At 42.2% G+C, this 72,089-nt stretch overlaps 1 protein-coding gene across 1 annotated transcript; it reads right to left on the reverse strand.

Annotated features, from left to right (window-relative positions):
- Positions 1-9,859: 9,859 nt before the first annotated feature.
- Positions 9,860-28,554, reverse strand: MYLIP (myosin regulatory light chain interacting protein). The gene is made up of 7 exons (XM_049716375.1): positions 28,240-28,554; positions 26,944-27,134; positions 15,433-15,618; positions 13,941-14,138; positions 13,243-13,407; positions 11,785-12,205; positions 9,860-10,231 (listed from the first exon to the last, which is right to left on the reverse strand). The coding sequence occupies exons 1-7, from the start codon at positions 28,324-28,326 to the stop codon at positions 10,142-10,144; spliced, it is 1,338 nt and encodes a 445-aa protein (XP_049572332.1). The 5' UTR covers positions 28,327-28,554; the 3' UTR covers positions 9,860-10,141.
- Positions 28,555-72,089: the final 43,535 nt, after the last annotated feature.

Here is a 72,089-nt window from a genome sequence, read left to right on the forward strand (position 1 = left end):
TAGCAAGCTAGACATTTACATTCAAATATGATCTTTCCTTCATTTCTAAGCCACTGATATTCAAGTTCAAGGGCAGTAAACTGAGGCCCTGACATTCACTTTCTTCCTCTTACAGTATAGTTGAGCAACTTGTGAGCTGAAAAGCTGAGATCTACTGATAACCCAATTTCTTGCACCAAGCCTCAGTGAAGGCTTCCATTAACAGATGTGGCCTGCATCGTCTCTTGACAAACTGCATATACAGTCAGCTCTCTGTATCTGTGGGTTCCATATTCTAATATTCAACCATGAATCAAAAACATTTGAAAAAACAAAATTCCAAACAGCTCCAAAAAGCAAAACTGAAATTTGTTGCATGGTGACAACTATTTACATGGCAGCTACATTGTATTAGGTACTACAAGTAATCTAGAGGTGATTTAAAGTATACGGGAGGACACGCCTAGGTTATATGCAAATACCACATCATTTTATACAAGGAACGTGAGCATCTGCAGATTCTGGAATCTGTGAAGGGTCCTGGAGCCAAATCCTATGGCTACTGAGGGATGACTGTTGATGGTCAGAGACATACAGTAAGGAATGGATTCTACCATCTTCACTCTCCTGACATTGCACTTTACCCTCATGGTTCATAAGTAATAAACAGCCCTAAAGAGAAGAGAAGGAACAAATACTGTCATGAGTTTATTTCACTATCACCCCCCAGCTGACTCTCCTTTGCTAACTCAGCCAACAAAGATATTTGGTTCACCTGAGTTTAAAGAAAAATATTTTCCATTCCTTTGTTCTTTCTTCCTCCGTATTTTCCTTCCTTATATTTATTAGGCTCATTTTCTTGTTTCCTCTCTTTGTTGCTGCTTACGGTGTCTGGCAAGGAAGAACAGAGATGCTTGCATGGGGGGTTTTAGACATTTTTGCCACACTGTGTATATATAATGTGAGTCCTTTCCTATCTTTCCTCAATGTCTTGAGCGAAGTACCTATTTCTCAAGAACGCTTTGTGGAGTTGGCTCTAGTATGCTGGCCTTTTTCCTGGTGGGTGTGGGCCTGGAACGGGGGCTGCCCTCCGAGCGTCCACCGTGCTGGTTACAGAAAGAGGATGCAGTGCACACACATTCTCCCCTCCAACTCAAAGGCCTAACCAGCCCAGGCTCTTGCTCTCTCCTCAGGGATTACTGGTGGTAACATGAAGCCAGCTGAGTTGGGCTGGAGAAGAAATGGGTATTAACAATGATACTTTGAAAATGCACAAGCTAGCCAAGATGTAAGCCCTTCAGTTGTTTTCAACAATCCTTTCAGTCGGTCAAAAACACAGCGCTGGACATCCCAGACTCCTAATCCCATCCCCTAATCTACCTGTATACCTTGTTTGTTTAAGGTTTTCTTTTTCCCCCCTAGTAAACACATGATGATTTAAAAAACTGCTGCATGCGGTGGAGCTGGGCTGTTTCAAAGCAGAAGTATAAGAACCATGAATAGCGAGGATTCTTGCAATCAACAGCTGGACCCTCAGACTCAAGGGGGTGGAGAACATTTGGGCTACCATGCTCATTAAAACAAACAAACAAAGAAGCAAAACCATTTCTTTGCCATTAAGTCCCTTCAGACGTTCTGGGTGAGACCATCTGAGGCCCTGTGTGACTCTGCCGCCATGTTGGATGGGGCTTCAGAACCCCACTGGCCTGCATCTGTGAATTAATCCCAGTGTGGGTGTCAGGGATGGGGGCTTCCTACACCCCACCAAGCAATTCTCAGATATCAGCAGGGTGTCGCGAATTCAACTCAGTTCTAACACCATCTACACGGAGACAGCATCAGATTCCATGGGGTAAGGGTTCAGTCCCGCGAGACTGCTCTCCCCCAACTTCTGAGGTAAATCGAAAGCCCAGGTCGTTACCTGCGCTTCTGACTGGCTATAAACCAGAGGCTCCCACAGCCCCCTCCTCAGGTTTGATTAATTTGCTAGAGCGGCTCATAGAACTCTGAGAGACATTTCACTTACTAGATCACCAGTTCATTATAAAAAACAAAAAACCCAGGAGCAACCAGAGGGAAGAGATGCTTAGGGCAAGGTGTGTGGGAAAGGGTGCCGAGCTTCCATGCCCTCTCTAGGCGCCCCAAGTCTCCACATGTTCACCAACGAGCAGCTCTCTGAACCCTCTCCTTTTGGGTTTTATGGAGGCTTCATTACATAAGCATGATTGATTAATTCACTGGCTATTGGTGACTGATTCAAGCTCCAGGCTCTCTCCCCTTCCCAGAGGCTGGGGGATGGGACTGAGAGATCTGACCCTCTAATCTCATGGATGGGGACCCTGGCAAGGTGAGGTCCAAAAGTTACCTCATTAACATAACCGAAGACATATTTATTGCTCTCATCACTAAGGAAATGCCAAGGGTTTTAGGAGCTCTGTGCCAGAAATGGCGACAAAGACCGAATATGTATTTTTATTATGAATCACATCACAATTGACTGCTGGCTCTCCGTCTTTCTAGCTCCGTGACCTTTAGAAGTCACTTCATCTTTCTGTGCCTCAAGTTTTCATCTATAAATGAGGCCAAAAAGAGTACCTACTTCACAGACACATTGTGAGGATGAAACGAGTTGATTCCCGTAAAGCCGTTAGAATGGTCTAGCCTCTGGTGCTGGACCTCTGCTGACATCCGTGCTAAGGGACCCTGCCGAAGAGTATTAAGTAGTACTGTGCATAAGTTTAGGTTAAATACCAGAGGGGAGAGGGGAAGCTTGGTGGCTTCGCCAAAGGAAAAAGAACTTTCAAACATCAGGATGATAGGAAGAAGGAAAAGCTTTCCAGAATCAATTACTGAAAAATGAGGGCGGGGTTCATGGCTCCCACAGACTAGAGTGTAGGGCACCCCTTACACTTTCCCCTGCAAAGAGTCAGAAAGCAGAAGAGGGGGCGCTGAGAAAGATTTGTAATTCTGCTTTAAGGTTCCTTTTCCAGTATAATGGGTTATTTGTATACACTTGCTCTTGGTAGAACTTACATAATACCTAAAACCCAGTAAGGTGGTGGTTATGCACATGAAGAGACTTGGGCTTGAACAGATAACCTGAGTGCCATTAACAAGGCACTGCCTGACCCCAGGAGTGTCATGCACGCCCCCCAGTGATAAGCATCATGTGGCATGGGCAGGAGTGGCCTTTGAAGAAGCTTAGAAATGGTAGCTCCCCTACCTAGGAGTACTAGGTAGTACCCCCTAACTCTCTCCACATCCACTCTCCTGGCCCATATCAGCGGCAGCCTCCAGTTTTGAACACAAAGGACATTTCTTCCATGAAATCATTGTATAAAGCTGGCCTCTTTCTGTTATGAATAATCATGAAATTGGGGGTGAAGGAGAAAGGCAACTCCACATTTGAAGCTACAAAAAGCCTGTGATTCATTTTTAGTCTCTTTATTAAGCAGCCTAGTCTCAGTTAGATAATTTGCAGCAAAGTTCTACCCTGGAGCAAGTTTCCTCAGTCATGTTAAATTCATGGGGAAAATCCTCCCAGGATTTAGAACTGAAAAATAGACAGCTTTAATAACAGAAACGGTGATGTAAAGAGCGGAGAAAGGCAGTATGTTCTAACCATTTAGGGAAAAAATGGGTAAGATGTTACTAATAAGCCCTGCTATATTTTTATCCTACCGTTCTTTTCATCTGAAGGAATATTGACATGAGCTTTTAAACTCTGAAAGATTATCTGACAGCTTCTATCTTTAGGACAAATTATCAGCAAGAGTTTTATTTCGCTATTACCTTTACTCAAAACTCAGAGGACACATGCTTACCGGAGCCCAGATGAGGAAATGAGATCTACAGCCAAGAGTGCCATAAACAGAACAGCAGAACCCAGCTACTTCGAGGTTGCCTTGGTGGACATTGTCCTTCTCGAGTGTGGCTGGGATAGAGATGAATAGGGCCCACAGCACGCTCCTGGATGTACTCCCAACCTAACTTCCCAGCCGCATCTCGCACCATCCCCTCCAACCACAGAGCCTATATTCCAGTTACGCCAAACTACCCACTGGTCCCAAATACGCTGCATGTTTGAACACGCTCCTTCCGCCCACACCTCCTACCTGGGCAAGTTTCAATTCATCTTTTAAGAGTCATCTGCAATGTGACTTTCTTCCAGAAATCTTTTCAACCCTAATCAAAGTGAGTGGCATCTTATTCTGCTCTTCCATAGTTCCCGGTACCTGCTTCATTATGGAGCGTAGTGCACCGGAATTCTTAGCTTACAGTGTCAGCTCCCCCTGTGATCCTGAAAGGGCAGGAACTTCACCTAGGATATCCGAACCCTCCAGTCCAGTGTTTCTCAACAGCAGCAATATTGACATTTGGGGCCAGAAAATTTCTTGGTGTGAGGGCTGTCCTGTGTATGGCAGGACGTTTAGCATCATCCCTGGTCTCTACCCACTAAATGCCAGTGGCACACCATCCTCGGTGTGATGAGAAAGAACCATCTTCAGACATGGCCCAGTGCCTCCTGGGGAGAAAATCAGCCCGGATGAGAACTACAGCTCTAGCCCTAACAGGGAGCCTGATGTATACCAGGTGCTTAATATATATTTGCTGAGTTAATAAATCAATGTCCAAGTTAATGAATAAAAACCGAATGAACCAGGCTTCCCTGGTGGCGCAGTGGTTGAGAGTCCGCCTGCCAATGCAGGGGACACGGGTTCGTGCCCCGATCCGGGAAGATCCCACATGCCGCGGAGCGGCTGGGCCCGTGAGCCATGGCCGCTGAGCCTGCGCATCTGGAGGCTGTGCTCCTCAACGGGAGAGGCCACAGCAGTGAGAGGCCCGCGTACCGCAAAAGAACAAAACAAAACCGAATGAACCCCAGATAAAGAAAGATCTTACTGTATCTTTCACACACTCACCAAACTTAGGATCTTTGTTCCAGAAGTCTCTTTATGACTTGGTTCTACTTTCTTCCTATTTTATCACCCTTTGTCCCTCACCTGCAGGCTCTTCCACATCCTCTGCTTTGTCTTCCTTCCCGCCAATCCAAATTCTGTACTGAATGCAAGGCAAAGAACTTATCTACTTCAAAAAGCCTTCCCCAAATGCACCCAATCCACAGTGACTTCTTCACATTCTTTAAACATTTATGAAAAGTTTTAAGCATATATACATATATACATATATACATACATGTATGTGCAATACTATTGGTCTTAGAACTATCATCTTTTTGTTTCACACGTGTATAGGAGTTTTCTTCTCAACCAGAGGAATTGCTCCTTGATAGAAGCCTTGCTTATGCTTTTGAGATTTTGCTTCCCCTTAGCATTAGCACAAGTTTATGAACAACAGATGTTTAGCTTTTGCTTGAAGTGTATTTTCTTCCATAAGCATCTGGCAGGTGTGTTAAATCTGTGTAATTGGTGTGGTCTTGACATAGTTTGGTTTTTAAAAGGCATAGGGCTAACTCTTTAACATCTTGCAGTTTTTAAACAAACTCATTTCAAGGAGATTCTGCAAATATGAATAAAAGTAATTTGCAATGTTATAGGATTTCTGTGAGAAGGCAGTAAATATGATAAGCAATGAGAAAGGCAAAAATAGCTGCATCTGGTCTTAAATTCTGACTGTGCTCAAACTCCACGTAGGCTTCGTTTTCCACTGCTTGGTAAAACTATCTTAAAAACATTGGCTTCCTGGTTTATTCTGAGCTCTCTCAGCGCCAAAGCATCCGTTGCACCATCCTGCTTCAGGCTTACTTGCGGTGACTCATACATGCACTCTCCCAAGGCCTGTGTTTGGAAATTTGCTCAAACTTCTGGGCTATAGGGCATTTCTTTCTCACATTTTTCTTGGAAGAGTTCATGCTTTGCCCAAGAGTAGTCACCCGTGGGGATTCTGATCCTCCATGTTCAATGGCAGGGTTAAGGGGACAACCCCAGAATGTACCCACATTGCATCTGAGCTCGACATCTGCAACAGGATCAGTGTAGACATATAGGGTGGGGGAAATGTCTCTAGCTTCACCACTCATTTTTGTAACCCTTAATAAAAGGATGAAAGAATGCTTTTGTTCACGTCTCATGGATCGTGACTTTTGGCAGAACAGCCTCTTGAGGCTTCTGTTTCTCCAGAGTTCCAACGCTGATTCCTCTCTGCTGTACCTTTTGACTCACCCTCTCCACGGCCCCCGAGTCCTCCCATTTAAAATGCAAAACGCAAACGCTTCTCTTGAGCCCGCCGCCTCCTACGGTACCATCTTGACTTACTCCACCTTGTCACCAATGCATGTCGGCCCCCCTTTATCACGTTCATGTCCCTGCCTCACTTTCATACATAGCTCTCTACAATCTGGCAACCTTGGAGTATGCCCGCAATCTCAAAATACACCCACTCTTTCTTGGAACCTGGGACCACCTGATATTGCCACATTTGTACGGCCTTTTCTGGCCCTCCAGCTCCTTGATTCTGCTGGCCTGCCTGTTTGGACGGAGCGGGCGCGCCCGTTTGAAGTTGTCTCCGGGCTTGGCTTTCAGTCCCTTGATTTTTCCTCGTCCCTTTGTCTTTCTCAGACTCCTTCCTATTCTCACCGTCCACCTTAGGTCTAGGTCATTTCAGGGTTCCATCTTCAGCTTTATTCATTTCCCCCCTTAATGCTCTCCCTATGATGACTTCTTACATTGTCACGTCTTCAAATATCAATTAAATGTAATGGCCACTAAATGCTTCTCTTTACCTTTTCCATCCTCTGTAAGTTCCAGCCCAAGTTTTCAACAGACCCTAGGTTTGCCAGTCATCAAGCATCTCAAATGCATCATGTTCAAAACCAGATTCGATTCCCTTCCTACCCCCATGGCTTGCTCCCCTGTTTGTCCCTCTGTTAACGACTATGTGTTCCAAGATATAAGCAGAATTGGTGTATGACTCCTCTGTCTCACTAAATACTGCTCATACTTCCGAAGGCTCTTGATCTGTTTCATTTTCATGTCGAAAGATGATCAAAACTGAGTTCTTGCCTCTGTTCTCTTCCTGCTCTTGTGTATGCTTTCCTCTGTGGCTCTCTGTGTTCCCTGTGCAAGAAACCAGATCTGATTGCCACTCTCCCATCCCCAAAGTCCCTGGTTCTGAAGGCAGTGGAGAACCAAGTCCAAGTGAAGCCTGGAATTCAAGGTCGCTCACCACGGTAACTCTAACCACGTTCCCTTCAGAACTTCATTTCTTACCACTTCATTGACCACAGGGGGAGGGGCCAGCCTCCCAAACTGCGTTCTAACCCTGTATGCACCATATACTTTCTTTTCCACCTGGTAAAATTCAACTAGAATGTTCAGGCTCAGCTCAAAGGGTCTTTGTGAAGCACCCTTACCCTTGGCTCTTAAGGAGAATTAACCATCACCTTCTGTGCCTACACAGCACTTTTCTTTTAGCTCTCCTAAGTCACCTTGTAATACAGTAGTTTTCATGTTAGTCACTGAGCTTGAGGAGTCCATGGTGTAGCGGGGTGAACAATATCTTATCCATTTGTTGGCCTGTCACCCATCCATCCATTACTCTGGCCAGCATTTTGAGACTACCACATTTAAGATCCCCTCCAGTGTTAATATTCTATCATTTTGAATATTATTTAATTTCTATATATAGAGAAAATAGTGTAAATTACAGGTTTAAGTACATGACATGGGCATCCTGTATCATTCGTGTCTTGATCATTATTAAATTTCCAGTGCTCAATAATAACTTAGCAGGTGCTCAATAAATGTGATTGAATAAATAAGTTAGTTCCTAGAAATTGATGGGAGGTTGACTTAGGAATAGGAATAGTGGAAAACAAATCTTGTTTTTCTCGATTTTTAAAAAGTTGTTTGCTTGAAATCATTGCACTTGTACCGAACTGAACCTCTGTAGCAGCTGAAATTACTTGACTGTGACAGTTCTGAGTTACATATATTATGTGCACTGTTCTCTACTCCACAAAGTATTTCCTGAGCAACACAAGTGAGCACACTCAGGGCAGCGAGGTCCCAGCAGCAGCAGGCTAGCAGCCCTATAGAATGCAGCCCTAGAGTCTGTGGGCTGAGGCCATCTCTGCTGGGACCCAGCCCGGCACTCACCTGTCCTGACCACGCAACGCACTAGCGGCATCATCTGGGTTTAGAGTTTTAACTTCCAACTTCGTCATTCCCTTCCTTCTCCAATACTTTACAGTCCTTTTCCCAATTGTTACTTTTCGTCTGCTTGTGTATATTACCCTATTTTCACCTACATTCCAATCCTATAAACCAGAAAACATAGCTGAATGAGTAACTGGGTAAAGAGTCTCCTTGATTAGAGCCAATACCTTAAACATTTTCAAACTTTCCACAAAGGACCACATTAGATACCAACCATGACGTTATCCATGCTCTATTAAATGAATAAAATCTGGCTTAAATGACAATAACTGTGAAGATACAAACACCCGTGTTTGCTTTAACATCTTTATTATCCTGAATATAAAAGACAGAAATCCTTTAAGATATAACAGAGTTCTTTATATGTGAAACATTATTTTTTTACAAGTGAAAAAATAAATACCTCTTGGAATAAAGGCTTATATGCTAATATGTGCCATAAAAAAGTAGAGTTTTAATATCTGACAAAATGTCTGTGCAAAGAAACAAATGCATAAACACATTACTGCTACATTAAGGCAATATGAAAAGTATACTCAGAAATCTCAGTAAAGTGACAGTGTAGGTTTCTAGCTTTAACTTAGCTAGTATTGCACCCAATAAGGTCATCCAGGTTCCAGACATCCTAGAAAACCAACAAGCTGACCAGGTTCCAAAATGCCCAAGTGGGAGTGGAAAACATGATTAAGAATATAGAAACAAAAAAACCCCGAAACCCCTCTAAAACATATAGAGGGACAACAAAAAGTTAATACTTAAGCATTTACTACCAAAAAAAAGCTTACGATATCTAGGATACCTACTATAAGGCTGTAAAAGGCTTGATGGCTCAAGCAAAAGCAACCCCACTGGCTGAAGCTGGAGCAGGGTGCGTCGGAGAACTCACGAACGACCCCTGCTTTGTACATGGCGAAGCTTCATCTCAGCGAGCAATGCTCTTCCTTCCAAGGAACATGCGCTCCCTTTTCAATCTTAAAATATTCCACCAACTCAAGAGGCCCAAAGGAGTGCTGACTACTCCACAGAAATCGTCTAACCAGACTGGTAGCATTTTATAATTGAAAGGCTTGGGGACAGGGTAAGGAGAGGGGGAAAGAATAGGACACCATCCACGTGGAGGGATCTATTTTCCACTGGTTAGACTGGTTTAAATCTGACAACTTTGTGTCCAATTTAAAAAAGTCCCCGAATCGGGCTTCCCTGGTGGTGCAGTGGTTGAGGGTCTGCCTGCTGATGCAGGGGATGCGGGTTTGTGCCCCGATCCGGGAGGATCCCGCATGCTGCGGGGCTGCTGGGCCCGTGGGCCGTGGCCGCTGGGTCTGCGCGTCCAGAGCCTGTGCTTTGCAACGGGAGGGGCCGCAGCAGTGAGAGGCCCGTGTACGGCAAAAAAAAAAAAAAAAAAAGTCCCCGAATCGATTTTTAAATATGTTTGCTTCCCAATCTTTCTTGAACAAGTTAGAAAAACAGAAATGACATTAAAATGACAACTATCTCTTTAAGAAAAATTTTCCTATTAAAAATGTCCAGAGCTCTGTGACCCGTACAAAAAGAACCAAGTAAATCCTTAAAATGAATCCTTACAAAATTGGCTGCAAGTAGGAAACTTACCTTGGGATACGTTAAGGAGACTTAAACATCATTTTCTAAAAGGTACTCACTTTTGGGCTATGCTGCCACTTAACTGACGTCAAAGATCTTCCTGATTTCTTTACTTGATCATAAAAAGAAGAAAAGTCCAAGGAACGTGTCTGGGTCCCAGAGCTCTTCCTGGTCACCAACCCGGAGGTGCTGATTCTACGCATGGTACATTTTGGCGGTAAGGAGTAGTCATACTGTTTCTAGTCTTCCTTTTTTTTTTTTTTCCCCCTAAACGTTGCATGGCAGATGGGCGTTGGAGTATTTATTCTCTCCACAATCTATCATGTTTATAGTTTATACCAGTGCAGTTCATGGAGACATGGCATGTCCGGTAAGTGCACAGCAGATCAGATCACAGTCAGGTTGAGAAGACTGGTGTGGGTCGGCAGGTAGACATGCTGGACGTGGTCCACCCGTGACCTGCAGACAGGACAGGACTGGAAAAGAGAAGCCGACAGTATGGGTTAGGACACTTCCAAGGGTCTGTGTCTTCAGTGTTCACCCATGGTACCTATTACAGTGCTTTTTCTAAATACGTTGTGGTCACAATTATTTCTAGCTTTCCACTGGGAGGGCTCTTTGCTTTCTAACAAGTCTGACATTTTATACCTGACAAAGGATTAAAAATAAATACTAGGAAAAAGTATAAATGAATGAAATTAATCAGGTTTTCAGTCAAACTCTTAAACAAGGCACCGTGAGTAAAGTGATTACTGAAGACTTCTTGCTGTGCAATGAGGCTGTGGTCCCTACATGGGCTGATGATGAAGTCTCAGGCAGGGATGCAGGAGACCCTCCCGGAGACTGTGTCCTTGGCTCAGCTGGCTCAGGGTGCATCACGGGGGGATGCCACGTGGCCGGTGAGCATGGCCGCTCCTAGTCACAGGTCACAGCTCCACACCCCTGGCTGGCCTCTCAGCAAGCATGTCCCTTCCTCAGCCACACGGGGCGCCGTAGGCATGAGAATCAGACTATGTGGATGAAAAAGGCAAACCCACGACCACTCCTGGGGAAATCACTCGTCTTGGGAGCGTGATCTACTCTAAGGAAGACATGGGCATCCTCTTGGCTCATATATAGCCCTAAAAATAGTTCTGAAATTAGCAGCTTCCGAGGGACTAGACGTTATTTAGGGCTAATTTTACGTAAAATCACAGTGGCAGTTAGCCAACCGTTCTGGGAAATGAAAACAAATTGAGAATATTGTAAAAGGAAATGCAAGGTGCAAGAAAGAAAACGATACTATGTAAGAGGTGCTTGTATTTTTTCTACTAGTATTAAAATTAGTTTGACTTGCTAAGTGAGAGCTAATCCAAGGGGACCTTGGAGGCATAGGCAGTACCAAAAGGAAATTAATCACAAAAAATGAGGCGACAACCCACCCATGGATAAGTGAGAGTTAACTATCATTCAAAACTCTCAGAATTCTTTCCCAAATAATACAAGTAAGCAAAAAAGACCATCCTCCGACGTGTCAAGCAGCAGAGACAACATGAAAAGGGAAGAGAAGGAGGTGACCAGCCCCCAGGAGGCCTGGGTTCCACTGCCCGGCTCAGCCACTAACTAGATGTGGTACCTTGTGAATCTGAACCTCATATCCAGGACTTGAAAGAAGCCTGTGATTCAGTAATTACATTGTTGAAAAGAGTGTGCTAATCCAAACTGTTTCCAAAGGGCAATGCCTTCCAAGTCACAGATACAAAGACCCTCTGGATGGAGATGGACATTCTCCATCTGTGCCTCCACAAGTCAGCACCTGGCCCATGCCAGCCGGCTGACCCCTCACCTGGAGCCGGGAGAACCCTCACCTGGAACTGAAAACGCCCCTTCACCTGGAGCTGGAAAACACCCCCTCACCTGGAGCCAGGAGGACCCCCACCTGGAGCCGGGGGACCCTCATCTGGAGCCGGGAGGACCCTCACCTGGAGCCAGGAGGAACCTCACCTGGAGCTGGAAACGCCCCCTCACCTGGAGCTGGGAAGATCCTCACCTGGAGCTGGGCAGCGCAGCCCTCGCAGCACACAGTGTGGCCGCAGGGGCAGAAGGCTGAGTTGATCTCACCCTCGCAGCACAGCACGCACAGCATGGCCTCCTTGAGCTTGCGCAGCTTCTCCTGGAGGGCCCGGGTCTGCTGGCAGCCAAGGCCCTCGCAGCTGCCGCAGCTCATGCTGCTCTCCGAGGACTTCAGGGGAGAGTTTGGAGGGCTGGGGTCGCTTCTCGGCACGAGATCCAGCACACCCGCGTTGTACAGAGCCCTCCTGGCGTGGTCATACGCCTCCTTGGAGGTTCTTTTAATATCGAAGACATACTTCTTGCCCAGGTTGATGTTTTCGTTCAGAAACAGAGAAGCCAAATGGCCCTTCAGGTCTCGGCTGTACTGCATCATGACGGCACTGGTCACCGTGTCACACCTACGGACAGAGATGTAACACCCACCTCAGTACTGACAGGCCTGGGCGTCCCCACGAGCCAGACCTTAAACACTGCTGTGAATAATGATGCTCATGGGAGCAGACATTAAATATTCTTGTTTGTGTGCTTGAAAATGAATTCTTCCAGTTTCATAGGTGTTAGGTATTTCAATGATTCTACCTCTGTGCTTCTCAAGTGTCTGCAAAGGAAGGCGCCCTGATCAGGCAGCTGTAAACCAGAGGGCACCTCTGCCTCCCGGGACAGAACTACAGTCCAAAGCAGCTTATGGCAAGAAAAAGGAAATTCTTCTTTGTAGTCTTGGCTTTATGTTAAAAATTGCTACAAATTTTCCATTCTGCTCCACAATGTGTGTGTCTACTTTAACATAAAAAAAGGGTTGGTTGCCTGCCAATTAAACTTCTTAGCTTTTAAAAAACTTTCCAAATATTTGAGTCAAATCACAAGTCTACTTTAAAGCACCCTTGGAAATAAGGCTATCAATACAGTTATCGAGACATCCTCACTACACACTGAGGATTCAGGGTAGCAGCTCTCCCAGGAAGGAAAGACGACTTGGGTCATCCTGCGGGAAAAGGGCAAAAGCAGCGGCTGAACAGGCCCCACCGCTCAGTCACCTCGGGGAAGGGGAGCTCTGAGGAAAGGGCTAAGAGATAAGCAGTAGAGCGAATCCATGCATCTCCCTCTCTCTCTGACACACACACACACACACACACACACACACACACACACACACCCACACCCACACACACCCACCCACCCACCCACACCCACACCCACACCCACACCCACACCCACACACACACACACACACACACCCTGAGGGAAAAGCAGGATGATGTTGAGAAGGACCCCACTGCTATGGTAGAAATGAAGGGTTTGAAAACAACCGATTTCTTAAGCTCTATACAAGGTTCACTGACTCGGTGATACCAGGAACCATAGGAGCCTTGCTGTCACCTGGAAATCTCAGCATTGTGGCAGACGCTGGGGTTACGGGGTGCACAGGGGTACGTGCCTGTAAAAAGCATGCGTCTCGGTGATGGCTCGGTAGAGCCCGCTGGCTGCCCGGGTGCTGATCATCTTGAACAAGAGCACGATGCTGTTCCCAGACTCCTTGGTGATGGTGAGGTACACGTTCTTCCCTGACTGGGTAGCCATCTGCACGACAGGGTAAGCGATCCTGAAACGTGGGAAGAGAAAAGTGAGCAAGCCCAGGGGAGATGGGTCACCGTGTGTGTGCTTCTGCAGGGTTCCCATGTGCTCAGGGCCCAGACATAAAGCCAGACACTCTGCCTGGGACCATCAGATAAGCACTCTGCTCCCTAGGTATGAAGGCTCTTTGCAGAGAGTTGGAGAGGAGCACTGGCGCAAGTTTTGGAGTGAGTGTGAGTGTGTGTGTGAGTGTGAGTGTGTGTGTGTGTATGTGTGAGTGTGGTGTGTGTGTGTGTGTGTGAAATGAGATTTTTATAGCCGTGGATGACATGTGAAAAATATTAACTCTGTCACATCAGTACACTTGAGCCTATATTTAAAAAAAAATATTGGAATGGTTATCAAGATCTGAATAAAATGAATGTACCTACCCAAAATGAAATACATTATGCCTAAAGGATGACTGTCTAGTAAATCCCTCTCCATTTCCTATTTTCACCATCAGAGCTACAAAAGTACGTACACACGTAGGTCTAAACAAAAATTTAAGACTTGGGTTACCTATTAATTGGGCTGAAGTCATCTTTACAAATTGAGATTCCTTCAGGTCCAACCCCAATGAGGAGTTTCTGCCCTTCGCTGTCCCTCACAGAATGCCATTCTGTGCCGTAGTTTTCCATTGCGGACACAATCTGCAAAACCTGGTATTCAGCCGAAGCCTGGCTGGTCCCCTCCAACTCCTTATGCTTTGCCACAATGCTGCAAGACCCCAAAAGGGCAGAGAGGCATACAGAGAGATTAACTGATGTAGTCTTCAGAGATAAATCGGTATCCTTTTTACTAGTGAATTATACTGACACTGTCATTTACGAATCACAAAAACTCAAAGCTATATACTATTGATATTTCATTTATTTAGCAAACTTATTGTAAAATACTTTAAAGACACTGTTCAAGATCTCAACTATTGAATCATTAGGAGAAAAAACTATGGGGGATGCCAGATGGGGATGAATTAAAAGAACTATGGAAAATCTCTAAAAATATACATAAGAAATTTATACGTAGCAATGTCTCATGCCATTTGTCTAGATTTGCTTTCTAAGTTTCATTATAATATAGCATTATATGGGATTGATTAGGTCATTTGCAACTGAAAAATGCAGGATCTATTTTATCTATTGGGGCGGACAGCCTCTGATACCATCCTTAAAGGTCCCCACCTCCTGGTATCCATGCCCTCATGTAACTTCCTTCACTTGAGTGTACGCTGGAGTAATGACTTGCTTCTAATGTACAGAATACGGCCAAAGTGATGTGCTGTCACTCACTTCTGAGATTAAGTTATAAAGAGACTTTGAATCCGTCTTGGGTGTTTGCTCTTGCTCTGACTCAACTGCTCGTCCTTGGGGAAGCCAGTCCCCACGTTATCAAACAGCCCCCCCGAAGAGGCCGCCGTGGTGAAGGCACAGGCCAGCCAACAAGTCACCTGAGCCAAACTGGAAGCAGATCCCTCCCTCGTGTGAGCCTTCAGATGAGACTGAACCCCCCCAGCAGCATGACTGCAGCCTCCTCAAAGATCTGGAGCCAGAGAACCCAACCGGGCCACGGCCAGATCCCTGACCCAGAGAACTGTGAGATGATTTTGTTGTTTTAAGCCACTAAGTTTAGGGGGGCAACCCTGTTACCCAGGAATAGATAATTAAGACATCTTTGTTAGGTCTCTTGGTTTAATCCTTGCTGGGATGAAGAAAATGCCGATAAACATGACAGACTTTAAGAGATATGCATTCTTAAAAGGTCAGAGATGTTACAATTCCTGTTATATAGTATTTTGTATAAGGGCATTTATTTGTGTGGATTATGTTTTGTGTTTGTAAGTTTCTCAAAGAAAAGGCTAAGAATCTGTTGAAAATAGTTGGTTATATTGGGCAATGGTCTAGTCTCAACCTCACAAATTACCTGTATCTATCATAGTTTGATTTTCTTCTGGAAATTCTTATAAATTTGCTAGATCTATGACAATAAACATGAGCGTGAACTGCAGCCTCACCTGTTCAAGGTGGCACTGGAGAGCTCCTTGGCACACAGCTCTTCATAGCTGTACTTGGCTGTGTTCTGGTTATAGTCACCAAACTTGGTCTGGGCCAGGAGGGCACTGAGTTCCACTGCTTGCTCTGGTGAACACTGGAGGTGGCCTGCCAGGAGGGCCTCCTTGATATGCAAGAAAAAGATATGCCTGCAAAGCAATGTGAGAGTGAGGTTATGCTGAGGGACTAACTTGGTATCGGACCCAACCGCTTAGCAACTTCATAATCCCATTTAAGTAAGGAAAAGAGAGCAAGGAAGAAAGCTACCTTAAAAATGCTTACAGTTACAGACCCTTTTTTATCATGAGTAGTAAGGCAAAATAAGTCTAAGGATTAAGTTTCTCTGAAACAAAAAGTCTTAACCCAAACAAAACAAGTCTAACTATGACAAGTTCAGTAACATTCAAGTTACAAAATGTAAAATAATTATATACATGTTTCTGCATTACACTATTTAAAACAAATGATCTTAATCAGAAAAACTTTATCTTGACGTGTAATTATTATGTTACAAGCCTCACCTTTATTCAAATGACCCTCAAATCTCTAGTTTTTTTTGATGCGCAGGCTCAGCGGCCATGGCTCACGGGCCCAGCCGCTCCGCGGCATGTGGGATCTTCCCGGACCGGGGCACAAACCTGCGTCCCCTGCATCAGCAGGCGGACTCTCAACCACTGCGCCACCAGGGAAGCCCCAAATCTCTAGTTTTAACCCCAACTTCTCTCCTAAGGATCATATTCAAATATCCAAGTGCTAACAGTCTTCTCCACTGGATAGTCTTCAGTATCCCAATTTCACCTTCTTCAAAGCCAAACTTTCTCCCCAAACCCACTTTTTCTCCCAGTGGAAACCAGAGATTGATTTGTTATTTTTACCACAGACTCACTTTTGACTCTTCATCTTCCTTCTGTCTCTGAAAACTCTTTAAATCCAGTTCCGTTTTTCCCATTTTTACCTCCTCTATCCTACTTGTAGCTCTCAACTGTCAGAGAATTTACAATATCTTCTAAGCTGATCTCTCTTCTAGACTCTGTGAATCCATCTTCCAAGTTGCTTGCTTCTGATATAAACTTGCCATTTCTCCACTCAGAATCCTTCAAGGGATTCCCATTGTTTGCCGAGGAAGCACACTGTCAGCATGAACCCAGGGTTCTCCACATCTGGCCCCAGATTTCCAGCCACATCTCCTGTCATTCCCTCCAGCCACTATGTCCCAGGAAAGGGACAATTCCTCCTTCTGGAAAAACCAAGTACATTCACACCCCCATGTCTCTGGTCTTGCTGTTCCCTCTGTCCTGAAGGCCACTCCTCCTGTCCCCTCATTTGGATACCCTTTTGTCTATATCACATGCAAACTATCTATTCCTCTATTATATTTGACATGTTCTAACTTCTAGTATTTAGCTGCACCTGAGCTGACTTCATAAGTGCCTCTAACATCAGAGAGTTCTATAAATGTACGTAAAACTACACGTGGTCTGCAACTAGTTTATATTCCCATCCTGGTTTCATTCCATCTGAGCCTGTCCTAGTTGTATACAACACTGTATTCTACATTTACCGAAAGGTATGTGAGAATTAGAAATCCTGGAAAACTTCAGATATTGTTGCCTGCCAATCCGTGTTGCCTAAGATTCTGAACAGAGTATCTAAACTGTCATAGGCACACTGGCCTGGATTATGAAATCTGTCTCTGGCAAATGTATAACCTTCCTTGGATGACTCAATACAGTCTCTCAAACATGCTGCAATGCCATACTATTCCTTCTGTTAACAAATGAAGTATGATCATCATTGTAAAGCTCTGAACAGGGTTCCTAAATTCCCCCCCTTCAGCTGGATACCCTTATTCCAGTCCTCGAGATGCTTTTATTTATATGCTAGCCTTGTGTCGGACATCCAGGTAGAAGGGATAATGTGAACAATGCAAAAAAAGGAGGCAAGGGAACCTGAGGCTAGAAATACAAGGAGGGGCTCTGTTGAGAGTCTCAAAACTTCAGGCTGACAAGAGCCATTTAATCCTCCTTTAAGAAATGTTTAAATTCAACATTTTGTGCCTTCTATAATGATAAAGAAATGTTTAAAATTATCAGACTCTGCCAAACACTGCAGTTTTTTCTTTATTCAAAGCCCCCTATGAAGAAATCACAGTGAAGAATGCATAATAGCACTGGAAGAAGATAAGCATGGTTTTTATTAACCCAAACATCTGCTTGTCTTTAAAGTATTTCTGACATACTGCTAAACTGAGAAGGGGGTCCTTACTGGGGCAAAGAAATAACCACAAAAATAACTTGTTTTAAAATAGCTATCTGAGGACGGAGGTCTAGCCGTCCCTTAAAATCTTGGTGTTACAACACTGCTTCAGCCCTCAGAAAGCTTTTTAGAGGACTGTTGGGTAAACATCATCTTGATTAAGGTACCTCTGTCTCTGCATTCATCAGTGGACATGTCAGTAGGGAACAAAAACTTAAATATATACTTCCATTAAAGAAGAAAGTATGTGCTGAAAGATTTTAAGGGTATCACCCAAAAACCTAAATATGTACTTCCATTAAAGAAGTATGTGCTGAAAGATTTTAAGGGTATCACCCCAACTAAGTCTTCTCAATTTAATTACTGCTTATGTGAAAATGTCTTTTAACTTATTTCCTAAGTATTAAGTTAGAGACTAGTTTAGCCTGCAAAAGAAGAGTTTCAAAATTGATCCAATTTCCTTTTCCAAACTATCCAGGACCGACTTCTGGACAGACAGCTGTCAAAATCAAAGGCAAAGAAGCAGCAGGAACAAAATGTTAACAGGTGGTCAGCAGCCCGAGAGTAATGTGATCCTTCCTCGGTCTGGGAGTCAGAATTTTTCAAAAGGAGGTGGGGGACAAGAGCCTTTCCAACATACTCCACATTCTCGGCTGCACTGCGGTCGATACCCTGTGAGTACAAAAATCCTCCTCCTTATCATTTACAGAAACTTTCTGGTAAGGCCCTTCCTGCATTTTGCCATTTCATGGCTATCAAGCAACCTTTTCATTTCAAGTCAACAAATCTGCCACGCATCGCCACTGTGCCAAGCCCTATGCCGAGGTCCCAGGGTGAATATATCTGATCGCTCCTGTTTCGAAGGAAGGTACAGCCTTTTGGTGTCAAGGAATGTATCCTATCAAAATAACTCTGGCTACAAACTGGCTCTTGGGTGATAAGTTTATGCTCTCCAGGAGAAAAGCACGTGCAGCAGTGACAGCAAAGGTCACGCGGTGGCAGGCCATCTGCAGACTCTATTTAATGTGCTCTTTCGAAGAGGGAGAATGGCAGGGCATACAGAAACATTTCCACACGGAATCCAGTGATGGCTCAATAATTAGGGGTGGTTTTCAGTCAAGTATTTTCTCCTATTATTTTCTCTCCAACCATCTGGCCTGTAACTGTCTGGCTCGTGGATTCCCGCCCCCCCCCACCGCACCTCCCATTTCGTAAAGTGGTTAAAAGTTACCAATAATATCAAAATGAGCAGATGTGGTCAAAGAAGTCAGGCCTGCAGTGAATTTTTTTTTTTTTAACTAAAGATCAAAAGTGGTTGGCCTATCTAATTCAATTTAGGCTACATGCTAGAATCATAAACAGAAAGAAAGCCTTTGGAAAAAATGATTTCTTTGTCTTAAGCAAATGTCTATGAATATGTCCTAACAGACATAAGCTCATTTTCTAAACATTGTTCTGGTTGCACCTTGAAATTCATGGCTCTTCAAGCTTTACCCAGTTACTAAGAAAACGGATACACTTTCAATATATGGATGGGGTTTGGAGCCCCAAAGTGAAACATTCTAGCTGACTCATGTCTTTGCATTTAATGAATTCACACTTGCTGCAGCATTAGGGAAGACTTAAAAAAAAGGGGGGGGGGATAAATATAAGGATATGTCATATTTTAATTTAAAAAAGAGTCACATATCCTTAATATATTTTTGTTTCAGAGTACATACTTCAGATTTCCTCTATGTTTAAAATGAACTCCTTTCCATAGCTTTACGGAATAAAGTTAGGTCATTTATCTTTTGAGAACTGTAATCAGAGCACTCTCCTCTACACTCTGGCTTGTCTCATAAAGAAATCATCTAATAATCAAAGCAGAACTCTCTGCAAACCAATCGGGAGTTGTCGATCCGCTCATCACAGTTACTCTCAATTACTGCCCTCCAGTTATCTTCCCAGTTACATAATTTTGAAGAGCTTTTCATGACACAAATATAAAACAACTATCTCCACATTTACTATTAAACTCAAAATTAAGTAACTAACCTAAGACATCGCGAAAATGGCTAAGTAGCTATTTTTAAAAAGTCTCCAGTCCTAATAACTGAAGTGAATTTCTCCCCAAGAGACTGACTGAACTTGGCCCTCCGTTGTAATGGCTGGTTTGTCCCTCACAGAGCGAGACACCCACTGAGATCACCCATATGCCCGCCTCAGTCCAATGAGTCATTAAACCACAAGCTCGAACTGCCAAGTTATATTTAAAAATTATCAAGTCACAAAAGAATTGCTATAGGTTTGTTTTGTATCTTAAATTCCAGTGAAACAAAAATCAGTTCAAGATAGATCACAGGCCTAAATGTAAAAGCTACAACTGTAACCCTTTTAGAACAAAACATAGGAGAGTATCTTCACGACTTGGAGGTAGGTTCCCCTCAGGATGCAGTCAGCAAAAACCGTAAAAGAAAAAAGTGGATAAATGAGACTTCACCAAGGTTAAAAACTTCTACTCATCAAAAGGCATCAAAAACACAGGCAAACCACAGGAAAAAAAAAATACACTTATAAAACATATATCTGACAAAGGACTAGTATATATAAAGGATTTGTGCAGCTCAAAAATAAAGACAACAACTCAATAAAAAAGGGCCAGTGACTTGAATAGATACTTTGCAAAAGATGTACAAAAGGCCAATAAGCACATGAAAGTGTTATTAATCAACAGAGATGTAGAAATTAAAACCACAATGTGCTACCACTATAAACCCACCTGAAACCTGGCAGGGATGCAGATGCACTGGTCCCCTGTACATTGTTGACAGGAGTACAGAATGGTACAATCGCTTCGGGAAAAGATGTGGCAGTTACTTATAAGCTAAACAATTACCTCCTCTAGGACCCAGCTCTTCCATTCTCATTTACTCAAGAGAAATGAAAACACATGTCTACAAAAGACTTGTGCTTGAACGCTCAGAGCAGCTTTATTCACGATAGCTGGAAAACAGGTATTCATCACAGGAGTATGCATAAACAAACAGCAGCACGTTCCTACAGTGGAATACTATCCAGCAATAAACAGGAACGAGCCGCTGATGTATACAATAAGATGATGGGTCTCGAAAAATTTATGATGAACAAAAGGAACCAGACACAAAAGAGTACATACTGTGCGATTCCACTGACATGAAGTAGAACAGGCATCACTAAACTATGCTGGAAAAACATACAACCTGGTTGTGGGGTGGCAGTAGGGAAGGGGGGGTGGGAACAACTGCAGAGAGGCATGAGAGAACTTTCTGGAGTGATGGTTCATACTTGATAAGGGTTTTGTTTCAACAGGTACATCCATTTGCCAAAACTCATTAAGTGGTGTATTAGGATTTAGGCATTTCATCATATATAAATTTTGTATCAATCAAAAGAAAAAAAAGAACTGTAGGCAAATACTGAGTTCTAGCTAGTGATACGCATACTGAGGTATTTAGGGAGATGTGTACTCACACACAACTTATTTTGAAAAGCATGAAAAAATAGACTGATGGATGGATAGAGGGATCAATAAATGGATAAATATGTGATAAAGCAAGTATATTAAACTGTTAATAGTAGAATCTAGGTATTGGGTGTTCACTGTAAAAATTTTCAACTTATCCGTACATTTGAAATTTTTCATAGTAAGAGGTTGAGAAAATAACACCAGTAAAAATCCCTAGGGTCAAGGTTCAGAATTCAAATGAAGAGCCACACCTAAAATGAACCATCACATCTACCACACTTCATGGAAGGCTTACAATTGACAAACCTGTCACAGCCAATAATTACCAAGTCAGGTTTCTATTCAGGTTTAAGGAAATCCTTCTCAAAGCCCAAAATACAAAATGGGAATCACCGATGAATTTGCTTTCTCCTCAGGCTCCAAGGCAGTTAAAAGATAAGGAGGGCACAGGTGAGGGAAATTCCTAAGTTCAAAAGTAGTTGCAACTCACAGCAGAAAAACACTTGGAAGCATAAAATCTGGACTTCTAAAAAATATGATTACTCACAGTAGATAGCTGTCCCTAGGCAAACAACAGTCCGGGCAATCTTGTAGCTTAAGAGCATTAACTACAATCTCTTTCTCAACAATTTAGATTAGTGTGGAGGGCTATCAGGTCCAGAAGAGGTCTGGGATCGGGCTGTAGTGGTACACCACTCAGAGAATAAATAAACCTGGAACCTGACCCCACTGGTCACCCTGAATCTGCCCTTTGTGCCATTTAAATATTCAAATTTTATTTATAATGACATTCAAAATGAACAGTTCATTTTGGTTACATAAAAATCAATTTCTCAATGTTCTTTGATATTTCATACACATATATAAGTATCAGAAATTCAAAAAGAGACTGAAGGGGCCCAGGCGGGCAGTCTGTGGCTAAAATAACCATATACCACCACAAACATCCCGTACTCTGAACAGAAAGAAAAACTTAAAAGATAAATAAGAATTCAGAAATGTAATTAATACTATCTTTGGAAATAATATACACGTCTGTCTTTACCATTTTTTACTTTCCTGGAGCCTGTGTTGTATTTGGGCATACCAAAAAAAAAAAAAAAAAAAAAAAAAACAATGTGTCACTCCACTCTTAGGCAAGTAGTTGATATGAAGAGCATAATACTCCTGCAATGCATCCTATGGAATTTACCCATCCTGAATCACACAAAGGTAAATTCTGTAATCAACCTTTACCATCGTGACAATGTGTTTTGTTTTAAATTTATTTATTTTATTTATTTTACTTTTGGCTGCGTTGGGTCTTCGTTGCTGCGTGCCGGCTTTTCTCTAGTTGCGGTGAGCGAGTGCTACTCTTCGCTGCCATGCGTGGGCTTCTCATTGCGTGATGATGTTTTATAAGACTTTGAATGTGATTACAGGCACTGGCTAGGGTCAATGTGATTCAGCTGTGTACTGATTTGAGATTATCACCCCCACCTGCCTATAGTTTGCATGTGGCATTTGCTTTGTGGGTTTCAGTGATGCCATCTTCCTTCAATTTTCACTTGTCTAAGTAATATTTGTTGAGAGACAGGGAAAAATTGAGTTTAATAAGTAGTCAGGACCTACAAATTGGGTGAAATTAGATAAAGTGAGCCTGCGGCTTGAAAACTATCTGAACTTCATAAAAGGTCCAGGAGCGTGGTAGTTCATTCTAGATAAGAACAACCACAATGAACAAACGCCTTGGAATGAGGTAGAGGGGGCGAAGGAAGGAAGCAAGCAAACAAAAGAATGCCAAGCACTGAGCAAATTCTTAACTGAGAAAAATCACTACAAAACATTTTTTAGTGGTGAGAATTCTTTTAGACATTCTCAAACTTTTCAAGTTATAGAAGCAAACTGGCAAACATTTCAATACCTATAAGAAAATTTATATTATCACAGTATCAGTTAACCCTATTTTTTTTTATTTCCAAGTTCTTAATTCATTGATTCAACAAATATTTACACACCAAGCACTGGCTAGATTCTGGGTATACAAGGTTGATCAGCTACTTGCTTAATGGAATTTTAGATTATTAGAGCAGCTGACAATAAGCAAATTGTCACATAAGTAAATGGAGTGTTACACACTCATTAAATGCTATAAAGGAAAGCTACACGATGTCTTGGGAGAGTTTAGTCTCCTGAGCACGCCTGGAGAAGGCTTCCCCGGGGAGTGATGAGTGAGCTGGGGTCTGAAGCCAAACGCATCACTGCTCGCGACTTTTAAGATCCTAATGAGATGCAACGTTCAGGATTACAGCATTTCCATGAACATGCAGTTCAGCACTCACGGAGCCCCTGTATTGGGATTGGTTTCTGGGAGAGAGGATTCAGGTGTTGGTAAGTCTTAACCAAGCAGGGTGCCTCTAGCAAAGAACACAGAGCTCTGCTAAAATGTGGCAGTCAAGGAGAAACAGAAAGATTTTACTGGGAATGGATGGTATAATTACCATCCCTGAAGATGAAGCATATAATTCTCTAATCTCTGGTTTTGAAAATGTTGACAAAATCTGGTCTGAATTGCTGTGAATAACCGAAAGCCTTTGAAAGGTAATAATTTCAAAGATGATTATGATTTCAGATTTACTTCTGGAATATATTAATTTCACTTTTCGTTTTAATCCATAGCATGGCAAACATCTGCTGAAAACACCTGCTGTCGCCAATCTCTGAAAGGTGCCAGCTGAGTCTAAACAAAACTCTCTGGTTACTTTCCAGAATCCCCCATTCCAGAGCAAACATAATTATCCAGGTAAAGAATCAAATCTAAAATCAGGCCACATCAGAGGCCAGACTAACTCTATCTACCAATCTAAGCAGACATTGGATATATTTTTTCTCTCTTCAGAGAAATGTATTTAGAAAAAGCATTAGGAAAATAATATGGAGAGGAAGCAGAAGCCAAGAAAAAAAAAGTCTACTGCTAGAAGGGATTTAAAGAATCTCTTTCAGCGTTTTCAGTTGGGCTCAAGTCTTGGAAGGCTGTACATGCTGGAGGCAGACTGCTGAGCTGGACCCAGAACGCAGGGGCTTCTGCCTTGCCACTAGAGCTCTGCTCTTACAGACGGGCCTTCCTGCCTGTCATTCTCACAGCAGCTTCCCTAATCTAATGCAAACTAATATATTAACTGGCCCCCAGTCAGGCCAGCTACTGTGAGCAGGCTGCTTTAATTGTCCACAGAGGCAACTTGGCTAGGATATTTCAGCACCATTTAATAAACTGGCCAGACACTTTCTGAGTATTAAATGGAAATGACTGATGACTTGACCTCATGACTTGATGAAGAGCTGGGAAAATATCACCTCTCATAACTGGACTGGCAAAGCTGAGCTTACTCACCATGTAAACAGATCGATTTTATTTTCATGGCATTTTATATGAATATTTTACAACAAATGATTAAATATCAAAAAAGTTCATCAACCAGCTTTATCTTGATAACATAATATTAGGGAAAATAAGTATTTCTGTTCCGTAGTATCATGCACATAAACACAATGCTAATTGTAACTACATTCGACGCAGCACGACTACTGATCCTAATGAAAAGGTACAATGCTAATTACAACGCACTTTATCTAGTTATTAAAGCAGAATGCTATATAAACTTTAGGTGGCATTTTCTTAAAATTCTGTATTTATTTCAGACAACCCCACAAAAACAAGTAAAATACACCAATATTTTAAAAGTCAAAATCACATGAATTTTTCAGTATAATTTCAAAAGGAATGAAAATCAATTAAAATTACCTAGTCTAACTAGGTATGTGCAATGTTTGAGTGCTATTAGACATGAATCTCGAGTCAAAGTCAATTGAGTCAATAAAGTAGGAAATTTGATTCCAATTCTAATTCATAAAATATCTCTATTTCTTGCATGAATAGAATGGAGCTGATAATAGTTATTAACTCTATTACAAGAAAGCACAGGTAAAGACTAGTAGCAAATTGTAAAATCTGTAAGCATTTATAATACAGATGTACGTATTATATTATGACTGCAGCCACTGGGTTTGTTTTAAGATTATTTGATCTGGACCATTTTTTAAAAGTCTTTATTGAAGTTTTTACAATATTGCTTCTGTTTTATGTTTTGGTTTTTTGGCCACGAGGCATGTGGGATCTCAGCTCCCCAACCAGGGATCAAACCCGCACCCCCTGCATTGGAAGGCGAAGTCTTAACCACTGGACCGCCAGGGAAGTCCCTCAGTCATTGTTTAAATGATGTATTTGGTCCTCCAAGCTTCTGCAGATTTAAAAACTAAATCTGTGTCATCAAAATAGATTTGAATCTGGAGGCCCTGTAATAATTGCAAAATAATGATAAAGCTACACAATGAAAATTCCAAGGTGTTTTATATATATATGTATTATTTTCTCTTACTCAACTGCAAGTTATCACACTGAAGTGCAAAGTGGAAGCATTCACAAATCCGCTTTAATTTAAAAAAAAATAAAAAAATAAAAAACCCAACCTATCCTGATTCATATAGACAGCTAAAACATCCTTAAATATGAAATCACCTGAATATTTTGCAACATATTTTCAGGAGCACTAAGAATTCAATATACTAGCTTCCCTCAGATACAAAATTGAACACTTCTCTCACCATTTAAAGCTCCATAAAAAGGCAAAGGAGAGATTTCAAATTCAAATAAATAATCTTTCAAAATATGTGTCTATACGTCCTTTGGTAAACAACCAAAAAAATGACATGTTAAAAACTCTTAAAGGATATGGCTCACTCATTACTCATAATTCTCACACTCACATTTTTTATGTGCATGGCAAATTTCCAATCCAAAGGATTATGAAAAACATTAGAACTAAGATCCAAAGTTTACCGTGTTTAAAAGTAGTCATTTTCCTTTTCCTTTTTCTTTTTTTTTTTACATGCCACTATAAGATTTAGGTCTCCTGCATTTCAGCAGTAAATATTAAACACCAGTTTCCTAGCTTGGCTCATCCTTGAGAAAAGTATTACAGCCAGTCCAGGGGAGAATCCATTTTCTGTTTGAAAAAGGAAACCACATGCTCCAATTGTCTACCACTAGTGGTGGCTTTCTAGAAGAGATAAATTTAACAATCTGAACTCAACAATCATGTATAAACTATCTGTGGGGTAGTGTTAGATTACTACTGGCCTTAAAAGAGTTTTCTGACTAAGTTTTCAAGAAACTGAAAAACTTTTAAAATTCGGACAGAGCTCTTTGCTACACACTGTAACTTGACACTAGGCTGAAGAAGTTGACCAAGTTTAAGTAACCCAAGAGGAACTGTTTCCTGCTTTCTGTTAGAGCAGTCTGCAATGACCTGTAGTAACACTGCTGAGACAGAGGTTACTATCGGGCAGTAGATGCCACTATCAGGAAGTCAGTTAGGTCTTTTTTCTTTCTTTCTTTAATTTTTTTGCGTTGTGGCACTGATCTCAAGTGTTTGTAAGAATTCAACCTTACTCTCCCATTGTCTATAAAAATAAGAAAAACACCAGAAGAGGTGGAAAATGTACCCCAGGCCAACTATGCAGCTCTCTTTTCACCTCAACAAAAGAACTGTGCTATGGAAAACTTCTAAGTTATAACCAACTCACTCTGTATCAAAACAAATTTGCCTGTGAACATCTCTGGGAAGGTGCAGTGGCCCTTCCTAAATGGAATCAAAGGTCTATTTGACATTGGTTTATTTTAGCGTCACTTTACCTAGTCTGCTCCTGTAAGATGAGATGAGGCTCCACGAAGAACTTGACTCTCAGTTTAAGCCGGTAAGGGGCTAGCCCATCCATCTGCTGGGAGATCCGATTTCTCAGATTTAGCCATAAACTTTCACCTTTGCTACCCGTAAACTGCAGTCCAAAATAATCAACTTCTATAATTCCCAATCGTCTGCACACCTAAAACAAAAATGAATGCAGTGTGGATGAGCAAGTGGTCCATGTGGTCAAAGCAAACCCAAAGGCTCCATCTGAGTCTAAGATTCCTGCCTACTCTTTTTTTTTAAAAAAAATAACAAAGTTCAACAACGGTGTTACAATTCCTGTTGTCAGCTAAAACAACAGAGTTCTAAGGCTCCAGCGACGCGAAACCACTAGATGTAGTATAGAGGCACAAAAGGAGTTCTCAAAATGTAGCCTTCCAGAAAGGCTGAGGACGGGAATCCACGGGGTATTTTCCTTTTTATTCCAATCACTGGAATTCCCTCCACTAGCACAATCTGCACAGCTGATCTGGCAGCTTATTATCTGGACAATTTTAACCATCTGGACTCCAAAAAAGCAAACACATTGAGGAAACACGCCACAAGTGTCAGCTAAGCTTTGCAGGAGGTTTTCCAAACATCTCAGGTCGAGGGGGTTGGAGGGCACAGCGGTTCACTTGAGATCAAATTTTCTGCCACACCACTATGCACTGTTTGGAACCGTTCCTCCTCACTCCTAAGGAAACGCGTGCTTAAAGACAACCGAGGAGTCCACGACCCAAACCTACCGTCCTCTCGTCCCCCGCGAATCGGGAGATGCAAGGAGGTGCATAAGAAATGCTTCTCCATTTGAGAAGCATCAAGAGACAAGGGCACTGCTTGTCTGCCGAGCAACCCGAGGGACCTGCGACCGCCTCCAGCCACCTCATCCCGGGACGCAGGTGGCGCTGCCAGGCCCCGCGGGGATCCGACTGGAGGCATCATTCACACACCTGAGGCAGGTGTGCTGGGCCTCCTTCTTCCGGGAAAGTCCCGGGCTGGGGGGCAGGGGGGCAGGCCCGCCGCGCGTCCCCCGCGCCCTCCACCCCCACCCCACCACGCGCCCCCGGCACGCCACGAAGGGGCCGTGCGCCCCACGGCCTCGTGGAGGAGGGGGCGCAGGCCGGGCGCCTGGGGCGCACTAACCCCGCCGCCGCCGCTGCGCCGCCGGACCCCGGCAAGCGGCGCGTCCCGGCGCCACAGCGAGGCCCCTCGGCCTCGGGGAACCGGCCTGGACCCCGCGCCTGGCCCCTGGTCCTCACCTGGTTGAGGCAGTCCTCGCCGTTGGCTTTCGCCTCCACCTCCACCTCCATCAGCACCGCGTCCGGCCTCGTCACATAGCACAGCATGGCTGGGGCCGCCGCTGCCGCCACAGCCGCCTCGTCTTTGCTGTGCGCGGGTTCAGACCCAGTTCCGGGCTCGGCGAGGCTGGCCCTCGGGAGGCTGAAGCCCTGCAGACCACTGCCCTGCAACCCGCAGCCGCCGCGCCCTCCCCGCCACCCCCTCTCCAGCCCGCCCGCCAGCTGGCTCTCCGAGTCCCGCGGCGTCGCCGCACTCCAGCAGCCCGACTGCCTGCGCCGCAGCGGGGACTTCTCTGATATAGCGGCCCCGCCCCCTTCGGCTGAGGCCCCCGCCAATCACGGAGGCCCCGCCCCTCCGCCGCCGCCCGACCAGCCAATAGCAGCGGCCGTTCGGCCGCCGCCCGACCTCCCAGAGCCGGCTGAGTTCCCCCGGCCGCCGGGGAGGTGGTAGCTCGCGGGGGCTGAGCGCTGCGCAAGGAGGGAGGCCCCGGAACGCGCTTGCTACCTCTGCTCGCTGGGAGACGCTGCTCCGAGCCAGCGACCGCCCGGGGCTCCCACGTGGGATCGCCTTTCTGTCGGGCTTGAATATACAGTGATTAAACGCCTCCAAGCTACCGCCTTCAGAAAGAAGCCTTGGGTCGCTCCAGTAGCGCGTTTGGGGGGCGGGGTGGTGGTCGTCGTGGTGAAAGCAGATAGCAAAGAGTGCAACCCCAAAGCCTGAAAAGAAAATGATGATTTCCCTGGGGTTTGCCTCAGTGGGCTGTAGGAAGGCGGAATTTTTGTTCTTTAGTTTAGACCTCGTCATTGAGAAAACAAAATATGAGTATAAAAGTTTTTGCTGTCGTTCAATAAGCCAGGGAGCTTGACCTAGTGCTTTCTCTATGAAACCTCTCCAAAGGCTTCTATTTACCCGTTGTGCAGAATCAAAACCCCGTACGGGCACTAAGGCCCTCTCAGGTTGTCCGGCCTATCTCACGTCTTAGCTCATTTTTCATTAAACATTAATGGAGCACCTGCTCCAATGCCCGTCCCTTCTCTCAGGCGACCAGGTGTTACCCCACCTTCAGAGTAACGGACTTATCTCTGAATCTCAATAGAAAGTATTAATAATTGAAGGTCTACAAGTCTTCCCTCATTTACCACTTGTTTCTCTTAGTCAACGCGTTACTCAGCCTACCTCTGGTCTCTTTATAGGAGAAGCCAGAGATGTGGGTTTCAGCTTTGGACCGATGAAAACTGACTTCATCTCTCTGCAGCTCAGTATTTCAGGAGTCAGATGGAGACCACAATCTCTGCCCCGCCTTTCCCCAGCACTGCTGTGAAGAGCAGCAGAGATAATGTTCATAAAAGCACTTGAGGGCTTCCCTGGTGGCGCAGTGGTTGAGAGTCCTCCTGCTCGATGCAGGGGACACGGGTTCGTGCCCCGGTCTGGGAAGATCCCACATGCCGCGGAGAGGCTGGGCCCGTGAGCCATGGCGGCTGAGCCTGCGCGTCCGGAGCCTGTGCTCCGCAACGGGAGAGGCCACAACAGTGAGAGGCCCGCGTACCGCAAACAAAACAAAACAAACAAACAAAAAGCACTTGAATGACCTGGTACATGATACATATAAGGAAACCTGTAACGTCAGCTCTGTCACTGCCTGCCTATGACTTCTGTCCTTATCCCTTTCCCGAAGTTCCAATTATCTCTGTCCTGGTTGTCTTCATTTCTGAAGAAGTAAGAAGGATATCAGAGCAGAAGACTACTGGTTAGGCTCCTCCAATAGTCTTTCACTAAAGCCGACTCTGGCTAAAACGAAACCAAGTCCTGACCACCAGTGTTGCAGACGGGCATGCGCACTCACATCTTTCTTTGTGTCTTTTAAGAATACACCTCATGATATTGCGCTGCTGAAATAGTCCCGTCTTGTATCAGCTCTTGTTCCTCATTCACTTAATTTCAGTTTACTGATCTGGTAAATTTATCTGGGAGATAACATTTGGATAATTGTTATCTAATCTATGCTTAATCTCTAGAAATTTTAGATCCGGGAGAAGAGGTGAGGGGCAAGATGGAGGCCAAGTGTATTGGTTAACATTTTTGTTTATTGAGCGACTAAGCTGGCTAATCCAACGACGACTAACCAAAAGTTGGCTAATTTAAGCAAAAGGGAATTTGGTACACAAATTTGGGGAGCTCACAGAATCAGCAGGGACTAGGCATGAATGAATGGAAAGGGAGACATATTGATTGGCCAAGAACAAAAATCAAAAAACAAAACAACCAAACACCAGATATTTGGGATTTTACCGGGGATATTTCTTAATACAAACCCAGATTATGCTTTGGCTATGGGATGGTTGGTAAAGATCCCAGTTGGTTTTGAAATTGAATCACCAGATAAGACTTTAGAGGAGAAGGATTTCTTAAAACAAAACAATGCTAAAAATAGGAAAAAACGGCACTTGGGGAGGGGACAGAAATCATGATGACCAAGAAGAAAAGGAATACTGGCTTCTCTTAGCATATACAGGAAATGGGAGACCCTAATCTACCTCTCTCTTCCTTGTCTTTCTCTTTCTTTCCTAATTTTTTTCCTTGAGTAGAGAGATGGAGAGACAGGTTAGTCAGGAATGAGAAGGCTGAATTTGCTGGTTACTGGGTGAGAAAGCAGAATTATGTTCAAAGACCTGGTTCGGGAATAGAAAGCCCACAGTAGAATTGCTTCCTAGAGGATCCCACCGTCTGGTAATGCTAGGAAACGCCTGGAGCCAGTTTCAAGCCTCAGCTGGGTCTAACTCCAAAATAAGCCTGCACACCCAGGCCTGGGGGTGGTAACTATATTGGATGGAGCTGCGACTCGCAGTTCCAGATTAGCCAGAGAGGTGCTACATGTTACTTGTGTCTGCTATCTTACACTCTCGATTAGCTATCATCTTTTAAAGATAGCATTAAAATTAACCAGCAAAGTAAAAGGATCAGTTGCGTGAAGGTAGATTTTAAAAATAGAAACCATAGTTTAAGTGGCTGTTCAAATACACCCAGACTCCACACTTTTACCCTCTCATATATGAGGGCTCAAGACTGAGCACCAGATAATATTTGTAGGATAAGATGTGGTGGTCATCTGGCTGCAAACGAAGTCTGATCTGGCTGGCTGGATACCTCTCCACGTGCATTCCTCTCTAAACGCTGCACACACCACTGCAGAAATCCTGTGCTGGGTCAAAGGAAAGGCCCTTCTCCCTCTTCACCTCTTGAACGTTCATTTGTAAGAGCATAGAGGGAACAGTTAGTGACTGCCTAAAAAACTGTCCCTTGGCTTTCACACATTGTTCAAGCTAATTATTCTATCAGCAATGCTTCATCGGGCACAAGTGTGCTACACTGTGCGGACTGAGCTGAAATCTCATTTGAAATGTTAGACTTGTGAAATTCAGGAGTAGTTTAATTTGCTGTTGGCCTACCATCAAAGCAGAGCATCTCATTTCCAAAACTGACTGTCTGAAGAGTCAAAGAAGGAATGGAGAGAGAATAGGCAATGCCCGTGTTACAAACTCTGGAACATATTAAATAGCATTGTCTTAATTAGCAGGCAGTTTAAATGGTTTTTTTCCTAGTTGTGAGAGTTATGGTAATCTACTTAGAAAAGATTGAAAAGTACAAGGGAAAAAACGAAGTAGGTGTATTTTATCAGGCATTTCCAGTTAGTACTGATGTTTTACTTTTGTACTTTGCATGCAATGTGCTCTAAATTTTGATTGTGATATAATCAAATACTGCACATGAACTTCTGGAGAAATATCAAGAGAGCAAGAGACACTTGCTGTGGGAGTTCCGAATCTAAACCTAGTGTTACGAATATTAGGAAAATTATAAACAGAAGGAACAACCTCCATGAAAAAATTCCAACTATTACTGTTTCTCAGCTTTCTTCTTTTTTTTTTAAATTTTCTGAAATATTACTGTTTTCTCTGTTTTCCTTCTTACTCCTAGTATGCCCTGATATGTCACACTTTATGACATGTTTACTTCTTTGGCATGTATCATTTAGTTGAGAGATGCTCAGATCTGGGAAATAATTTCCAATTTGGCAGGTTTTGTGTAACAACAAAACTATTTTGTGTAATACTTTAATACCTGTCTTCTATTTATGGAGATGATCAATGATCAGGCAGTTGCTTCTCAGGTCTGGTGATATGCAAGTGTTATTCCACCCACAACAAGGTGTACAATCATTCTGATCTTGAATGAGGTTGGGTAGATAGATGCTAGGGATGCAGCTGGGAGCCATGGAACAGAGGACAGACCCAGTGTGCCCGAGGCTCAAACTCACAAACCTGTCCTAATTGGTAGGTGTTCTAACCAGTTGCTCTGTAATGACACCCCCTTCCCTGCCCCTCACACCATGTCTGAGCATACCTTGCTGTAAAAGAGGGGTTAGCATGATCTATTGTGTGTGTGCGGGGGTGACACAGAACTTAGTGGGGGTGGCCACTCTCAAAATCAGTGGCTCATGAGGTAGTACCAACTTTCCAGGGATAAAACGACAACTGTTAGAAATGCTATAGAAATGGCAAAAGGACATGAAATCAGTTACATACTTTGGAAGAACCACAAGCTCTTATTAAACAAGATAATGAAAACTGAGTGATTTGGGGTGAAGCAACTTCTCACTAAGCTTCAATCACACCACCTCTCCCCAGCTCACTTACTGTGCCTGACATTTGCATACATTATAACACTTGATATGCAAATCTTACCCTTGCCTCAGTTATTCAATATTTTGTCCTTGCTGTGATTTTAGAGATCGTGATGATTTGAAAATGACTTGAAAACAAAGGTTTGCTTTCTCCCTGGCAATCTCTCAGTAGCTATAAGTACCCAGCATCCTCTGTCCATTGCTTTTTCCTCCCCCTTCTCTCCCCTGGTTCAGAATTCTTGGGAGAGGTTGGACAAGAAGCCATCTGCATCCATGGATGAGGGAAAGCAACCTTGTCTCTCCCTATGTGGTTTGATGGATCTGAACCTCAGACCCTAGCCCTCCATCAGAGCCGTTTCAGCTACCAGAGCCCAGGGACACAGCAGTCATTAGGTGGGGGTTGTGGGAATTTCTCAGGTTGGCTCAAGCAAAAGATGCTTCCCTTCCTAAGGTCCAGACTTCCAGAAGAAGAGTCTGAGCACGTGCGCCCCAGTGGTTGGTGTGAATCTGGTGCCCACCAAGAGTTAGGCCTAGATGGGCACTGTGAAGCCCAGAGAGCAAACCAGGTCTTGTGCTGACCTTAGTTTTTATGTAATTACCCTTGGTTATCCCTTAATCACATGTAAAACTTGTCCAAACAGCCCAGTCCTGTCTTAGCTTTGTACAGAATATAGTGGGAATGACCTCAGGATCTCACTTGCATCTGAGTTTTAAATTATATAGAACCGGGCTGGTGGCGCAGTGGTTGAGAGTCCACCTGCCGATGCAGGGGACACGGGTTTGTGTCCCAGTCCGGGAAGATTCCACATGCTGCGGAGCGGCTAGGCCCGTGAGCCATGGCCGCTGAGCCTGTGTGTCCGGAGCCTGTGCTCCACAATGGGAGAGGCCACAGCAGTGAGAGGCCCGCGTACCGCAAACAAACAAACAAAAACAAATTATATAGAACCACTCTTGGGACAGTATGGAGGCAATAATAGTAATTATAAGGAGTAATTCTAGAGAAAGGTGAGAAGTCCACCTGCCTACATATATGGAATGTTTACTTCTTATTTTCCACCTTGGAGGATCTGGTTTTTAATTTTGTTCAGTGTTTTAGTTAGCTCAGGCTGCTGTAACAAAATACCATAAATTGGGTGGCTTAAGCAATAGAAATGTCTTCTTTTGCAGTTCTGGAGGCTGGAAAGCCCAAGATCAAGGTGCCAGCATAGTGAGTTTCTGGTGAGGGCTCTCTTCCTGGCTTTTAGACAGCTGCCTGCTCCCCGTATCCTTACATGGTGGAAAGACAGAGTGAAGAAGCAAGCTCTCTGGTGTCTCTTTTCATAAGGGCACTAATTCCATCAGGAGGGCCCCACCCTCATGACCTCATTTAATCCTAATTGCCTCCAAAGGTCCCACCTCTAAATACCATCATATTGAGGGTTAGGGCTTCAATGTACGAATTGGGGGTGGGGAGGGACACAATTTAGTCCATAACATTTAGGAATGCACCAATTCCATGTACTCCCACACACATTTCCCATCTTAATACATTTTCTATATAATGAATAAGTTCAAATATATATCTATTCGTATTGACCTGAGGAAGGAATTATTAGTAGCTCATCAATTGAGGTTTGGTTCACATTTTCACTGAGCAACATAGTAACTTGTTACCCAGAGTAAAACTCTTTCTAGCACATGCTTACAGGAGACACTAGTGTTTACTGAGCTGAGGGTCTGCTGTGGAATTTGCTTACTACTGTGAAATTTGAACATATTCTTTTATTTATCCACACTAAAAGTAATTTAAAAATTAAAAAAAAGTAAGGACACAAACCAACAAACAAAATGCTTATAACTGATAGTTTTGACAGTACACAGTTCATAAATTTGCTCACTGCTATTATTATTATTGTTGTTGCTGTTATTATTCATTGATAAGCTATTATTGCTATTATTTATTTGGTCTTTAGCATTCACTCATTCATTTATTTAACAGATGAAAGATATGCTAAGAAAGTGTTAGACACTAGGGATGGAATAAATAACAAAACTTCCCGCATGAAACTTACATTCCAGGAAGGTAAATAGACCATAAACAAGATAAGCAAGTAAACTGTAAATGCTAAGCAAAAAATGACTGAGGGCAGGGGGACAGGAAGTATGGGGAGTTGGGGTGGGGTATGATTTGCAGTTTTGGATAAATTGGCCATGGAAGGCTCATGGAGAAAGTTACAGAAGCAAGACCCAAAGGATGCAGGGGATGGATAGATGGAGTCCTGTGAATGAATATCTGTGGGGAAAGCCTTCCCAGAAGGGCAAATCCCCAGTGAAAAGTTTTGGCGTTTGGGGGCAGGGTATGAGCTTGAAGGTAAGGGGGAAATTAGGCAGAGGAGTGACAGTAGAATCTGAATTATATCCATTGTTAAAAATAACTGCATTTTATTTTCTTCATATTTGAAGATAAAGTCCAAGAGAATTATATGTGTAAATAATTGACAAATTATCTCTGTTAAAAATCCTTACATTTGAACGTGGCTTTCCTTTAAAATACTGAAAGTTAAAATTCAGTATTATTTTTTTCTTTTCCATCAACCCTAAACATTTTTTTTTCATCCATTTCTCAGAATCTGGCCACCAGTGGTAAATGCAAGAAAAACAATGTTCAGACAGCAAATCTCTTTATCTTGGGGTTGAATTTAGATGGAAAAACTTGTAATACAAAGTTCTAATTGGCTTCAGTTTAATAGAGTAGGGCAAATATATACTCATGGAAACAAGATTCTATTTGGGTTGATATCATTGTTCTTGTCATGACTAAAACCTATTTTGATTTATCATAGACAAACAGCCCAAGGCAGGTGTTGGATTTCAGCATTGTGATAGATTAAGAATAAGCAACATTCACATTTCCAGGTGCTTTGAGAATAATGAAATCCTCCCCTTCCTTTTCTAGCTCCAGTCATTAAGAGGTCTTTCTCAGATTGTAGTTGTTTCTAACCAGCTTCAAATATATATAGATTTTTAAAAAATCTCATCTAGCTGTGAAAATGCCTGCTTTAAAAACAGCAAGTCTTAGATGGTACATGAATGCAGGGTATAAAATGAGATAATATGGGCAAAAATACTTAGAAAAGAAAAAGTGATATCCAAATGTACAGTGTAAAATGGTAGTATTCCTTTAAATCGCTCACCTGTGTTCTGTGCCTTTATTATCCATTTGATGTACTGCTGTGTAAATCAGCTCTCCTAGGGGACAATTTTTGCTGGTGAATGACTGGCGGGATTTGCTGTTTCTGGTGATATATAGTAAGACCAGTTAGATCATTCCTTACTATAAATGTAAAATCATGTTTGGCCATTAGAATTTTAGTGTATGTCATGAAAAGGAAAACACATTATCAATAATTAAAACTATCCTAAGTATTTACAGTGGTGCCTTGCAATATTTATGTAGTATTAATAAGACCATGTTAAACATTTTTTAAGGTTTAAAAGTCATCTTTTATTATTTAAATTTTTTTTACTTGACATAATGTTCAACTTACAGGAGAGAATAGTACAGAGAATTTCCATGCAGTTTTACACCAGAATCCTCAAATATTGATCACACTAGCTTTATCCTTCTTTCTCTTTATGTATGTAATCTTTTCCTGAACTGTTGGAGAGTAAATTGCAGACATAATGCTACCTTTAACCCTAAATACTTCAAGGATAAGAATTAATTGAAATGAATATCCACATATCCCCAAATTAGGATATTATCTTACAGAATCACATGCAATGATCATAATCAGGAAATTAACTTTGATGTGATACTATTATCTAATATCCAGACCTGATTCATATCTCACCAATTGTTCCATTAGTGTCTTTTATAGCAAAAGAAAAACTCTGGGTTATGCTTTGCATTCAGTTGTCACACTTTATCCATCTTTGATCTGGAACATTTCATCAGTCTTTGTCTTTTATGACATTGATATTTTGAAGAGTATAGATCTTGTAGAATATGCCTCAGGTTGAGAATAATCATTTTTAAAGTAAAAGCAAAGATAACACAATGTAACACACCTATTCCAAAGAAATGTAAAGGGTTTATTAAAGGCCAGACCTTCTCCTTAATGTCCCTCACACACTCTTGCAGTTTCCGAAATCAATTGTCGTCATCGATGGGGCTTTCAAACTTGAAATCTTATTTGGAGGTCATAAGGAGAGAAGGCTAAGACACTTGCCCTTAATTGCTGCGATCAAATTCCAATTAGATGGGTTGACAGTCAGCTTTGTGAGGGCTTGGCCATTCCTCACTGGACTAACCTTCATTTATTTGCAGGTTTTTCAAAGCTACAAAGCCCTCACTGTATGCTTTCATCAAAAGAAATTAAACTATGAAAAGGGTTCACTGTTCACCAGTCCCTCCCTCATCGCTGGGACTATTCAGTTCCCTTGACCTTCTTACCAGTTTCAGTAACCTTCCTACCTTCCCTAATAACGAGACTCTGGTCACTTGGTGATATTGCTTCACTGCCTCGCAGCTCTCCTGCTGGTGCTCCTGTTGTCAGCTCTCCTTCCCTTTGTGTGGCAATGGAAAATGAGTGTCACAGCCACCTAAGGAGCAGGAAAAGTATGCAAGGGTCAAGTGGCACATAGCAGGCAAGTCCTGTGTGGTTGGTTTATCAGATACCTCAGCCCTATCTAACCCTTAGGTGCTCACCTCCAGGATACTCTCAGCCTCTGTCTGCATATTCCACCCCAGAGGAAGATTCTCCTGTAGGCCTCTGAGGGTGACCAGCCCCTGGGGTTCAGCATCCCCCATACCCAGTAAAAATAATAGAAGAGAAGAACAGAGAGCAGACAGAATCTGCCAGGGTGGCAGAGCCTTTAGGATCACCCCTCCCTCCTTACTTCACTGTTGATTAAAGTTTAAGAACCATTGGGGTAATATAACTACTAACAGAATGTAAAATACACACCAAATCTATGAATGAAAATAACCTGGAAGGAAATACACAAAAATGTTGGCTGTGATTATTTTGGTTAACAGGAATTTATAAAAAGAAATTTTTTAAAAAACCACCTAATTTTCTTTATTTTAGAAATTTAAATGAGTCTCCGTTGCTTTTGCTATCTAAAAAAATAGTATGGGCTTCCCTGGTGGCGCAGTGGTTGAGAGTCCGCCTGCCGATGCAGGGGACACGGGTTCGTGCCCCGGTCTGGGAAGATCCCACATGCCGCGGAGTGGCTGGGCCCGTGAGCCATGGCGGCTGAGCCTGCGCGTCCGGAGCCTGTGCTCCGCAACGGGAGAGACCACAACAGTGAAAGGCCCGTGTACCAAAGAAAAAAAAAAAAAATAGTATTAAAAATAGTCTTGTTGTAGTTCCTTAGCGTTACTCGAAATATCATGAGGTATTTTAAACTAACCAAAGAAATAGAACTTTGATATGGAGTTCCACTATGAATAGACTGAAACTCCATTAGTTACACTTCAAAGGATAAATATTAATATTATTCTACCCACTCTGTCAATTCAAGATACTAATTAACATTCAGGTTATTTCCCCAAATAATATTTAGCAGGTATTTATACTTGGATAAGTAGGTTACTGGAAAAGTAGTAGTTCTGGTAGTCTTTAAATTCTACTAAGCCCATGTTTCTTATTTTCTAAAATACCATACATTCTACTTACCTGAAAGTCCTTTGAACCTTGTTAATTATAATAATATCATCTCATTGCCCCAGGACAAATATTAAGGCAGAACCTTTTGACGGTTCTTCCAGTAACACCAACATGTAGTTTCAGATGTAAAGGAAGGAACCAATTTAACTGGAGGAACAAGCGGAATCATACTAAAGACATTTTCATACAGAAGGATGTCTTTATATATATATATACACACCAAGTATATATTTTAATATGACAATGTCTGAGATACTTCCAGAGAGAAATAAAGTGATGCTTTCTCTAAAAGCTCATGAGCTAAGTTAAATGGTAAGTCATTTGTTACCAACCTCCAATGTCTCCTATTCGTTGACTGTAAGATCATTCCGTTGTAAGTCTGCCACTTTCTATGTGATCATGTGTAAATTGCTCACCTTGCTTAGCCTCAGTTTCATAATCTCTGAGGAGTTTACCTGCCTGTGTGATTTTGGTGAGGACTAAATGAGATTATGCAGGGTCCTTGGCACCCAATAAGCCTACAATAATTATTGGCCATTATTACAGCTCCATAGGTTTCCTCATTTGGAAAAGAAGGTGGTTGATTAGATTACGTCAAAATCGTTTTCAGAATTTCCTACTGCTACCTTAAAAGAACCTGCCTCTTATATGTTCTTCCTTAGTGGAACTTACTTGGTAAATGATTAAAAATCACTGCTGTTGAGTATATATTCTGAAACTTCATTATCAAAATTCTAATTACCAGTTATATTTCATTTTGAGTTTAATTCTACTGGTTTCCAATTTATATGATTTTCTTTCATTTTGTATTGAATATGTGAGGAAGTATTTAACTTGGGCTACATTTTGTTGTTGTTGAACTTGATTCATCATTTTATTGAACTGGCCGCATTGTCCTAAATAGCCTTTTGCCTTGGGCTCTTGGAAAGTAGGTCTATCAACACTGTCCTCTGTGGTGACCACAATTCATTCAGCATAGTCATGGCTACTAATATAATCCAAGTAGGTGGTATGATAGCTGAACGGCGGAAAAGCACTTCTAGATCATCTGTAGAGACTGTAGCATAATCTAGGTAAGTGTAGATGATCAGTGTGGACTATAGTTCTAAGTCAGGGTTATTTCTATGTGGCCTTTTGTTTCACTACTAAAAAAATCACTAAACTGTTATGCTGGTAGTTTCATTATTATTTGGCTTAGCTAGACTTTTAACTTATAAACAAACAAAAAAAAGGACCTATTAGCAAAACAGTTTATTCCAAATGGTTTCTTTGACCTATAGCAATACTGATCTTAAGATTAAATGCAGAGCTTTAAAATTATAGAATTCTTTAAATTTGTGCTGATCCTGGAATTTTCTTCTCCTATTTTGTCCTTTTGTTTCAGTAAAAGAATGGCATTCCTTTTTTAGTCTCTACCTTCCTGGTTATGACTTACTGTACATTATACGGTTTTCTAAAGGGTGAGCTGACATACAATATAAAATTATACAGGTGTGAGGAAGCGAAAGATTTTATCTTTTTTTTTTTTTTTTGCGGTACGCGGGCCTCTCACTGCTGTGGCCTCTCCCGTTGCGGAGCACAGGCTCCGGACGCGCAGGCTCAGTGGCCATGGCCCACGGACCCAGCCGCTCCGCGGCATGTGGGATCTTCCCGGACCAGGGCACGAACCTGTGCCCCCTGCATCGGCAGGCAGACTCTCAACCACTGTGCCACCAGGGAAGCCCCCATTTTATCTTTTTGATCTTCATATGTGGTTAAAAAAATCTACTTTCCTCTATCTTCATGAAAAAGAATCTAATAGCATGGCCTTTCCCCCTCAATCAGAAGTTATTTTCCAGGTCATCAATCCAACTTATTAATAGTTAATATTCTTCAAAACTCCTAGTTTGAATAGAATTCTCACAGATTGTTATTTTATGTCTGTGGTTTCATTATCTGGTTTCCTCCACTTCCAACCAAAGCTTTCAAAACTTTTCCTCCTCTACTCTTTTTTTTTTTTTTTTTTTTTTTTTGCGGTACGCGGGCCTCTCACCGTTGTGGCCTCTCCCGCCGCGGAGCACAGGCTCCAGACATGCAGGCTCAGCGGCCATGGCTCACGGGCCCAGCCGCTCTGCGGCATGTGGGATCTTCCCGGACCGGGGCACGAACCCGTGTCCCCTGCATCGGCAGGCGGACTCCCAACCACTGCGCCACCAGGGAAGCCCCCTCCTCTACTCTTGAAAGTAGAAAATGGGTTGTCATCTGGGCTAATATAACCTGAGTTCTCATTGCTTAATAATGTATTCAGCAGGCTAAACCAGTCCTTTCTGAACTATTTGACAAATAGTAGGGGTATCGAAATGTTTTTGAGTTAATAAATGTTCAGTTCCCAAAGCAAGTTATATTTTAGCAAACTTATGAGTAGATATATATTAAGGGAGTCATTTTTAAAACAAACTTTTTATTTTAGAATAATTTGCAAAGATAGTCCCCGGGGGTTTCCATACACCCTTCACTTAGTTTCCCCTAATGTTAATATCTTGCATAACTGTGATACATTTGTCAAAACTAAGAACTGACATTGGTACAATACCATTAAATAAAACTACAGACATTTTTTGGATTTCACCAGTTTTTCGACGAATGCTCTTTTTCTCTTCCAGGATCCTCTCCAAGATACCACATTACATTTAGTTGTCATGTATACTTAGTCTCCCCTGATCTGTGACAGTTTTTCAAACGTCCTTCATTTTTCACAACCTTGACAGTTTTGAAAAGTACAGCTTGGGTATTTTGTAGAATGTCCCTCAATTTGAGTTTGAGGCAGAGTTGTAGGTACCATTCCCGTTGCACCCTGTCAGGGTAGAAGATATTGACATGATTTATCGTTGTCCTTGGTCCCTTGGTTAAGGGAATGTATATCAGGTTAATGTAATTATCTCTAATTAAAAAAATAAAACTATCAATGCAGCCTCCAGATATAGTAAAGTAAGATATTTACAAACATGAACTTGACATATAAAAAGTATTGAATTTTAATTACAATTGCATACCACTTATTCAAATAATGATTATATATTTATCTCAGTGATATTGCCATCTCTCCTTTAAATGAATAATTCAATTTATTACTTATATTAAAATATCTGTGCAATGACTGCATTGGAATGCATAGTAAGATTATTTGTGTTTTCTTTGCCGTATTAAAGTTAAAAAGTTCTAAAAGTAAAGTGCACGCAAATCAAAATGTTAAATCATTGTGACAATAATGTTGAAGAAACATTTCAACAGTCCCCAAACTATCTTTTTTTTTTAAATTTTTTAAAATTTTTTATTTTTTTTTGCGTTACGCGGGCCTCTCACTATTGTGGCCTCTCCCATTGCGGAGCACAGGCTCCGGACGCGCAGGCTCAGTGGCCATGGCTAACGGGCCCAGCTGCTCCGCAGCACGTGGGATCTTCCCGGACCGGGGCACGAACCCGTGTCCCCTGCATCGGCAGGCGGACTCTCAACCACTGCGCCACCAGGGAAGCCCAACAGTCCCCAAACTATCATTCATTGATCCTAGGCTGGAAACCAGTATCAAATGGCAATGCACAATCCCGGAATTTCTGTTCCCAATAGACAATTATCTGGGGAAAATTGGGCTTTGGTAGATCACTTAGCCACCAACCGTACACTGATAAACTGCAGCATATTAATGACAATGATATTTGTTTTTTATTGTATTTATTATAATACTATTTAAATAATGTTTATGTATTTATTATTAAAATGTGCTTATTCTTGCACCACGGGAGAGTCACTTTAATTTTGATGATTCCAAGTGTGACCTTGAGCAAGTCACTTAACCTCTCTATGCTTCAGTTTCCTCATCTACAAAATGGAAATAACTGTACAACTTTGCTAGACTATTAGGCATCTCAAACTTAACACACCCCAAAACAAAATTTCACCCCAAAACAACCTACTTCCACATCTGCCAACTCTGCTCCTTCCTCGGTATCCCCACCTCAATAAATGACAACCTCACCAATTGCTCAGGAGAAAAGCCCTAGAATCTAGGGCTCCTCTCTCTTACACACACCCTACATCTAATCCATCTACAAGTCCTGGGCTATTACACTCATGTCCCTACTTCTGCTTTAGCCGCTCTACAGTGTGTCCTCCGTAAGCAGCCACAGTGATGCTTTAAAATCAAATCACTCCTCTTCTCATAACCCTCCAATGGCTTCTTGTCTCACTCAGAATAAAAGCCAGAAAACTGGTAATGGCCCACGTGATCTGGTCCCCCTCATTCTCCAGCCCATCTCCTACCTCTCCTGCTGGTTGCTCATTGCCCTGCAGCCACACTGGCCCCCTTGCTATTCCTGAATTGAACATGCTGTGCCTCAGGGCCTCTGCACCAGTTGTTCTCTCCGCTTAGAAAGCTCTGTCCCTGGGTATTGCCACGACTCACTTCCTTACCTCCTTCCGCTCTTAACTCAAAGTCTTTCATGACTACATTCCATACCTTCTTTCCTGCTTTCTTGTTTGGCATAGCACCTCTTACCATCAGGTACAGTCCATAATTTGCTTGTTTATATTTTATTGCTTGACACCTTCCTCCTCTCCCTGTCTTCTCTCTACCCCCTCCAAATAGAATGTAAGCTTCCTGGAGCAGGTATTTTGTTTTGCTCACTGCTATATCCTCAGGTGTAGAAAAGTGCTTGGCACATAGAAGATAATAATTATGTGTGTGTTGGAGGCCCCCAAGACCACTCCCAGGTCTGGTAATTTTCTAGAAGGACTGGCAGCTGTCATCACAGAGTTGTACTCACAACTAAGACTGCTTACAGAGAAAGGCTACCTGGTACATTCAGCAAGAGAAAAGGCACAGAGGAAAGTCCAGGGAAACCAGACACAAGCTTCCCAGGGTCTTCTCCCAGTGGAGTCACATAGGACACCCTTAATTCAACCAGCAATGAGTTGTGACAGGACATACACAACGCTGTCTACCAGGAAATTTCATTAGAGACTCAGGGCCCAGGGTTTGTTTTGCAAGTTGGTCACACACATAAGCACCCTCTGCCTGGCAGGTGCCAAAATCTCAGACTCCCCAAAGCAAAGCAGGTGTGCAGCATAAACCATGTTGTTTGCATAGACAGCCCGGGAACCATGAATCATTCTTATCAGTTCTGGGACTGGTGAGAACCCTTCCCAATTCCAAATTCCCAGACGCCAGCCAAGGGCCAACCTTGTAAGCTGGCCTTTCTAAAGACAGCAGTCTCAGGCCTGCCACATTTACTCTTTCTGCACAGTATGTTACAAAATAATCTGTCACTTTTTTTTTTTTTTTGCGGTACGAGGGCCTCTCACTGTTGTGGCCTCTCCCATTGTGGAGCACAGGCTCCGGACGCGCAGGCTCAGCGGCCATGGCTCACGGGCCCAGCCGCTCCGCGGCATGTGGGATCCTCCCGGACCGGGGCATGAACCTGTGTCCCCTGCATCGGCAGGCGGACTCTCAACCACTGCGCTACCAGGGAAGCCCAATCTGTCACTTTTTAATTGACCAAAAATGGAGCACTTTTGAGCTCAAGAGCAAGATAAGATCCATTAAAGAAAATAAAGTTTCTTGTTTTGCACATTGGAATCCCACTGAATAGATTGTGAGCTTATTTATACTCATCAACACAGTTTGCATATTTTTAAAGTAGCCTGGCATGGAAAGAAGACGTGGTAAGAACCTCATGCGTTGCTTGGATTCTATGCATTTTACGATTTGTTTCTGAAGGGAGTGAGAAGCAGCAAGCTCTAGATGAAGCGAGTGTCTATAAGAGGGTGTCTTGTGATAGCCTTTAGTATAATATCTTTATTTTCTTGGGTTTTTGCTTTTTGAGTACTCAGTGCTTAGCAAAGTACCTAGCATAGACGAAGAGCTACATAAATATTTGTACAGTGCATAAATGATACTACTATAAATATTTAATAAAATGGTTCTATTTTATGGGTGTGTAAGTAAAATTCAACTCCTATTTGAGATAATTTGTGACAGAAGCTGAATACGACTTGAAGACTGGTTATTACAGTTACTGTGATAAAACAGGTTCAAAGATTTTTTATTGAATCTTATTTAGGTATGTTGGAACTGTAAATAAATAGTTGGCATATATCGCTTTTGTTTGTTCAAGCTAAAATGAGAAGGGGAAACGTGTGTGCACACACAAGCACGCATGCACGTGCGCGCACACACACACACACACACCCCCTTAAAAACTGTCTGGAGTTGTGTAAGGTTGGGGGAAGAGAATCTCTAGTTCTCCAAATCTAGACTTGCTTACAGCAGACTTCTTAAATGTGAGACTTTCACAGTAATGGTGAGAACGTGGAGAGATTTCTTAGGACAAGACTCTCCTAAGAAACTTAAGCCAAATCATTTTCCAAGTTGTAAAAACCGGTGAAAGTAAGGCTGGTTTACTGGGATCTGAAGTGAAACAGGTAGAGATTTAAGACAGGTAGAAGTTTAAATGTGCTTATAATCTTGATTTGAATATGATATCTTGTGGTTTAGGACCTTTGCCCAATAAAGCTTCTTTTTATAAATATTATATGTTTTGCCTGATAGATATTTCTAGAGCACTATGTAAGTGGAGTCTGGTAATTAGCTTTTAACATCTGATGAAAATTAGCATGGTTTTCATATATACATAGACATGCCTATATGCATACGTACACAAGTGTGTGTTTGTGTGTGTGTGTGTGTGTGTGTGTGTTTTAACTTCCCATGACTGGTTAAAAATGTTTACTTACTCCCATCTTGTCAGAAAATCCAAAATTTATGACAGGAGAGAGTAAGACACTCTAGAAGGGTAACTTTAACCCTTTCTCACGCAGGCAAACTCAATCCTGATCCACAGTTGTGTTAATAATCATTCACAATATTTTAATGTTCAAGGGTAAAAAGAAGAAGAAACAGTCTTGTGAAAAATCACAATGCAAACACACAAAAATGTAACGTGATGAAACACTTAAGAGTTTTGCATTTTTGCATAGAGTAACTATCTCCGAAATATTATTGTGGAAATTCTCCTATGCAAATATTAATTGCACAAGTCAAGGAAGCTTGGAAAGTATATTTCTAGATATAAGACTTGAAAATGAAAGCTGAACAGTTTTTCTAGGCTACAGCACAGCTAGACGTTGCTAGGGTTTTAGTGCTGAGTCTGATCTTAAGAGACCCAGATATAATTTTGCACTGTGCAGACTGGGAGGCTAGGTCCAGAGATTTAAAGTCATTTGCCTAAGATCACACAACAAATTTTTGGACCAGCAGAAGAACCCTTGGCTTCCACTCCTAGAATTTTCTCCAGGATATCCTACTGCTTCCTTCAGTCTCCATGAAAAGGAATTCAGGCATTAATTATCTACTATGTATACAATAGCATAGGAGGTTCTGAATTAATACAGCTTTAATCGGAAAGTGATCTTATGCCTCAAACTGAAGTGGGTCAGGCTTTCCTATGTGATGCCATTTTTAGGTTGTACTCAAAGATCAACAGTTGGGGAAACTATATCTTCCTTGGACTTACCATGGAAACTGGTACTCTCCAAATGTCTACTGAAACTCAGATGACTTTGATGTAAATGCTGCATTTTTGGCAGAAGAATCCTGGGAGTTTGGGGGTGGTCTGTATTTTTCTCAAACAAATACCGCTTTGTAACAGACTTCCTTCCTTTGGCTGGCCGACTTGCCTGAGTTAGCTGAAGCTGGTGACCCTACACATACAGCTGGCCCAGGCAACTTGAATTTAGGATGGCAGTTTAAATTTAGTTGCAACTGCTATATTAAAACCTAAAGAATACTAGTGGTATATTGCAATATATTCTTAAAAGCTGGTTAATTGCTTGTGCCTGGGGATTCTCCATGACAGATGACTCCATAAAGAGAGAGAAAATGGTGGCCCCCTCACTCTGGGGCAGACGGATGTGCCTGAGATGTGCCTGCAGACTCTGAGGCTATTTCGCTCTCCCACCCCCTCGCATGCTCAGGGCCCCCTACAGAGTAGAGAGAAACAGAATCTCTTGTCCTCTTCTTGCTAGGGATCTAATGGCCGGTGGCATTCAGATTTTCTTGTGTTTCCCTTGTACCCAGTGAGTACAAGCAAGCCCACTTTCTGAGCACAACCTTAGCAGCTTAGCAGAAGGTAAACCTATTCCTGGCTCTACCTTCAAAACGAGAAAATGAGTCTTTAATTACACAGGCAGAGTGTGTTTCAGAACAAACCTCTGGTTTCAGGTTAGGATCAATCCCATCCCTCCTCCTACCCATATTAGCCCAGGCTGGTACCTTTCCAACAAATAATTGTTATAATCCAATACTTCATTTACTTGATGTTCCTATAGGGGCAGCAGTAAGACAGAAATTAGAATGAAGAGTTTTGCTTCTTCAGGAGGAGTGAGCACTAATCAACTTTCAGGCCACAATAAGAGTTTTCTCTCATTGGATTTCCTTACCAGGATCCAAAGGTTTTAACAAAGCTCTTCTCATTTTGCTGCTGCCACCCATAACCAACCTATTTAAGGAAGTTTACGTTTACAGATGCTGGAATAAACAGTGGCTGGAATAAGAAGGAAAGCTCCTTGCCAGCAATTATTGCATCAATCACTGTTTTCAATTTGCCAGCGATAAACTCAGTCCTTGTTGGGGAAGACTGAGACATGCACCATCCGGTAGGGCAATTCACAAAACCTATAGTTGGGACATTCCCAGCAACTGCTGGTTGAAATAGGATTGCAATGTCATCAGATTCAGAGACCCAGGGCCACAAGCAAAGGGAAATACTGAACATCAGAAAGATGCCATCCCCTAGGTAACAAATTTACCATGTGTTTCTCAGCCATCTGGCAGAGCATCTGCGGGGGTAGAGGCGAGAGAGATGACCATCTAGTCGGTTATTTTCCATGAACAATACAGAAAATAAAAATAGAGGCGACCACACAGTATGTCTGTGTGATCTGTATACTTGTTCCACACAAGTTTTTATTTTTTTTTATTTTTGCGGTACGCGGGCCTGTCACTGTTGTGGCCTCTCCCGTTGCGGAGCACAGGCTCCAGACACGCAGGCTCAGCGGCCATGGCTCACGGGCCCAGCTGCTCCGCAGCATGTGGGATCTTCCCAGTCAGAGGCACGAACCCGTATCCCCTGCATCGGCAGGCGGACTCTCAACCACTCCACCACCAGGAAAGCCCACCACAACAAGCTTTGACTGCCAATACTATTTGGCATTTTACGCCTGCCAAAAAAAGATATTCTTCCACCCTTCCCTGAACTACAATGGAAAATATTTTCATGGTGAAAAAATGAATGGAAAAAATTTGTCCTTATACATCACAAGTTTGCTTAAAGCCAATGAGGAACTAAGACATCATCTAAAACTCACCTTGGAATGTTTCCCTCTCTTTAGCTACTGTTTACCTAACCATAACAAAATATCTAACTCAGAAACTTCTCAGTGCCTAGATTTTACAAGTTTATTTAAAAAATCTTTATACTTTTTCTATATGCTACATTTTAGTCAGTTCTACTTTAGGATAAAGCCGTACATTTCAGTACTATGTTAGACTAAAAGAGGAAGCAGTTCAGTTTTAAGACGACAGTTCCAGGCTCCTAGTTTAGAATGACTTTTTTATTTTATTTTTTTTGCGGTACGCAGGCCTCTCACTGTTGTGGCCTCTCCTGTTGCGGAGCACAGGCTCCGGACGCGCAGGCTCAGCGGCCATGGCTCACTGGCCCAGCCACTCCGCAGCACGTGGGATCTTCCCGGACCGGGGCACGAACCCGCGTCCCCTGCATCGGCAGGCAGACTCTCAACCACTGCGCCACCAGGGAAGCCCTAGAATGACATTTTTAAAAAGCAAGATAGTCTGTGCTTTTAGATGTTGTATTATTTTTTCTTATCAAAGTCATGCTTTCATTTTTAGGGTAAATTTTATTATACAAAAACACAACAACAGCATGGTTTCCAGTATAACTAATATAACACGGATTTGATTTTCTTCCTTTGGACATTTCATTTTGGCATAACTCATAGCAATATATCTAACGATCTAAGGAAAGCTCAAATTGTTATATTTTCATATATTATATTATATATATATTCATGTTTGTTATACTTTGTATATTTCCTGATATAAAAATGCCCTTGCTTGATCTAACCCACATAGGTAACTACCATATTGATGTCATCTTAAAGATCTCTGAGCATTAGAAAAAACTAAGTTAAGGGAATTCTTGGAATATGCCTGGGACATGTTGTGGACTGAATGTTTGTGTCCCCTCAAAATTCATATTTTGAATTCTTAACCCCCAATGTGTTGGTTTTAGGAGGTGGGGCCTTTGGGAGTTGTTTAGGTCATGAGGTTGGAACCCTCATGAATGGGATTAATGTCTATAAAAGAGACCCCAGAGATGTCCCTGTACCTTCTGCCACGTGAGGATACAGTGAAAAGATGCTCATGAATCAGGATGTGGGCCCTCCTCACCAGACACTGAATCTGCCAGCACCTTGGTCTTGGAATTCCCACCCTCCAGAAGTGGGAGAAATAAATTTCTGAGTCTATAAGCCACCTAGTCTATGGTATTTTTCTTATAGCACCCTGCACAGACTAAGACAGTACAGCAACATCAAAACCCAACTCTTTCCTCTTATTGTCGTAATTAACAAGTCTCAACTGAAGCTCTGGCTATGACTTTTTCAATAGTATATTTACTGTAACACCTTTAACTTACCAGGCTTTAAACACCTGTTGGTCTTTTGTTGGACTTTGTCTCATCTTTGAAGCAAAATTGACCTGCCGCTATACCATGTAGCAGCTTTAATCCTTGTAGGCTGACTTCACACTTGTACTTTAGATCAGATATTGTTGTCAAACTAGGCTGAAAGATCAGTATTAATTACACCTTTGTTTGGTCAAAGTGATTTGATGTGGACGTGGCCCCTCTTGAGGGTTCTGAACAATTTAAAAGGACCCATGTAAGATACATATGGGAAATAGAAGTGCGATGCTGCTTCCAAAGAATTCTGTGCTGTATGCCTTTGATTCTTCTTTTATAACTACAAAGAAAGGCTGAACAATTATATTCAATAAGCCAATAATGCAGACTCCATGGGCTACTTTTTTTGATTATCTGTAAGGTAAAATCAATTTAACAATAATTGAAACAGTGCCCAAGATGAATTTGGGGAGGAGTCCCCTTAACTGTCATATATTTTAAGACATGTCAGCAAGGGTTACTACTACAGGATTTTGGGTCATTGCTGATCAGGACAAAGTTCAGACAGCTGCTACAGGCACCTGGTCTTCATCCCAAAATCTTGAAATGCACTCACAGTTCAGGATTGAAACCTTTTTTTTCAAAGCAATTCTGCTATCTTAAATGATTTTTTAAAAGTTTTAATCATGCATGCAAATAATTTGATATTTTAAATGCCCTGTATGTCCTTCTTTCCAAATGTTATTTCTCATGACAGACATAGAAAAGTTTAACAGACCAAGAAGAAAATAAAATAATTGAGGTGTGCCTCGGAGATATTTCAGGTTCGGTTCCAGACCCCTGCAATAAAGCGTATATTGCAATAAAGCGAGTCACATGAATTGTTTTGGTTTCCCAGTGCATACAGAAGTTACGTTTATACTATACTGTAGTCTATTAAGTGTGCAATAGCATTATGTCTAAAAAAATGTACATACCTTAATTCAAAAATACTTTATTGCTACAAAATGCTAACCATCATCTAAGCCTTCAGTGAGTCGTAATCTTTTTGCAATGGTAACATTAAACATCACAGATCACCATAAAAAATATAGTGGTAATGAAAAATTTTGAAGTATTTTGAGAATTACTAAAGTGTTACCCAGAGACACGAAGTGAACAAATGCTGTTGGAAAAAAGGTGCCAATAGACTTGCTGGATGTGGGGTTAACACAAACCTTCACTTCGTAAAACAACAAAACAAAACAAAAAAAAACACACAGTATCTGTGGAGTACAATAAAACAAGATATGCCTGTACCAACTTTTGGGTGTTGACAAGCATAACCAAAAAGTCTTATCCATTCTGATCTAAAGCTAGAGTGTTAACTCAGATAGTTGAGCAGGTTTTAATAAAGATACCATATGATGAACACTTTGAACCTCTTCCTACCTGAATGGGGCGGAGTTGGAAGCAGATAGCATATTTCACAGGGACAATTTTCTACGTGTCCATTGCACTATCCTTCAGCTCAGGAGGCATTTCAACATGCTCTTTTATTTTCATGCTGTCAGTCAAGACAGAGGCTCAAGGAAAGAAGATGTAGAAATGGTCAGTGGACAACCCTAGGTCCTCCTCTCTGAAACTATCAACGAGAAAGAGAGAAATAAGCTCTCATCCAAAATCCTGCCAGGCACTGCTCTGCTTTCCCATGGACTGGTCCAAGTGTTGCTTGGTGTAGATTGAATGATCGTAGGTTTTCTGTGGGAAAAGCTCTCTCTTCCCTGCTGTCCCTTTGCCAAGACAAAGGGTACAAGGTGTTCCAGGGCACTGAAGGAAGTGGAACACTAAACAGAAACAATGTTATTTCTTTTCCACCCTACATTATGGTTTGAATGGTGTCCCCCAAAAGATTCATTGAAGTCCTAAATCCCAGCACCTGTGAATGTGACCTTATTTGGAAAAAGATTGAGTTTATACTGGATTGGGGTGAGCCCTAATCCAATGACTGGTGTCCTTAAAAGAAGAGAAAACAGAGATACAGGCACACACAGAGGAGAACGCCATGTGAAGATGGAGACAGAGATTGGACTGATGCACCTACAAACCAAGGGATGTCAGCCACCACCAGAAGGTAGGAGAGAAGCATGAAACAGATTCTCTCTCAGAACCTCTAGTAGGAACCAACCTGGTAATACCTCGATTTCAGACTTCTAGCTTCCAGGATGGTGAGAGAATAAATTTCTGTTGTTTTATGCCACTCAGTTTGTGGGGTTTTGTTACAGAGGTCACAGGAAATGAATACACCCTGCCGTATAACAAGGGAGGGACCACGTTCAGCTTTCTCCCTTCTCTCCCACGGGAGCAGCAGTGTTGTTTTGCTGCTTAAAGATTGCAGAGTGGGGCTTGGGCTCCGAAGCCTGTGTGGGCATGAATCCCCACCCCAATGCTACAGCCACCTTTCAGAGTGCTTGCTCCATGCCCGGCTCTGTCTGAGGGCTTTGCATGGTATTTAAGACAACCACCCTGTGAAGCTGCCCAGATCTCACAGAAGAGGAAACTGGGGTTCAGCTACAGTAATTTACTCAGGGCACAGAGCTCACAGAGGGAGAAGCTGGGAGAGGGACTCTGACTCTGCATCCCTGAAGAAGACTGCCATCACCTTAGCAATCCTACTGGAATATTTGATGGCAAGACACATCGACGCACAAGGAGGCGGTTTCTGAGAGTAGCAGGTGGCAGCATTTCCTTGCGTCTCTGGAATTTAATTCAATGACCCTTAAAAACATTTGCCTTGACTCCATTTTTTAGGGAATTGCAGAGAAAATGGAAAGGTAATAAAGGAAACTAGTTGTTGAATTGGGAAAAAGAATAAAGAAGAGACAGACAACAGTAGTGACTTAAGATTGGATATTAACTAAAATTCAGCCTTATCAACTGCTGCTCTGTCCTTTGCACACTTTGCTCCAATAATATTAAATAGTTGAAATTTCATACACGTGCCATGCTGAATCATGCACTTGAACATGTGCTTGTCTCTCCTAGAATCTCTTCGTTCCTTCCCTCTAAAACCCAATGGAAAAAAATTCTCATGTTTTCAAATCAGTTCAAGGTCCCAGAGATCTTCTCTGAGAGATTTCTCCCAAGTAGAATTAAGCACTCGTTTCTCTGCCCTACTCTTATAACTTGTCAATCTTTCCACTGTTCTGCTTGTCATTTAGTACTTTTATTCTTTATCTCACCCTACTAAGCTTTATAACTATGGTGCTGGGCATGGGGTCTGGCCCGCAGAAGGCAATCTATAAATGCTGAGTGCATGAGTGCATGAGTGCTGTAAAACATAACTTGATTCATTAAGTGGCTTTGCCCTTTGCCCTCACTCTTGCTATTTAAAAACTGTTTCAGCCTGTCTGATACCAACTTTCTTCCAATTTGTTATATGAATACAACACAGATGGCTATTGTTAACATAAGAGATGAAAATATAACAGTACCTGGAATCAGGTCTCCATGACACTTTTGTTCACACTTTCATGCTTCAAATTTATGAACACATTAAATAACCTTTTAAAGTCTTTTAAAGATCTATGTTAGCAAATGCTCCCTCTGCTAGTGATTTTTTTTTAAAAAAAAGGCTTTTGCCTAAAAAAATCTGCATGCAAGAAGAAATGAAGGCGCATCCACCAGCTAGGAGTCACTACCTCATCTGAATTCCTAACACATTGTTTTTAAAAATGTTCTGTTTTGACTATAACCTAAGCCTCCCTCCTCACCACCTTTCTGGAAACTGTTCCGCAGTCCACAAGGGAAGTTAGTTAGGTCTTTGTACTCACAAGTTACCAAACATATAATATAAACTCTAGCCCATGTTTTTGGTTTTTTTTAAATAAATTTATTTATTTATTTATTTTTGGCTGCATTGGGTCTTCGTTGCTGGGTCTTCGTTGCTGCGCGCGGGCTTTCTCTAGTTGCTGTGAGCGGGGGCTACTCTTCTTTGCGGTGTGCGGGCTTCTCATTGTGGTGGCTTCTCTTGTTGCAGAGCTCGGGCTCTAGGCGCGCGGGCTTCAGTCGTTGTGGCACACAGGCTCAGTAGCTGTGGCTCACGGGCTTAGTTGCTCCGTAGTATGTGGGATCTTCCCGGACCAGGGCTCAAACCAGTGTCCCCTGCATTGGCAGGCGGATTCTCAACCACTGCGTCCCATAGCCCATGTTTTGAAACCAGATCCAAGCATACATTTTGAAAGCAAGGGTAATAAACAAAGTGTGGTATATATCTGAAGAGAAATTCAGGTATCCATTTTAAAAGAAAGGGAGTCACAGTATTTATTGAAGAACAAAAGGGCTATGACCTTGAGGGAGTGAAAAATCAGGAATATTTTTGTTTTAAACATTTAGAATATATGATATGGGTTATCAAGTTATTTTGATGATGGAGGGGCTGGTCTCTCTTGTCAACCTGCTCCACACTTAAATCTATATAGTCATGAAGCTATGATCATACCTTTCTAAGGATTATGATTATTCATCATCACTGTAAGAGACACTTGAGGGAAATGATCAAGATGAGAAGAAGGAAGAAGGATCTTCTACTTAGCGAGCAGCAAACTACAGCTGCAAGCAAAACCTGTGCACCCTACAACTGGTATTAGCCTGGTGATTTTCCGGTTCATGCTAATAGCCCTGAGATTATGTCTTCTGCCTCCTTATCCAGTTCTTCAAAACTTGGTTGTGGTCTTGGTTAAATCATTTACCTCTTACTCTGAAGCTGCCACAAGGCTGTGGAAGGTCCTCTAGGACTTTTCTGAGGTCTTAAATTGTCTCCAAAATTTGCACGAATCTGCCTCATCTTTTTTTTTCTTATGGGAACAATGAAAAAAGCCTTAACAAAGTTATTTTTCATCTATTTCAGTGTCAATATCTGAAGTGCAGGACATTCTAGATCCATCTGGTATGGACCTCACAGATTACTGAGAAATGTTCTAAGTACATATTACAGTTTTAATTGAGTTTGTCAACCCCTTAATGGTGGCACTGGGTGAGTTTACCTCCCCAGCTGAAGACTAACAAATAAGTCTATTTATACCAAAGACCAGATTGTTTGTTTTTTTTAATATTTTGGGATACCAGCCTCATCTAGTTTGAATGGTAAACTGGATGTGGTTGTGGCTTGTTATCCACGTGTCTCTGGAAGTGACGTAGGGCCAGCTCACAATGAAATGCTTGTGTCTTTGAGGATGGTCGAGAGAATTTCACAGGGTTCAGTTCGTTGGGGCCAAGGCAGACTTTTTCCAGAATCATCTTTGTAGCCTTGTCTCCTGGCCAGTATGGCTATGTTGGTGAGGGTCCATTGTTGGCCTTTTGCATAGAAAAGACACGGAAGAGAAGGGGTCTATGATGACAGCAAGTGCCCTCCAGGTGTAGGAAGACAGTAGCTGAAAGAGAATGGAAACCTCCTGGGCTGAGCTCCAGAGTCCTCTGAAATGTAGCCCTCATCTGGTCATTATACACAGAAGGGCCTCAGGCTGCTAGTGGCCAGTTTTGTTGCAACTGATGATATCTACTATAGAGATTTAGTTGGGAAGCTGCTTGGATTCTCTTGTGACTCCAAGGGGGGGATGCTTAACCTATTTACAGATGCTTTGTCAAGGGTACCTTCAATTCAAGAGGGGAGTGATCACCTGCCCCTCCCCTGGATTCAAGTTAAGCACTGAACTGCTCTTCTGTCAACTACTAAGAGCCCGCAGCTCCCACTCAAGTTGGTAAATCCTTAAGACAAATCAATGTCGTTCTCCTTCTAACTCTACACCTTGAACTTGATGGGATCACAAGAAATGCCATTTTAAAGATGTTGGAACTTGATGGATTCTCTCATTCTTTTGTTTTAGGACCATACAGCACTTTAAAATACTTAACATTATATTCGATTGAATTTTGGATTCTTTATACAGCTTTGTCTGACTTGAAATAACAACTTCTAAGGTCATTCTACTAATAAATCCCTTGAGTGAGAAACATCCTCTAACTGATGTGTTTACATTTACTAGTTTCTGTTTCTTTCACTGATGCAATAAATAAATCAACAATGCCGATATGATTAAACAACACTTAACAGGAATAAGTCTGAGCAATATGAATTTGTTAAGGTCACAGATGACAATTTCACATGGTTCAATCAAATTCATTTATTCCACAAGGTGAAATATTTTGAACTGTACTGTTAAGGTCTTTTATTTTTCTTTCCAATCTCAGGACTCAAAGGAGGGAATCCACCTTTGGCCAAAAGCAGAGGAAATGCAAACTTCTTCAGGGCCATCCACACCAGACCCTTTAGATCCAAGGTCGAATTGTGAAATGGACAGTAATGATCCTTCCTGCTGGCCAGGCTCCCCTAAGCCCTGCACTCCTCTGACCTTGTGTTGAGCACCTGACCTCACCTCGCCTGGACACACAGACCTTTGGCCTACCTTGGATTGGTGTTATCAACATCCATCAGACAGCACTCTGGGTGAGTTTCCATTCATATCAGCTACTTCTCATATCTGTCCTGTTGAGTGACTTTGCTCTGTTTTAATGAAATTGATTGAGACACAAATTCAGAAAATCCTGGAAGGAGTATCTTATTTCTGTTGAACAAAGTTCTGGTCCCAGGCTTTATTCAGCCATATAAAGTGAACAATTCCTATACAAATCTGTACAATTGCTTCTGTTTGCCCAAAGTATCTGGCCAGAGTTCATCAGGTGCTTGTGAGTTGCCTCACAGTGAAAGCCTCTGCCTGAGCCTGTAGGCACAGAAGTCAGTTAAAACGGCCACAGAAGGTTCTGCTAAATCCACACAGGCCTCTCTATGCCAGGTCCTTGGTCACGCTTCCATTTCCCACCCCAGCCTCACACCTGGACTGCGGCCTCTCGAAAGGCTCTGGTCGGGCTACCCGTGCCTGCCTTGCCTGATGAGTCGAGGCGATTAGGCTTCTGCTCGTGACGTTGCCTCCGTGGTCGCAGATGACCTTGGATCCCAGTGACTGAGCCAGAGGCCCAGAACTGGCCTCTGCCTATTCCCACTGTGCCGAGATCTGATACGGTCACAAAGTCGTAACACCTTTGTCACGTTACTGTGACTCAGGTCATCTTCAGTAGTGGCTTGCTCCTCAGTCCATTTTGCAAGTGTAGAAAGAACCTCAGGGTATGTATCAACGTGTATGATAAGAATAGAGCATAGTAAGTAGTTTGGAAATAGAAACCACACCAAGAGAAGAGCAGTAACCCTCCCCTTCCCCCATCATATAGGGATTGAATAGTTCCTGAAATCAATAGACCCAGTTTATTCATGAGAATTATACCCCCTCCCCCAACACACAGAGTTGGTTTTGTTTCTTTAGTTTGGGGAAGAATTTTAAAATAAAGGAAAACTTTATTCTAATCTCCTACACTTGCCCCTGGAAATTTCCATTTCTTATTTTAGAAAATTGGCCATTTCCAAAAATAAGTGCAAAGGAGACTGACATTAATTTCCAGATCACATTCCATGTCAAGTAATTTTGAGCTTGTTACCAGCAACAAGTTATTATGTATAACAAGAAGACACACTGGTTATAATGTATTTTCCACCAAAAAGCTCAAGACAGTGTATAGACGTGATTTCATTTGGTTTTATAACAGTCTACAAGATAAGACTGAAACAGACTCTATTTCCTTTTGAGCTATTCAGGTAACAGATATTGAAGTAATCAGATTGACACCCCTACACCAAATCACTCTATTGCATACATATTGGAAACAAGAATCTCCTCTTGGACTCCAAACTTCTTCGCTTCTATTGGCTAAACAAGTTTGCAAGCTGCTGAACATCAAACTATAACGGCAGCCAACTTAAATTACAATAATCCAGTGTAAATAAAGCGGCCATGAGTAATACGCTTGGTGCAGCAGACACTTGTACTCAGTTTGAGAACATCACCATATTATGTTGAGTACAAGGATTTACAGAAAAACAACATTGACATTATAATTCCTTATCTCGTAAGAGGGAGGTCTACTGGCTACCGCCATGAAGGTTGAAGCTCTCTCCCTTTTGTATCTAATAATGGCTTTGTATTTTGCTAGTACTTTCTGAGCATCTACTACAGACTACAGCCCTATCTTGGGCTGCACCTGAATACAGTGCTCATGCTAGGTATCATGGCCATACAGCAGAAACATGGACTCCCTCTAGGTCTACAGATTAACTAGATGATACTCCCAGAGTCCTGGGAGTGTTCAAAGGACTTTCCCACATAATGCAGTCCCTGTGAAATTCCAAGGTCCTTCCCTACAAATTCCCCTGCATAATGCAGCCCCTGTCTGTGTATAGATTAAGCTCTGAATGTAGCTGACCTGCAGTTGTTCATTGAACCCTATGACAGTAGAGCCTGGTGGGTATAGGCACTGATTCTGATAGGCTGCCTGGGTTCAAATTCTAGCTCCACTGCTTCCCAGATATAGGGCTTTGAGCAAGTTACTTAACTTCAGGTTTCTCACCTGCAAAATGGGGATAGTAATACCAACCTAAGAGGGAGAATGTGAGTTAAGTGTAAAGCAGTTAGAATAACACCTAGTACAGAGTAAGTGCTGTGCAAGTATTAGCCATACTCTTGTTATTGTTAATTACTACTACTATTTATCATTTGGGACAAAGGCAGTTTCACTTGCTAGTGAGTTATTCTCTCAGATGATGCAATGCAAAGATGGTCTGGAGTTAACAGATTGTTGAGATAGAACAGGCAAGATTGTAGAGAAGACAGTAAAGGTATGTGGAGTGTTCTGAGTTCCTCAAGGCAAAGAAAATGAGGAATGAGTTGTTCAAAACAGTGAAAATTTCAACTGAAGCTGACTGGGGCTTCAGTACATGAGAGGATCCTGGTAAGAAAAGGTACATACATAGATGGATAGTAGTGTTTTGCAGTGAAAAGGTATTCAAATAGCTGAACTACCTCAGATAAGTCATTAAAAATTGCTATGCTTATTTTCCTTCATGGGCTCAACTTTTTTCCTTCATGGGTTTCTATATATCTGAAGCGTGTTACAGCTGATAAGAGGAGCTTGGGCATCTTTCACATAAAAAGTACTCAATACAATCTGATGCACGCGTGAATGCATAAATTCATCTATACTCATATTTGAAGAGAAACAACCTTCTGGTGGGTTCTACATCTATTTTTCATTTCATTTTAGCATACACGTGTGAAACAAACAGCTATACATTGCAAGATGGTGGCCATACAAAGATGAGTATGACAGAATCCGTACCATTAAGGAATTCACAGTCAAGACGGAAACCCACTCACCAGAGAAAAAGTATAGGCTTGATAGAGAAAGGGTGCCTGTCAAACAAAAAACTCTCTTCTACTTAATTCTCCTCATGGCAAGGTATGGAGGGCTGGTTGGGACTGAAAGAACGGGATATAGATAAGCCCTATCAAGTCAGCACTTTCTGTGCACATTAGGTAAATGAAGACCCTCATTTGACTCAGCACATCAACTCAGCGATCACTGGGCTTATCACTGCCTACATTTTATAGTGGAGAAATTGGCAGTTCAGAAAGGGTAGATCTGCTGGCCCTCATCAGGTAGCTAGCAATGGGCAGAACCAGTGTCTGCTCCTTTCTGCTTCACCTAGAGCCCTTGGCATCCTCCCATCTGTCCCCCTACTGTCACATCAGTGCAAGGTATAATCCTTCCCAGCCATGCCAGGTCATCTGGACAGCCTAGATCCAATACATTGAAGCTAAGTAATAAAACTATCACCTGATCAATAATTCTGAAAAAGAAGTTGTGGGCTGTCGGGAAGAAGAAGACAATGGAAGGCTGGGAACTGACTATTGAGTCCCAATAAATACTTATTTGTACTCAATGATTTTCTTAAAACACCCGTGAGCAAAGAGGTAAAACCCAGCCACCCACTTTGGATACTATCAAATTCTTGGTAAAAAAGTAGATAGGACGTTTGGTGTATGGAAATGTCAAGCAAATACCTTAGTATTTTTGTCTTTGACACTCAGAAATTATCCTTGAAGTAAATGTTATATTCACATTCTAAGAGGAGAAGAAATCAATGGGGCTTCCCTGGTGGCGCAGTGGTTGAGAATCTGCCTGCTAATGCAGGGGACACGGGTTTGAGCCCTGGTCTGGGAAGATCCCACATGCTACGGAGCAACTAGGCCCGTGAGCCACAACTACTGAGCCTGTGCGTCTGGAGCCTGTGCTCCGCAACGGGAGAGGCCACGACAGTGAGAGGCCCGCGCACCGCGAGGAAGAGTGGCCGCCGCTCGCCGTATCTAAAGAAAGCCCTCGCACAGAAACGAAGACCCAACACAGCCAAAAATAAAAATAAATAAATTGAAAGAAGGCTCAACATTAAAAAAAAAAAAGAAAAGAAATCCATGAATTAGTAGAGGCAGTCTTCCCTGCCAAACAATAGCCTCGTCATTCCAAACAGGAGAGAATTTGTTTTCTGGGTCAGACACAGGTCAGTACCAGGATGGTGCCACGTCCTTCCTAACCCTCCTCTCAACTGCTAGCTCTATTTTCTCCTTAAGTTACATTCATTTGCTTCTTGGTTTTAGTGCATACCAAGCAATTAAGAAAGTCAACCATCCTAATATAGACTGAATTGTAAATAGTCTTAATAAAGAAAGAAATGAGTTTATCATTAAAATAGATAGTTATTTAATAATAAAAATTATAAGCATACAAAGTCAGGCCATGAAGGATGTACAGAAGGAAGGGAGGCTATATCTACGCAAGATTTGAGTTTGTGTCTACGTAGCACTAAAATCACATAAACTTTGTCAAACCAATATCCTGATAATGATCACTATTCAGTTGATTGATGTATTAGGCTTTTACAGTGGGTTATTTAGATGAAAAAAAATCCTTTCCAGAGTTAGGATAATTTTGACTAGCTCTTTTCATTGATTCAATCAACTGGTTAATCGACCAGACCTTTATTTCACATGGGACTGTTGAAACATAAATTTAAACCCTCCAAAGGCATGCCTTCCAGTCTCCACCCTAGTTGGCTGGAGGCTATTTTCCGATGCAGCCAGGCTGGGAGGAATCAGAAGGAGGTACTTCTATGTTCTGCTCACCATTGCCACTGCTGCCTGAAACTCAAAGGAGCAAGCGAAGGCCCATAACTCAGATTTCTCTAACACCCTTCTTCTTAGGAGTGCAAACCAACATATGTTAATTCAACTAGATTCTCTCAGTATTTAAGCCATGCTTTTAGAGTCCTACAGGCACATTCAGGCTTTTAAAGTACCCAGCCACCAGAACAGTGGCAGACAGGTCATTGGCACTGGGTAAATATTTGCTGAATAAACAGGTAAATGAATGAATGAATTCACAAAAACTTAAAACCACAGTTTTAAACATTTCATTAGAAACACAAAAGCACACTTAGAATGCTTTATTTTCTAAAGCTTTTGTACAAAATGAATATGAATCCGTTACACCTGCTGTCTTTAAAGAATCCTAATATGACATACAGAAAGTAAATATAACCACTCTTTTCATTTTTCAAACTTCCCACAATGAAGTGAAGTGACTGGTCAGAGTAAATGCAGAGTAAATAGAAACGGAACCTGCCTCTTAGGTCAGAATTTCACAATCCACTTCTCCATGGCTTATTAATTTGCAATTTGCTAAACTAGCAATATAAAAGCCTAAAGAAAATACAGAAAGAAAATAAAGGATTTATTTGACCTACCTCTGTGTTCTCTACTGAACATATATCATTGATTCTTGATTAGCTGAACTCAATTAGGCAAGAAATAAATAAATCCCAGGTAATATGATTTTCATTTTAGTCAACTAATGAAGGTCTTCATCAACCTTTGACTGGAGTGGATAATTGTTAAATTGACTTCTTTGAGATTCGTCTCTCAACTCCTAGGGTAATGGGGCAGAAAAAAGAGAAATGGAGAAGGAAAGCAAAAGCCCAAATAGCCTACACACTGGATAATCATCCCATTAAGAATTATAATATGGGGTCCCTGGGGTTGGTCATAAGAATGTCTCTATGGTAGGCTGAAAAGTGGCCCCTGCAAGATATCCATGTCCTAATCAACGGGACCTGTGAATGTTACCTTATACAGAAAAAAAATGTTTTGCAGATGTGATTAAATTAAGGATCTTTAGATGGGGAGATTATCCTGGGTTATCCAGGTAGGCCCTAAATGCAGTCACACATATCCTTATAAGAGGGAGGCAGAAGGAGATTTAACACACAGAGGAGAAGGTGATGTGAAGACAGAGCAGAGAGATTTGAGGACGTTGGCCTTGAGGATTGGAGTGAGGCAGCCACAAGCCAAGGAATGCCAGAGCCACTAAAACCTAAAAGAGTCCAGGAAGGCATTTTAGAACCTAGAGCCTTTGGAAGGAGAGAGCCCTGTTGACCCTTGATTTTAGCCCAATGATACTAATTTCAGACTTCTGGCCTCCAAAAGCATGAGGGAATACAGTTCTAGTTTTACAAGCCACCAAGATTGTATTACTTCGTTACAGTAGCCGTAGGAATCTCATACACGCTCTATTTAGAATTCTAGTCAGCTTATGTATGTATCTATATTTCTGTGTGTGCCTATGTGAGACAGAAGGGGATCCTTCAGCTTTGCTTGGTTATAATGGTAATAAAGACATTCAATTTACTAATCCCCCTGGCTCCCAACCACTGCAACCTTTAGAAATGTGGCTTCAAGGGACCATGGTCTTTTTGCAGTATCTGATAACTCTTCTATTGGGTAAGTTTCCTGTGTGAAGGTTACTCAGCGAATGAAAACCTTTTACAGTGATACTAAGTATGAATTTCTCCATCACCTAACACTAAAAGGAGCTTACAAAATAATACATATAAGAAAATATAAGAAATATAAGAAAAATATAAAAAATATTATAAATATTTATAAAAATATAAAACATATAAAAAATATAAAAAAATATAAGAAAAATAAGAAATAGCTTACAAAATAAGAAACTCTTGTGACTTTGAAGTTCTTGTTTATTTCTATGTCCTTTGAGGGGTGTGTGTGTGTGTGTGTGTGTGTGTGTGTGTGTGTGCGCGTTTGTATGTATGCTTACCCTGATCATATAATTCGTCTAAGTGCCATAGAGGATAAACAGATGTAAAACCTACTTATTGGCCTTAAGGTACATACAATATGGTGAGGTTGAAAAATCAATCAAAATAAAGCAAAATACAGCCATATGAGAAAAGCTATAAAATACGTGACTGCTTTCTTTTCTGAGATATTATTACCTTGACTTTTATTCTCTGTAGTTCCAGTTTTCCACCCCCGTTTCAAACAAGGAGCTGGGCCCTAACTATTCCTTCTGGTACAGAGCCAACAGCAGTCCTGCCATTTGCATGGACCTGAGTTTACTGCACACATTATTGATATGGACTGAACGTTTATATCCACCCCTTCCAAAAATTCATCTGTTGAAGTCCAACCCCTAATGTGATGGTATTCAGAAGTGGGGCCTTGGGAGGTGATTAGATTTAGATATGGTCATGAGGGTGAGACCCTCGTGTTGGGATTAGTGCCCTCATAAGAAAAGGAAGAAACAGGAGACCTCTCTTGCTCGAAGCCCATGCACTGAGGAAAGGCTGCATGAGGACACAGTGAGAAGGCAGCTGTCTTCCCCAGATCCCATACATTTTTTCAAGATGTGGCTAGAATCCCATCTCCTCTAAGAAGTCTTCCTAGACATTCCCAGGCCAAATTAATCTCCCCTTTCTATACACATTTTATATCTCTATTTTGCACTTACCCCTACTTGCCTGATAGGGTGTGAATGTCCAACAAGTGTCCTTCTACAGACCGCGAATTCCAGAGGACTGGGCCAGTGGACTGTTGGCTGTGCCCTTGAGCCCTCTTTCCATCTCAGGTCCTACCACCCTCTCACCCTCTACCTCAGCACCCAGCAAAGTAGTCTTTTCCCTGGAGGGTTTTCAGTAATTGTTGAATTTTATCTAATCACAGAAGAGGCAGAGAGATAACTGAGATGAAGTCATCACAGCAGGCTTTTTGGATAAGACAGACCTTAGTCTGGCTGCTCCAGGAGAGGTAAGTTTGTTTTTCTGAACCCCGTGGATAACACTTTGCAAACAGGGTAGCCCTCTGGACTCCTGGGAAAGGTAGATGAGTTCCCAATAAGCTTCCTTACTTAGAAGGAGTGATTCACCCTGGGAAAATGCTGACTGAACAAGTTCTTTTCATATATGAAAAAAAAAAACCTCTCATTAGGTTGAGCTTCAGCAATGCAGATTTTGAAATAGTAATAACACCCAACATTTGAATAGTGCTTTCCTGTTTAAAGAGCAATTTTGAAAGCTATAGCATACTTAAAAGCTATTTCATCTTAATACAGTCTTTGGAGGTATAGATCAACCTCAAACAGATGAGCAAATAAAATCAGAGAGGGTTAATAATTTGTCTCCAACCCAGGTCTTTTCATTTTTTCCTCCACTAAACCACACTTCACTGAAGGGCACCATCAAATCAGAGTTAAAGATCATTTAGCTGCAGACCCCTCTAACGCTTAGATTCCTTCTAAACCTTGACTACAAAGCGGTATGGTTGAAATCATGCTTTATTAAGCAAATTAACATTGCAAAAAAGATTCGAGATTCTTTTAATTACTTAAGTAAATAAACTTGAGAAGTGTGCACCTACACAAGCAAGACTGAAGTGAAATAAAAATAAACCAGGAGTATTGGTGAGCTAATCATAAACCAGTGGTATTTAAGAATACTAATCAATGAGTTGTGATAATTACACTTCATCCTTGTTTATTTGTTAAAGCAAGTCCTCAAAGGACCTTTATCAGACACTACTTGATTAACCTGACTTGAGTTTATCTGTGTTTGAAAGCAAATAAAATTGTAATTCTGTAACTCAAACTTTTTACTGATTTAGCTTGCCTTCTCATCCAATTAGTTTTAAAAAATGTGACATGATTATATTTTTTGCTAGACTTTGAGACAGCAGCATATAGGTACCTGACTTTATCAGGAAAAGTCTAAATCCTCAGCTTTCATAGAAAAATAAAGACCCTCTGCCCCATGCAATAGAACTGAATTGTATAATCACTTTCCTTGTCTAAAGAAAATCCAAGGGTCGAAAACATAACATGCCATGAATTATAAAAGAGCCAAATCTTGGTTTTATAAGATTTCAGGACAAAGCACAAAATGGCAAAGAGCACTGTAAAAGCTGAAATAAAAGCTTTGCTTATGTGAAAGAGTTTTTTATGGAGGAGGAGATTTTAGTTTTTTAGAACTCTGTCTTTTCTGGAAGTTTTTGTGAAGCATAAAAATGAAACATAATTTGTTGTGTGAATTCACAAAAGGTATTTGAGCAGAAATGATAACTCTCTGTAGCCTTTGGTTCTCTGGTGCACCGTGGCCCCTCCCTGACCACAGATTGCTCTGCCAGCATTACAACAGGGCAATGATTAAAATCCAATTTTCTTGGAAGACTTCATTTCTATGCTGAGTATTAAGCTTTGTACACTTTGCACTCTGGGATAACCTTCGTTTTCTTGAAAAGAGACATAAGTGTACTCTGCTTGCTTTGGGAAACAGTAAAGTCAGGTCTTAATTGTTATCACTTCTGTTGAAAGAAATGCTCTTGCTTCTCCTTTTATATAAGAGATGAAAGAGAAAATGTAAAAATCTCCTTAGCTGTTGCCTGGAGTTTACCAGGCAGTTTGCCAGGGCTTTTTCCAATCATGGTAACAGACTTCGCACGAGCAAAGGTGAAAACTGGAGTAGCTCTGAGTAAATAACAGGCCAAACTTGAGCCAACAAAAATATGTCAAGAGCTATCTCCCATGGATGCTTTATTAGTCTAGATAGCATAGAAGTGTCCTGGACACAGAGGTAGATGCTATTATATGAGACCTCAGTCTGGGCCGTGACACTGTCTAATTCCCATCACTGACTACCGGAAAAGCATCTTGTTATCCCCTAATCCCCAGGTTTCCCTACACATTATCCTTGCAGTACACTCTGCCCCTGGGTCTCCTGCTTCCTGATCTCCAGTAGTTCAATACCCCAGACAAGGTGCCATCCCTTCTAAGCAAGTTCTTCTTATACTTGAATGTGCTTTCAAATCTCCAGGAGACTTGTCTTGGGTTTGAGCTCCTCTACATCTATTGATAAAGTAGAACTTAATTTCTGGATCCCCAGCCATAAAAGCAATAGTAACCAAACTTCAAACCCTGGGCTTGTTCATTTGTTGTGTGGCATTGCAAAGATGCAGCATAGACATCTGATATAGACTTTTTGGTGTTTGTAAAAAGACTAGCACTGATTGGGAAAATGTGACAACAGCAATCACTTTACTTAGAAATTAATGGTGTATCTAAATCTCTACTGGCACCTGCACCCCTATGGTGGACATTGTGTGTCATTCTCTCAACTCCATCCCAGCCCTCATTCATTGTAGAAGAGCAATAAGGTTTGGAGAATTGATGTCTGTTTCAGAGAAGACCGTGATCAGTTTAAATCAGTTATGGTAATCCCACTCCCCTGGCTACTTACTGATTCAGGAACCCAGGCCCCAGGTGTCAGCTAGTGGTTAAGGGCTGGGTATGTGGCCTGATGAGGCCCAATCCAGCTAAAGGAAGGACTGTCGGCACTCTCTAGCTCCAAACGCAAACAGAGCATTGTGCAGCCTTATTTCCTCCAGGAAGCCACCTTGCAAACTTGAAGAGAACCAGCATAAAGCCGACACTAGGGAGGGCAGAGTGAGAGACAGAAAGGACCCGGGACCTGGATGCTACCATGGAACTGCTGGGAACTCTGAAGCCACTTTGAGTTAGGCTTTCTGTTACTTAGCTGAAAGCATCCTAAGGGATAGATTCCCCACATCCCGTCTTCCCGTTATGGCAATCTACTCATTCAACAAAGATTTTCAGAGCATCTATTGTGTACCTGGCTCAGTTCTAAGTATTAAGGATACAACAACAAATTAGACACAAGTCCTGAGCTCAAGGAATTCCTGAGCTCATATTCTAGCAGAATAGACCAAAGTGTAACTCGATAATTACCATCCATCATGAGAAGTGTAAGCAGAGGATTCAGGAAGAGCATATCAGCTCTGGTTGAACTACTGTGACTGAGCAGACAGGCCTTAAATTGAGAGATGCTGGGTATTTGGGGCTTCAGAAGTATCATATGAGGAGAAATTGATTCAATAGTGCCTAGGGAAGGTTCACCCACTGTAACACCAATCAATCCCCATTTCCCTCCAGTTATTGTGATGGGGGAGGAGGCCAGATGCCAGTGGAAAATCTACTGGACTCCAATATATGTAGTCAGTCCCTCAGCCCCTGTGCTGTCCCATCACTCTCTCTCCCGAGTCACATTTTGGTCCTAAATTCAGCAATAGAATCCAAGTACCTATCACTTCTCATGGTCTCATGGGCACATAGATGATCATCTCACTCTGAAGTTCTTTAACTCCTGCTAAGAAATTGTCTTAAGCAGGAAATATATGTATATGCTTAAGGGGCTGTGTGCAGATAGAAGAAACATGCTTTGAACTTCTAAAATCTTCATAAACATAAAGAATACTTTTCACAAACACTTGTTAATAATTCTTGATCATGGCACACAGGAGAGATATTAGAAATCAAAACTACTGAAAAGACATAGACTTAGGCACATGGATACACATACAGTGATTACAATCAGAACATTACATACTCATATTGAATGTTTTTTGAAAAACACTTTATGCATTGTAATAAGGAAAGGCTTATAATGAAATTATTTCTCCGATGTCATGCAAACATAGAAAATAATTTCTATCTCTCTGGTTATGAGGTGAACCCTTCATGAACTCAGGGGACCTCATTAATTCCTTGGTTGCTCTCAATATGTGAGTCTCTAGCCGACAAGAGCTTTATTATCAGATCGCTTCTCACCCTACTCGCCGTAACTTCCCAGAGTTTTGGGGCAAGAAGTAAGGATAACAAAGCTTCCTGCAACAAATATTTTTGGTTCTGAAAAGACTTGTTCCAGAATTGCTGTTTTTACTGACTTGAATTTTGACTCCCGAGAGATTTCATAATGATGTGAATTTTATCTGCTTCAAAATATTTTCATATTGCATCTTTCCATGTACTCAGGATTTGTGGCAGATGAAAAATTATAAAAAAACACAGTTTTCCCAGTCATACCGTATTGTTCAGCCTGAAACATCTGCCTCACGTAGGCACAGCTGGAATTATCCGACATCATTCTTTGCCTTAAGTAAACCAGAATATATATAAGAACATGAATTGTAAAAGTATCTTTGACTCACAGCTGAATACACATCATTGTTGATTAGAGCCTGATAATCTAAGATGACTGAAAAAGGAATAAGAATCTGTAATGTTAGTTACTTTTAATGTGACCACAAAACTTTATCCCCTCTAATCTTTATTAATACATCCACATTTTATGTTGTATTTTTCACATATAATATAACATCAGGAACACTCACTGTCAGAATGGATGTTTTAACAGAGGTTTTGTTTTGAAACCTGAGCTTTTGTCTTTAGGTCATGATTAACTCCTTAATCTTTTGAAAATATGGCTAAATTTTTTTTTCCTTTTTTTTAGTTCACTGCGTACACAGCTAGAAGATTCTGGGGAGTAATGCCTTTTCTGCTCCTCATACATGCGTGGGTTGTTTAAGGTGAAAAGGAAGGAAGACAGAATGTTTTTTTTTCTTTTGGCCATTGAATTCATCTTCTTCTCCAGCTACAGCTTTCAGAAGCCCTTTGAGCTACATGCGGAGAATCTCTGTGTAGTTTAAAGGTACCAGATGTTCCTTTAAACACAGGGCATGGTGACAGGGAGGCTGGTGTGACAGCACTGGGTGTGCTGGGGATGAGTGTCTGCCGCCTGGTTCCTGACTCTTCACCTCCTGCCTGGGTGTCCTTGGCTAAGTTACACGCATTCTCTGTGTCTTGGTACCAACTTCTTTGCTTTTAAGTTTAAAAGGCACCTTGACACTGAAAGACAAAGCAGACATCAAAGGAGATGTGAAGAGGGAGAAAAGATTTTCCTTGCTTATACCCCCTCCTAGACATAAAGAACCGCTCTCTCAGCTGAAGAGGAGGCGAGTGTTGGGGGAGAAATCAAGAAAGCTTAGAGGGGGCTTCCCTGGTGGCGCAGTGGTTGAGAGTCCGCCTGCCTATGCAGGGGACACGGGTTCGTGCCCCGGTCCGGGAAGATCCCACATGCCGCGGAGCGGCTGGTCCCGTGAGCCATGGCCGCTGAGCCTGCGCGTCCGGAGCCTGTGCTCCGCGACGGGAGAGGCCACAACAGTGAGAGGCCCGCGTAACGCAAAACAAAACAAAAGAAAGCTTAGAGGGGTGTCCACGTCCTGCCAGGAGGAAGTCTGAGAGCATAGGAAAAGGTTCCAGGAGATGCTCCCATGTGAAGTATGGGGGACGTGAGAGTAGAAAAGTCCCCTCCCCCACAGGTCCCCTGAGAAGCCCCAGAGTCTTTTGGCTGCAGGACGGTGAGGGACGGGGTGAGTGATTACTGGCCATCCCAAGATGCTGGCGTCTTCCAAATGAGGGATGGGGCTGCAGCTCGGGTCAAAGATCCCAGGGTACCCACGTGGAGGAAAACATTACTTGGTGCAAGTGTGAGAGAAAACAGCAATAAGGGAGCTGCTGAGCCTGCAGGGGCTTTAGAGTGGGAACAAGGATGAGGTGGGGCAGGAGGTTGCCGTCTGAGCAGATCCCCGGCACCAGAGCCCCAGGGGAACAGTCAGCGTCAGCAGGTTGCCTAGGCCTATTAGTCAGGGCTCTCCATAGAAACAGAACCAGGAGGTGCATATTTATATCTGGAAAGAGATTTATTATAAGATATTGGCTCATGTGACTATGGAGGCTGAGAAGCCCCATGGTCTACCATCTGCAAGCTGGAGACCCAGGGAGGCTGGTGGTTTAGCTCAAAGGCCTGAGAACCAGAGAGCTGACAGTGGAGACTCCAGCCAGAGCCGCAAGGCCTGAGAACCAGGAGTGTTGTGGGCAGGAGACGACTGGCGTTCCAGCTCCACAGTCAGGCAGCAGGAGAGCAGACCCTCCCTTCCTTCACCTTTTTGTTCTATGCAGGCCCCCAACAGATCGGGATGAGGGCCACTCACATTGGGGCAGAGGCAGGGGTGGTCAACATGCTTTATTCATTCTACAAATTCAAATGCTAATCTCTTCTGCAACACCTCCATGGGCACGTTAAGAAGTAATGTTTAACCAGATATCTGGGCATCCTGTGGTCCAGCCAAGTTAACACGTCAAATTTACAATCACTCGAGGTCTCTGTTTAAGGGAGAGCCTCTCAGGCTTGGGGGTTTCTAAAGAGAGACAGAAAGAGGCATCGCTAGGTTTTAAAGCTACCCACGTGATTTCAGTGTGGAATCAAGGTTGGGAATTGATGATTTAGTTTGTACACTCTTGCTATTTACTCAAAGTGGGGTCCATAGACCACAGCATCAGCATCACCTGGACATTATGTTAGGAATGTGGAATCTCAGGCCCTATCCCAGAACTTATATATCAGGATCAACGATTTTTAAAAAAAACCTCACGGAGCTCATACACACATTAAAGTTACAGAAGGCTGCTGTTCACGGTCAGGGGTGAGAAGCAGATGGGCTGAGGCTGACCTGCAGTCCCTCAGGTCACAGAGGGTCCCTATGGGGCTGAGATCAGTGATTTTCAGCCACGTGGAATATTTAAAAATATGGACGCCTGGGCTCCACCCCGACCCTTTGACATCAGAGTATCTATCAATATATGTGGGGTCTGGGCTTTCCCATATTTCAAAAGCGACTTGGTTGATGGTAATGAGCAGCCAGGGTTGAGAACCGCTGACTTAGATTAAGAAGCTGACAGATCCCTCCCTACAGACAGATGCCTCCAGGAGAGAAGGGCAGGGGAACAGTGAGAAGAGGATTTCAACAAGTCACTGAAACAGACTGAGTTCATGTAGAAGCCACTGGATGAAGTGTCTGCATGAGACGGGACGGGGCTTAGAGATGGAACACAACATTGAGTTTTACAAAGATAAAGATACATTTTTGGAAGCCTGTGTGTGACTGTGAAATTACTCCATATATAAAATGCTATTACAGTGCCTACACTCAATGAATGGTTATTATTTTAAAGTAACTAATATATGACCACTATACCTTCTTTTAGTTTCTGAATATGAAGATTAGTATCTTGCAACAATTTTAGAAACTATATCTCTTTACTATCTCCTCTGCCTCATTCTCTCTTTTTTTTTTTTTTTTTTTTTTTTTTTATGGTACGCGGGCCTCTCACTGTTGTGGCCTCTCCCGTTGCAGAGCACAGGCTCCGGACACGCAGGCACAGCAGCCTTAGCTCACGGGCCTAGCCGCTCCGCGGCATGTGGGATCTTCCTGGACCGGGGCACAAACCCATGTCCCCTGCATCGGCAGGCGGACTCTCAACCACTGCGTCACCAGGGAAGCCCCTCATTCTCTCTTATAAATAAATTGCCATTAGATGTATATCTTATTTTCTCCTTCTATTCTCCATGACTCTCATTAATCTTTCATATTTTTCATCTCCTTGTCTCTCCATGCTGCATTTTGAGTAATTTCTTCAAATCCATTTTCCTGTTCACTTGATTCTTTCTTAAATTGGGCCTGTTCTGTTGCTAGTTAGTCCTTTAAGCTTTCCTTTTTAATTAATATATTTTTACTGATAAAATGAATAGTTTTCCTTTCTCTACCTCCATTATTTTTATTGTCTCTTATTTATATTTTTAATTTCTCTTTTATAGCTTCAAACAATTAAATAATACTTAATTTTTAGTCTCTGCCCAACATCTAAAATTTTTGTGGCTTTGATTTTGCTGTGTGTTATTTCTAATGGCTCTTGCATTGGTGGCTTATTTCTTTGTAATATGCGTGCGTGTGTGTGTGTGTGCGTGTGTGTGTGTATTTGTGCATGTATATGTGACTGCAGGTTCATGCTTCGTTTGTAGAATTTCTTTGAGGATTGATATATAATTCCTTTCAGCTTATCCAGCAAGGATTTGTGTTGGCTTTCTCTAGGCTATTGTGGGCATTACAGACCCATGATACTTTAACTTACTCACTTGAGGTTTGTAGGACAACATAGGTAGGGTGTATTTGGACAGCAAATCTTCAGAAGAGTCAGCTTTCGGCTGTAAATGTTAGGAGTCAAATTGTTTTCCCTTCCAGCCAGCTACCTTTTTCTTTTCTGTCTCAACCTGTGAAGCAGGTTTATTTCTGGTAGACCTTTACAATGAGAGCCTTTGGCATCCCAGCTTTCTGCAGTGTCTCTTATTAGATTCCCACCTTGGGTGGGCCCTTGTCTTTGTCTTTTTGTTCCTGCACCCCACGCAGCTGTCAGAGCAGAAGCTTCAGGTGGCCAGGGTCGGGCCCTGTTCCCAGGGTGAAAGCCAGCTTCTGTGCTTGCTTCCATCTCCACTTTCTTGCTTTCACTTGACGTTTGGCCTCTGTGGATGCCTTTCTTTATTGCCAGTTCATTGATGCATTTTCTTTTTTTTTTTTTTTTTTTTGCGGTACGCAGGCCTCTCACTGTTGTGGCCTCTCCCGCTGCGGAGCACAGGCTCTGGACGCGCAGGCCCAGCGGCCACGCCTCACGGGCCCAGCCGCTCCGCGGCATGTGGCATCCTCCTGGACCGGGGCACGAACCCGCGT

Source organism: Orcinus orca, chromosome 10 (genome assembly GCF_937001465.1).
Source record: "Orcinus orca chromosome 10, mOrcOrc1.1, whole genome shotgun sequence".
Taxonomy (NCBI): domain Eukaryota; kingdom Metazoa; phylum Chordata; class Mammalia; order Artiodactyla; family Delphinidae; genus Orcinus; species Orcinus orca.

Bases quoted from the DNA above. Each gene is read 5' to 3' on its own strand.
- MYLIP (XM_049716375.1), bottom strand. From the start codon at position 28,326: ATGCTGTGCTATGTGACGAGGCCGGACGCGGTGCTGATGGAGGTGGAG. The intron at 15,619-26,943 runs GTAAAGTGACGC...ATTGCTTTGCAG, and splicing joins ATCTTACAGGAGCAGACTAG to GCATATCTTTTTCTTGCATA. The intron at 10,232-11,784 runs GTGAGGATCTTC...TCTCTTTTCCAG, and splicing joins GCTGCGCTGCCCAGCTCCAG to TCCTGTCCTGTCTGCAGGTC.